General features: G+C 36.9%; 1 protein-coding gene, 1 non-coding gene and 1 pseudogene across 2 annotated transcripts; 1 reads left to right on the top strand and 2 right to left on the bottom strand.

Moving 5' to 3' along the window:
* Positions 1–31,315: 31,315 nt before the first annotated feature.
* On the bottom strand, positions 31,316–49,849 carry LOC114165288 (annotated as a pseudogene).
* On the top strand, positions 49,572–49,678 carry LOC114167976. Its single transcript, XR_003600575.1, has one exon. It is a non-coding gene; the product is annotated as a small nucleolar RNA R71 (small nucleolar RNA).
* A 6,087-nt stretch (positions 49,850–55,936) lies between the features above and the next one.
* LOC114167302 lies at positions 55,937–56,961 on the bottom strand. Its single transcript, XM_028052357.1, has 2 exons — positions 56,464–56,961; positions 55,937–56,307 (listed from the first exon to the last, which is right to left on the bottom strand). The coding sequence occupies exons 1-2, from the start codon at positions 56,591–56,593 to the stop codon at positions 56,168–56,170; spliced, it is 270 nt and encodes an 89-aa protein (XP_027908158.1). The 5' UTR covers positions 56,594–56,961; the 3' UTR covers positions 55,937–56,167.
* Between the last annotated feature and the right edge of the window lie 15,128 nt (positions 56,962–72,089).

Below are 72,089 nucleotides of genomic sequence, written 5' to 3'. Positions count from 1 at the left end.
CCGAGGCATATTGTGTCAGTGAAAAAATAAATAAATTAAATTAGTGGTCAACGCGCTGAGTCAAATTTTTTTTAGCACTATATGCCTCGGTTATTATGACAACCGAGGCATAAAAGTTCACTTTAATTACAAAACTGCCACCGCGTGCTTTTATGCAGCGGGTCCGCATGAACCGAGGCATATACAGCGCTGTAAAAGCTCTAAAATACACTAGTGACACTTCCAAAATATGCAAAAACACCACAAAAGACTCTTGAATCACACAAGAATCACACCGGCACAACAAGAACCCTCTTGTAGACCTAGAAAACCACCAGGCACACACAGAAAGCTTGAGAAAGATCAAACCGCAGTGGTAGCACAACCCATCCTACAATAAACCACTTTCTCCAAGCTTCAAACCAAGCCAACAGCTCTAAGAATTGATCCAAGATCAATCTTCAACAACTGCAACACGTATGATCATGAAGGAGAAAGTTTCCACAAGTTTCCAGAACAAATTTGTGCTCTAAAATGATCAACAAGCCTCTCTTTCGAAAATCACAGCTTTTATAGTCAAACTGTTACGAAATTCAATAGGTTGATTTTCAAATCAATCGGTTGATTTCACTTGACTTAAGTGAAATTAGTTGATTAAAAACTAAATCAACTGATTGAATTTGTTGCAGTTTAAGACTACTACAACCAACCTTTTAACCTGTTGAAAAACTATTCAACAGACTAAAAAAGACATTTTAACCTATTGAAAAACCATTCAATAGATTAAAAACACAATAAAGACCAAACTACATCTAATTAATGCTACAAGGTCTACAACATGAATTACAAACTACAAATTCACTTTCTAAATGATATAACTACATGGAGAGCACACGTTCCAGCCTTGATCACCATGGATATCATCAAATCTCCTTTCCTTATCAATGTAGGCTTCATTCCAATTGTAATGGCTCCAAGATAGTTCAAAAGAGCTTCATTCAATCTTCATCAAATCTTCAAGAAGCAAACCACCTTGGCTTCTCATGTCAACACTTCTAATATAATCAATATTCCTCTTGTATGTGATCCTTTTGTTGTGTGTAGTGAAACTAAGGATCTCCCACCTCCACTGGATTACTCACTTGAAGTGCCAACTCCTCCATCTGACTCTAACAACTAAGTTTGAGCTTGGATCATGCTATAAAGATTCAACTTACACATTAAGTTTGCTTATACTCAATCAACAATAATATATCTTTTTTTATAATTAGCATGTCTTATTTGTTTCGTTAAGGACAAGGACGAAGCTAACAAAACAAACACCCAAATTTTAAGAAAAATGAAATAGAATTTGGCTTTTCTAGTGAACACATGTCATCACAAGAAAATTTCCTATGTAGCATCTAAACTCACAAGAACATGGAAATGAACATGTGTAAAGGAGAGCAAATATATTACAAACTTGTTTTCTTATTTACCTTCTCATCTCATCCTACATTGGAAACCTTATGCAACTTTAAAGAATGCTAAATCATTCAATCCCTTAGTGCACTCAAAGAATACTGATCTAAACATGTTTTAGACTATCCTTATGAGTAACAAACTATCGAAAGAAGCAAACCAAAAGCATAAAACACATTTTGTTTTAATAAAAAAGCAATGAATCAATGAAGAACACGAAATGGGCTACCTTGAACTAGCGAGAAATATCAAATAGCCTCTGATGCAAATCGTTTGGGAATAGCAAATAGCGAATAACAAACACCAAACGATGAGCAAGGAATCGTGATTTGCAAATCTTTTCGAAACAATGAAGACCAAACAATAAGAGTTGGTGGGTTAGAATTTGACTAGGTGATAATGTCCATTTTTACCTCTTTTGTGTGTTTATTGTCATGAATAAATAAACTCTTTCCTACCTTTTATCTTGTTATATTCTCAAGTTTAGTTTGTTTTGTATTGTTTTGTATTTTAATTATTTTATGCTTGTTTTACCTCCAATCTCTATTTTCAATATGTTAAATAAGTTAATAGGAAGCATTTGTGGTGGAGGAAAACAAGCAAAAACTCACGGGAGCATATTTTGCATAAGAAAATATCAATTTGAAATAAATACCCACGTCAGGCGCCACTAGAATCATGCCCAATGTTTCAAATACAAAATGTTGTCAAACTTCACAAGGCTATGCGGTGGAACGTGAGGTTGAGCGCCCACAGACTAAGTGGTGGCAAGTAAGGTTGAGCGCCCACATGGTTGAGCGATGCAAAAGTGGGGTTGAACGCCATTCAATTCGTAAAACTTGGCGTTGAGAGGTGCTGAGACAAGGCTCAACAGTGGCGTTCTAAGATGTCAAAAAATGGGTATTTAATCTTGCTTCTCGCAAGGGTTTGGACGATTCCTCGTTTGGCAAGATAGAGAAATACTTTTGGGTGCTTGGTTAGCCTCTTAGAGGTTGTTAAGGGTATTGGGAAACTCTCTCACTCCTTATTGGGTCTTCTCCTCCATTTATGGTGGCTTTTCTCCCTTTTTGGGTTAGAAAGGAAGATGAGTTGTGATTGGGAGATGGAGATGTGAATGGGAGGCGTAATTGGAGCATGTAGTGGCTGCCAAGAACCTAGGAGAGGGCTTGCATCTTCTCTTTGGTTTCCCTTTCTTCCTTATCTCTTATATTTGTAAACCCTAGGTTCTCCACCATGGAGAGCTAACCCTATTTGTTGAGATGAGACGTAAGAAACTGAATTGTTGTGTAATTTATGTTGTTAATACATATTTTTTCCATTTCAATGTTAGTATTTGATTTCCATGCTTAATGCTTGCTTTGGTTTGGACATCCATGCATGATTTGTGGTTCTTGAAGTGTTGACAAATGTCTTTTGAACCTAGAAGTGAAATTGAATACCTAATGGAGCTTGTATCTAAGGATAGAACATGATTCATTAGTAATCTTAAGACTTTTGAACTTGATGCATGGTTACTTTTTAAGGATTCAAGGAATTGGAACTTGATGATTTATTATAAGCTCAAAGTCACTAGGGATAGGATTTGAGTATATTGGTGAGTTGATTTTGACTTGAATATGGAAATGAGTTGTTTGCCAATGCATGAGAATGAAGTGAATGAAATCTACTCTTGATAGTTGTAAATACTCTATGTTAAAATTTCTTGTTACAAACCAACTATTTGATAAAAATACCAAAAAGAGTTTCTTTGTGTTTTTGTAAGTTTTATTGTCTATTTGAGTTGTGAATTGCGAGATTTGTCATATGTTGGACAAGTCCCTATGGAGAGAACGATATTTGTTACTTGCTATGTGCAACCAAGCACTTGCCATTTTTCACTAACACTAGGTCGAGAGTTTCAAAAAATGAGAATAAATTGGGAAAGTGAGTGTTTCAATGGAAAATGAATTAGGATATAGGGTGAATGCGAGAGTGGATTTGGAAAGTGGAACGAGAGTAAATTTGGGAAGGGAGTGAAGATGAAAGTGAGTAGTTAGTTGGCTCTAGTGTTTTAATATATGTAAAGGGTAAAAAGAGAGAAATTGGAAAAGAGAGGGAGTATGAGAAAAACGAGAATTAATTTTGAAAAAAAAAATAGGAGTAAATTATTTTTTTTAGAAATTGAGTTCAAATTAGAACTTGTGAGCAAAGGAAAGAATTAGATCCTTTGCTATTGTTGGAGGTGGAAAATTAAAAAGGGGATTGTGTATGGATTTGGTACATTAAGAAAAAAGTTTCCTATTTTTACAAGTGCCAACTTTAGTACCAACTAGGGATGGCAAAGCAGGCTAGTACAACTCATTTTGGAGCCCCCTACGTTTTGGCCCGCAAAGTGCAGGTCGGGTTGGCCTGTGCCATAGTTCAAAATCAGTTTTACTTTCCTGGTCTGCCCCACCTTGCGGGCCCACATTTTTTATGACCAAAAACAAAACTTTTTGTGATGAGGAAAACAAAACCTTTTTTATTTTCCTATAATAATTGATATTCATTTCCTATCGAAATAATTCCATATAGTTTAATTAATCAAAGACAAGAAACAATAGCAACAAAAATTATAGCTAAAGTCTAATAACAACATGTCATCTTACAATATAGGAACAAATTTGTTAACCTAAAATGCATAAAAAGATATTCTAGCTCGCCTGGCGCACCCCGAATTGTTATCCCTTGTACCAACCAAGCTTTAGTTGTTAATCAAATAAAAGAAATGTGTGAAACTATTTAGAAATTAAATGTCGAGCTTATGACAAAGGATGCCAATGAGAGGACACTTAAAGAGAAGATGAAGTGTTTGATGAAAAATTATCAGCAACAGAGTGAATGCATATGCCAACAAGAACTTATTTTACAACATATCTTGTTGAAGAATATTATGTCAGTTCCTTTTGATCTCCTGGAAGTGGAAATGATATAGTAAGATCGTTCTAGTGATGGTAAACCATAAGACCATTAGTTATATGTAATTGTATTATGACTTTAAAAGTTACATATTTATTTAGAACTATTTCCATTTTGATTTTATGTTGGATCATGTAATATGTATACTATTATTTTTTACACTACTCTTTACTATATTATTATAGGAGTTGGCTGTTATTTAGCATAACTAAATTTGTAGTATTTATAAACAAGTTAGAAAATGGTTTACAAGCACGTCAAAATATTGTTTATAATCTTAATAAAGTCATGTACATAAAATTAGTCATTGATATTTTCATTGCTAAACTATTCAAATTTGTTCTTTAGCCATTGCAATATGTTGGTCACTAAATGCTTATAATTTTGCCATCAATTTAGCCACTAAAAATATTCTAATTAAATAAAAAAACTTACACATTAGTGACTTATCGCAACCAAAATCGTGAAAAGACGATGAAAAATTATATATTTAAAATGAGAGTTTAGAGTTGGCACAAAAATTTATTCAGGAAAATTACACAAAATACCAGAATAATAAGATATGGTTTACGAAAACCAAAGTTTTGTAATCGACTGATTTCACTTAAGTGAAATCAACTGATTGATTTGAAAATCAACTTGTTGAATTTCGTAATAGTTTGACTTTAAAGGTTGTATTTTCGAAATAAAGCTTTGAATACAATTTTTTAGCACGGAAACTTTCTCGAATATGTGGAACTCTCTCTCTTTCTTGATCATACAAAGTGCAACTATTGAAGATTGATCTTGGATCATTCTTGGAGCTTTTGCTTGGTGTTTTGAAGCTTGGAGAAGGTGGTTTTGGTAGGCAAGGTTGTGCTACCACTGAGGTTTGGTCTTTCTCAAGCTTTTAGGTTATGCCTAGTGGTTTTCCAGGTCTGTAAGAGGTGTCTTGTTGTGCTGGTGTGATTCTTAGGTGATTCAAGAGTCATTGTGTAGTGTTTTTGAATATTTTTAAAGTGTAATGTTGTAAACTTTGTAAATCTTTTGAAATAGTGCAAAGGTCAGGCTCGGGTTGCCTTGACCAAATGGATGTAGCTAAGGTTTAAGTGAACCAGTATAAAAATCTTATGCATTATTCACTCACATTGTCAACCATCTCATAGGTTTGGGTAAGAAATTTGACAAAGAGAGCTAAACATCAAGGTGTTGCAGTGTCTTGATAGATCTGGGAAACCAAAGGTCACGACTATTTTAAATCAAGAGACCTATATACATTGACTACGACTGCATTGTTTGGCAAGATAAGGGAGCATGAAATCGAGATGCAAAGGTTAAATGAGCAAGAGTCAAGTGAGAAAAAGGTGAGGAATATAGCCTTGAAGATTGGCACTAAGAGGAATAATGAACCCGAGGATGAAGTGGCTCAATCAAATGAATATGAGAACCTGAATCTATTTGTCAAAAGGTTTGGGAAGTATCTCGAAAAGAAAGGTAGCAAAGGTAATCAAAAGAGGTACACTTCCAAGCAATTTGAGTCAAATTCTTCTAATTTCACTTGTTATAGTTGTGGAAAGCAAGGACATATGAAAATTGAATGCCTAAATGTTAACAAAGAAAAGGAAAAGAGTTTTGCAGGAAAAGAGAGAAGAAACCAAAGGAGAGACGTGCATACATAGCATGGGAGGACAATGATAATTTAACAAGTGCTTCATGGCTGGTTATGAATCATCCTCATCAAGTAAAGTAAGCTCTTTAGACAAAAATGACTACAATCAATTGTTGCATGATTTTGAAGAGTTGCATAATGAAGTAAACAACATTTATGTATTAAACAATTGATTAAAAGGCTTAAACAACTAGCTGGAAAACATAGTTAATCAACTGAAAAAAGAAACAACTGATTTAAAAACTAATTTCAAACAATTAGAAATGATTTACAGTAATTTAATTGATTGTTCTGAAAATTAGCCAGTTGAAAAACTTTGTGAAAACTCCACTGTTTTAAAAAAATCAAGTGAAATACCTTTTGAAAACATGTGCAAAGTTCACAAGTGGGAAAGCAAAACTAGAAGTTGTTCTTGACTCTCAAAATTGTGTGCTTGGGAAATTTGTGCTTGGTTACAATCCTACTTTTAAAAAGAAAGCCAAGAAGTTCTCTAGTTTCTTTTCAAAAAGTAAGCCAAATGATATGCCACTCATCTCTTGCAACTATTGTATGAAGAAAGGTCATATTATTAAGAACTGCTATGCTAGAAAGTGATGTTCCTAAAGGGGTTACGAAATGGAACCCAAAAGGATCTAGAAAGGTGTAACCATGATGGACCCAACCTATCAAAGGGTACCAAGTAAGATTTGTGGTACCTTGATAATGGTTGTTCGAGACACATGACAGGTGACTAGACCAAGTTTGCTAAGTTGGAGTTGAAGGATGAAGGATTTGTGACTTATGGAGACAACAACAAAGGAAGAATACTTGGAAATGGAGTCATAAGCAATGGATCCTCATTCAACATATCGAATGTGCTGCTAGTAAAAGGGTTAAAGCACAATTTGATAAGTATAAGCCAACTTTGTGACAAAGGTTTTAAAGTTGTGATTGAACCAAATCATTGCTTTATCTATGATGCATGTGGTAGTATTGTATTGATATGAAAAAGAGTCAACAATATATACACTATTGATCTGCATCATGCATAATTTAGAATTCATTGTTTGCTTACAAAAGAGGATGATAGATGGTTACATATACATGCAACATTTTAATCGATTAAATAGAAAATAGTTGGTTGAAGGTTTACCAAAACTCATATTTAAGAAGGATAGAATATGTGAAGCTTGTCAAAAGGGAAATCATAACAAGGTCTCTTTTAAACCCAAAAATTGTGTTTCAATTGAAAAACCTCTGGAGTTGCTTCACATGGATCTATTTGGTCCATCTCGAACCATAAGTCTTGGTAGAAACCTTTATGCATTAGTCATAATAGATGATTTTTCTAGGTTTACATGAACTTTGTTTTTAGCAGCCAAAAATGACAACATTCCATGCTTTTAAAAGACTTTCCGAGGTTTTAGAAAATGAAAAGAGTTATAAAATAGTGTCTATTTGAAGTGATTATGGTGGAAAGTTTCAAAATGAAAGATTTGAACACTTTTTGTGAAAAACATGGGATTAAACATAAGTTTTCTGCTCTAAGAACTCTAGAACAAATTGAAGTAGTTGAAAGAAAGAATAGATCACTTGAAAAACTAGCTGGAACCATGTTAAATGAAAACTCACTACCTAAGTAATTTTGGGCTGATGCAGTCAACACAGCTTATTATGTGTTAAATCGTGTGTTGATTAGGCCTATTTTAAAGAAAAGCCCGCTATGAGCTTTTCAAAGGGAGAAGACATGTTTTAAGCCACCTTAAAGTATTTGGTTGTAAGTGTTTCATCTTAAATAATGGTAAAGAGCAAATTAGAAAGTTTGGTGCCAAAGCGAATGAAGGTGTTTTTCTTGGTTATGCTATACATGGTCATGCATATAAAGTTTATAACAAAAGACTAATGATTGTTGAAGAGTCCATGCATGTTGTATTTGATGAAACTAACCCAAAGCTATAAGATCAAGTGTCAAAGAATGCATATGAAGATATATTGCAGGAAAAGCAATCTGCTGTAGAAAAGCAATCTGTAGTAGAAAATCAATCTACTGAAAAGGAAAAATAGTCGACTGAAATAGCTATAGACAACAACTTACCAAAGAATTGGATCGAACCTAAAGGGCTAATAAAGGACAACATTATTGGTGATATTAGATAGGGAGTATCCACTAGACACAAACTTATATTTTGCGAACATGTTACCTTTGTATATCAAATTGAACCTAAGAATGTGAATGATGCTTTAAATGATAATAATTCGATTGTTGCTATGCAAGATGAACTTAATCAATTCACAAGAAATTATGTGTGGTTTCTAGTTCCTAGAAGTGATGACATGAATATAATTGGAACTAAATGGGTTTTTAGAAACAAAATGGATGAAGATGGTAATATAGTAAGAAATAAAGTTAGACTAGTTGCTAAAGGGTATAATCAAGAAGAAGGCATTGATTTTTATGAAACACATGCACTTGTAGCTAGGCTATAAGCTGTGAGATTACTATTAATATATGTTTGCATGTTTAACTTTAAATAACATCAAATGGATGTGAAAAGTGCATTCTTGAATGATTTCTTAAATGAAGAAGTGTATGTATCACAACCTCCTAGTTTTGAGGATCACCTTTATCCTAACCATGTTTTCAAATTGAAAAAGGCCTTGTATGATTTGAAACAAGTGTAAGACCCATGGAATTTAATTAATTAAATAATTAATTAATTAATAAATGTAGGTAGTGGGAGCCTTTATGGCATTAAATTCTAAATTGTATGACGTGGAAAAGTACTAGCTCAAGTGGTTGAGAGTACTTGATTGTGTGAGAGGACTTGGGTTCAAGTCCTATATATGCCAATTATGTGTTATTTAATTGTTGTTATTCTTTTTATATATGATTGATCATGTTGGGGGATACTATAAGCATTGAATTATATTAGTAAGCATGAAACATGAATTGGTTGGATGGTTGTGCATTGATTTGGCAATTGGCATGGTTAGGGGTTTAAACCTTGGTGAACCCTAAATTAAGCTTTCGTTTTGCTAAACTTGATTTTGGCAAAGAAGAGAAGGGGTAGAAACCCTAGCAGCCAGAGAGTGTGTTGAGTGAATCATTGAGGCAGTTTTGAGGAGGATTAAGGGAACTATTGGAAGCAAGTGGGAATCTAAAGTCATTCAAGTTTTTTTAAGCAAAAGGATCTAGGTTAGGGGAGTTTTCCCGTGTTAGATTTTGTATGCTTTATTTGGAATTACATGATACATACTGAATTGCAGGAATACCTCTTGATCTGTTGCATTTTTCGTGTTTTCTGGAAAATTTCCAGAAACCGCATGACGTGCTGTTCATAGCCGCCAGGCGGCACATGCACTTTCACGTGTTTCTGGGTTCCTGGAGAGGAACCGCCTAGCGGCACATTCCCGACCGCTAGGTGACGCAAGGTGTTTCACCCAATTCTGGGTTTCTGGATGAAGGGCCTGGCGATACTGACTAAACCGCCAGGCGACGCGAGCTAAATGGTTCGTTTTTTTGTTGTTTACTAGGTGCGGGGTTGATTCTAATTGGGGGGAAAGTTAACCGTACTCACTAAAGGATGGGTGTGATGTCCAACAATGGGTATATTCACGTATTTTTGGGCATAATTGAATGAAACAGTGTAAGGAGGTTTTAGGGTTTGATGAATTATGAATTGTCACTTATGGAATCAATTAGCGGAAACTTAATTTGGGTATTTGCTAATATCAAATGGAACGATTAGTATAACTAGGTTGTTAAATAATTGGAAGTGTGTGGTGAATCTGCATTAGAGGAATTGTGAGAGAGAAGAGCAGTGCAAATGCGGGAATTCTGGGAATTTGCCCAGAACTGTATGCATAACCTAGTGGCACGGGGCTGGCCGCCAGGCGCCATCTTAGTAAAGTGAAATCTTTATGGTTGCGAGAGTTGCTGGTATGTTAAATTTTGGGAAAAATACTGGTTCGTGCTATCCTTGGAGTGGGAAATGGTAGTTTGACGATAACCTTGATAATAACTATATGGCAGTAGAGGGGAATGGAGTAGAGTCTTGGAGGGTTTAAAACTGGAGGGTAAAAGGGATATAGCTATAGGTTGAGTACACTAGACTTAGCATGAATGATTGGCTTGAGATTATGTAATGTAGTGGGAAATGTTGACATAAAAGTGGTAGGACTTTGGATGGCACGCTGTAAAACAGGAGGTGTAAACTAGTGAACTCTTTGGAGTTGTGAAACCAAATTATTAAACCAGAATAAGGAGAGAAACATAACTAAGTAACTGATCTTGTGGTTTTGGACCAAATCCAATTGAGTTATGAATTGTAGAGATGTCAACCAACTGAATTGGAATGAAAATGTTGTAGATTATAGGTCCAAGTTTGGGCTATTGTAACATCCCTAGTGAATATTACTTGATTTTATATTAAATATAAATATAAAAAAAAAACAAGCGTCGCAATCTTATTAAGTCTCATACTTGGAAACTACATAAATTTAATATTTAATGCGACAAAGTTTTAAATGTAATTAAATCCAAAGTCATTACAAGTTCCAATAACACTATAGAAACACTCATAAAGTCCTAGCTTTATTCCAACTAGCCCTCACTTCGTCGTTTGAGCACCCTCGGCATCACCTGTAACACCATCTGCTCCAGTGTAACGAATTACACGATCATTGCCAATCACAAACAGAAAGGGTGAGCCCAAAAGAATAATAAACATATATTAAATACATAATATAAAACATAAAGACCCAATTACATTCTCAGAATTTGACCCTATTCACATCCTTGGTACCCCCACGATTCTTAAAACATCCATTTTACTCAACAAAGTTAGCCATGGTCCAACACATGTGATCCACCAGCTACGTACCTCCCCGCACGCGGCATCTCTCAACTGTGAGCACGGAACATACGAACCTACCTCGCTCGTATCCCCACAGGAGAGTAATTGAGTATGAACCTCCCCGCTCATACCATCACATGTTAACCATCATCCATGAACCTACCCGCTCATGGCACAGCATCTCCTGATCCACGTTTTCATCAATGTGTACAAACAACACACACAAACTACACTAAACACGCTTGGGCTAGAAACCTTAACTTAAGCGACCAGGCTTGTCTCACTTAGGCTAAGCTTCCTCGCCTGAGCAAGCGTGCTAAACTGGTTTACCTGCGAGGTCTCGCTTAAGCGAGTTCTCCTTGCCTGGGTGAGATCGCCCTTCGCCTAAAACCCAAACTCTCGCCTAGGTGGCGAGTTAACAAAATGCCAAGTTAAAACGTGAGGTCTCGCTTAAGCAAGAGCCTCTCGTCTGGGCGAGATTTGTGTCGCCCAAACATCAATCCCCTCGCCTACGCGAGGTGCCCCAAAACAAAATCTCACACACTCGATTTCTCGCTTAGGCGAGAGGTATTCGCCTGAGCGAGTTAACAGGTCGCCCAAAACCCTGACACTCCGCCCGAGCGAGTAGCTCATGCAGAAAACACAACTTTTGACTCTGCAACTCTCGTTGAGGCGAGCCTTGCTCGCCTGAGCGAGATTATCAGTCTGGTTCACTATTATGTGCACGCAAACACCCAAACCATGCCAACACCCCTTTTTCCAAAATTGACAATCAATCCCCTTCATCGTTCCCGAATTATGAACCTATTTTAGACCTCAAAATTTGATCCCAAACCAATGCAATTGAACCATAGTCACATATAGTACCCAAAAACTCTATTATTTCCAATATGCGCATACAAGAATGATTATGCAACGTACATCAGCCAAGGTTCAATCCAATCACAGAGAGCATGAAAATTTCATGCCAAAGAGACATATAAACATGTGTAACACTGCAGTAACAGAATCAATACAATCACATAACATAGAGGAGCTCCCCTAACCTGGAATTTTCGTGGCTTTTAATTGGAATTATGTGTCTTCCCCTACAGTACCAATGCTCTCTCTTTGGTTTTTCCCAATTCAGCTCTCAATTGCCCTAACACCCACGGTTCTCACCAGATTTTCGCACCCCTCTGCTTATACCCAAAATACAGATGCTAAAACCCTTCCTCTCACCTCAATTTCACCTTATATAGGCATCCTAATAGTAGGTTTAAGTGACAAAACGAAAAACTTAACTTAATGATGATTTATTTGTTATTCAAGGCCCATGATTTAATGATTTTTCAGCCCCTTTGGCTGCCTCTTCTACTAGGTTTCCTCCACCCTTCCACATTCATACCATAACCCACTATTTAGCAAAAAGAGAGTTAAAGTTGGGTTACCGGGATTCAAACCCATACCCTCACAATACAAGGTCAAACCACAACCAACAAACCAATTAACATTTTGTGATAATTCGTACAAATATAGTATTACATTATCACCTACCGTGCTCTCACATGTTATATATAAAAAAATAGAAATAAAACAAACATCACATAATTAGCATACATAGGACTCAAACCCAAGTCCTCTCACACAATCAAAGTACTCTCAACCACTTGAGCTAGTACTTTTCCGCACCAAAGCATTCCGCAGTAAATGGCTTACAGACATCCATTACCTACATTTATTAAATAATTATTTAATTAACTATTTAATTTTCTCGGGTCTTACAGCTACCAGCTGCTCAGAGTGCTTGAAAATTTAGTACTACATGAGGTATTGTTGTGGCGCCTGGCGGAAGTGTTGGAAGCACCAAGCGATAGCTGGGAAACAGTGGGTTCTTGGTGCGAGTGGCGCCTCGCGGAAAGGGAGGTTCCATCAAGCGATAGCGGTAGAGTTAGGGGCTCTTGGAGTACGTGTGCTTGGCGGTGTGGGTTTTCTGCTAGGCGGTATCTGCAGTGTTGGGATTTCTAAGGCACTTGGCACCTAGTGGTATGTGTCCCCCGCCAGGCAGTTTGGAAGCTGGCAGCACCTAGCGGTATGTTCCCCCACTAGGTAATTTTACTGCTGCAACCTTGGGTTGTTGGTTTTGTAGGTGTGATCTATAAGGCTTTAGGTGATGCTTCAAAGGTGGGATTGTTGGTGTTCCTTGAGTTGAGCTCGGAACGTATCCCTTGAGTTGTGGCTCGGGATAGGGGATTAAGCACGTGGTATTCCTTGAGTTGTGGCTCAGAATAGAATCTCTTGAGTTGTGGCTCGGGATGGCGGATGAACACGAGGAACCCTTGAGTTGAGCTCGGGTTGGGGAGTGTTGCCGGTGTGAGTGTGCTGGTTGTGGCCAGTACGGATGGGTCCGGATAGATTGCCCTCCTCAGTAGTTGACTATTGAGTTTGGTAGTCTAGGGACGTTGCGAACTATGTTCATATTTGGGAACTCCACCTGGCGTTACGGTATGTGATCCGTAGCAATGGTTTCTCGCACATGCTCTATCGGTTGTGGTCGATAGGTATGGCAGCAAGTCATTTTGAGATAATCACTAAAAGATGTAGAATACAAATAACATGGTTGTGGCCATGTGATATGAAATCCTATGGGGGAATATTTTTGGGGTGTTTGTAATATATATATATATATATATATATATATATATATATATATATATATATTTATATGAAAATAAGTGTGTTCTATATATATATGTAAATATTTATATGTTTAGGCTGCCTAGTGATCAAAGAGGGATTTCCAACATTCTGCATTTTTTCTAAGCAAGGGAAAATTCCAGGTTAAGGGAGTTGAACCCGAAATTGTATATTGGGTCATATTGCATGATTGTGATACAGTTTTGCCATGAATTTCGTGTTCTACATGAAGGGAATTTGGGGTTTGGGTAATTCAGCACTGTTCTATTGGAATTCTTACCTAAATGTGTGATTATGATGGGATATTGTACTGAGTATGCGACTTTTGTGCACATGTGGGTGTTAGGGGTCTGAAATGTATCTAAATTAGGTTCATATGGTCGATGAAATTGAAGTAAACTGTTTTGGTGTGAATTGAGGTGTTGAATGGGTCATTAATTCTGGTGTGCGTGCGTAAACAGATTTGGGGTTTGCATTTCTCGCTCAGGCGAGCCAGACTCGCCTAGGCGAGATTAATAGAGACGCAAAACCTGTGGTTACGCGAGCAACTCGCTCAGGCGAGGAAATCTGGTTCTGAGCGACAGGTGATCTCGCTCAGGTGAGCATGCCTCGCTCAGGCGAGAATTCAAGTATGTTGCAGGGTGTCTTTGGAGGCATCTCGCTCAGGCGAGAGTCCTTCGCCTAAGCGAAGTAAAGAGGGATGATTGCGTTGTTTCGGAGAACTCGTCCCTTAGACGAGGTAATTTTTATCCTAAGCGAGCGAGGGTCTCGCCCAAGCGAGAATGAGCTCGCTTAAGCGAGATTACGTAGGCTGCAGAGATTCTAGAGGCTCGCTCAAGCTAGTGGGTCTAGCTTAAGCGAGATAAGCTAGAGTGGTTGAATAAAGGCTCTTAGTTTAAGCGAGCGAGGGTGAAGTTGTGCGTTTCAAGGCAGGTGTTTATGTTGTATTAAAGAGATGAGATAGAACTTGCAAGCCGTGGTCTACATGGCTTTTTGAATATCTCATTGGTGGGCTTGCTGGTGTTCCATGGGTTATAGCCTAGAACGTATCCTTGAGTTGTGGCTCGGGATAGGGGTTAAGCACGTGGCATTCTATCGCTTGTGGCTCGGAATGACTTCCCTTAAGATGTGGCTCGGGATAGCAGATGAACACGAGGAACCTTAGAGTTGTGGCTCAGGTTGGCGAGTGTTATAGGTGTGAGTGTGCTGGTTGTGGCCAGTACGGATGGGTCCAAATGGATTGCCCTCCTCAGTGATTTGCTGACGAGTTTGGTAGTCTTGGGACGTTACGGTGTGTGATCCGTAGCATGGTTTTCGCCCGTGCTCTATCGGTTGTGGCTGATAGGTGTGGCAGTAAGGCACCTTGAGATACTTAATAGAAGATGTAGAACACTGCTAACATGGTTGTGGCCATGTGGAAGAGCTGGAACGAGTCTCCATGATGTATATTAATATACATGGTTGTGGCCATGTGGAAGGAAGGTAACGAGTCTTCCGTGAGGTGCATCGATATACATGGTTGTGGCCATGTGATAGAAATGGAGTAAGTTCTGTGGGAAATGAAAGGATATCATATATGGTTGTGGCCATGCGGAATAAGAGAAGAGTTTCGTGTTATTGATGTATTTTTATCGTTATACATACATATATATATATATATATATATATATATATATATATATATATATATATATATATATATGTGTGTGTGTGTGTGTGTGTGTGTGTGTGTGTGTGTGTTTGGTATACATTTATGTTTTATCTTTTAGCTCACCCTATCTGCTTGTGTTTGGCGATGATCGTGTACGCAGTACAAGTGAGCAGATGATGTTGCAGGTGGAGATGGTGAGGCTTAGTCGCATTTTTGTATTTATGGATATTTTAGTAAATTAATAAAGTTTTAATTTCCCGTGTTTTTGGAAATGAGGTATTATTAAATGCAGTGTAATTAATTACTTTTCTTTATTTTAGTAAAATTCGTAATATCCTGACAGGATGTTACATTTGGTATGAGAGCAATGGTTTTCAAAAGATTTTTTTGGGGTCTGTGGGGAGTGAGCTTACCATGTGTGCTTGTGAGATCATTTTGATCATTGTTTGTTAACTAACTTTTGGTATAAAGTCTTAACCAAAGTTGTTTGATGTGAACAATTATATGTGGCGTGCTCAGACTATGGCAAATAGGCGGAGGAGGAATAATGTTGGGGCTGATGAGATCGCGCAGGCGATACATCGGATGGTAGATGCGATGAAGCCCATTGCAGCGCAACCTAAAGCCGTGGTAGCACCCACACCCACACGCCCGGTGTCGATGGAGGACTTTATGAGGCATAACCCCTCAAAATTCACGGGCAAATCCACTCTGGATGAGGCCGATGCTTGGCTTAAAGAGTGTGAGAAAATCTGCAGAGTGATCAATTGCACAGATGCTCAAAAGCTCGCATTCGTCTCATTCCTGCTGGTAGCTGACGCAGAATACTGGTGGGCAAGCATGCAGCAGCTCATGCAGACCCGGGGCGAGGAGGTTACCTAGACTTCCTTCAGGGTGAGATTTCTGGAGAAGTATTTTCCAGACAGTGCTAGGCACGAGAGAAAGGCGAAATTCCTCACGTTCCAGTAGGGGAACCTGATTGTGCAGGCATACACAGACAAATTTGAGTACTTGGCCAGCTTCTTCTCGCCCACCGTCACCGAGGTAGTAGCACTAGTAAGTGCTACGTTTGTGACCAGACGGGCCATTTCGCACGTCACTGCCCGAATAAGAAACCGGCTAGAGGTGCACCAGCGAAGAAACCAATCAGGGATCGACCTAGAGCCCCAGGTCGTGTGTTCGCCTTGACGACTATCGAGGTAGCCTAGTCAGGTAACTTAGTATAGACTACTTATTTGTTGTTTGATCACGAGGTTGTTGTGTTGTATGACTCAAGAGTTACCCATTCATTCGTATCCAATGAATGTGTGAGGAGTCTCGATCTAGTGATGTGAGAGCTAGCGTGCGAGTTAATAGTTGCGACACCAGCGTCTGGAGAGGTATCCACCACGTTTGTTTGTGTGGGATGCCCTATGGAGGTGGCAGGCCGCAGATTTAAGGTGAATCTCATATGCTTACCGATGGAAGGGTTGGACGTGATTCTGGGTATGGACCGGTTAGCCAGCAACCACGTGGTGATCGATTACGGGCAACGCCGAGTGGTTTATCCAAATGCAGAAGGACTAGAATTGATATCATCGAACCAGGCAGAGAAGGAGATTGAAGCTGGAGCTACTTGCTTCATGATAGTAGCTCAGACAGAGAAAAAGAGTACCACAGAGAAGATAAGTATGATTCCAGTGGTGGATCAATACGCCGATGTCTTCCCTGATGAAATCCCAGAATTGCCACTGAGTAGGGATGTGGATTTCACCATTGATCTCATCCCTGGAGTGGGCCCGGTATCTATGGCACCGTATCGGATGGCGCTAGTTGAGTTGGCAGAGTTGAAGAACTAGATCGAGAATCTGCTTGAGAAGAAGTTTATCCGACCAAGTGCATCATCATGCGGAGCACCGATGCTGCTAGTGAAAAAGAAGGACGGTAGTTCTAGATTGTGTGTAGATTATCTTCAGTTGAATAAGCTGACTATAAAGAATAAGTACCCGTTGCCCAGAATTGACGATTTGCTGGATCAATTGTGGGGAGCAGATGTGTTCTCTAAGATTGACTTGAGGTCTGGATATCATCAGATCTTAGTCAAACCAGAGGATATGCAGAAGACAACATTCAAGTCTTGCTACGGTCATTATGAGTATGTGGTGATGCCGTTTGGGGTGACGAATGCTCCTGCTATATTCATTGACTACATGCATAGGATTTTCCGGCCGTATCTGGATCAGTTTGTCGTTGTATTCATTGACGACATACTGATATATTCTGAGAGTAGAGAAGAACACGCAGATCATCTGCGAGTGATTTTGGAGGTTCTTAGAGAGCATAAACTGTATGGGAAACTGTCGAAGTGTGATTTTTGGCTGGAGGAGGTACAGTTTTTGGGTCATGTAATCTCAGCCCAAGGAATAGCAATGGACCTAGCGAAGATTGAAACAGTGGTGAAGTGGGAGAGACCACAGACAGTAACTGAGGTGAGAAGCTTTATGGGCTTGGCAGGTTATTACAGGCGCTTTGTGGAAGGGTTCTCCATGATGGTGAGTCCATTGACTCAACTCACCAGGAAGGACCAGCCTTTTTCTTGGACAGACGAGTGTGAAGTCTGTTTTGAGGATATGAAAGAGGAGATTGACCATTGCCCCTATATTAGCTATTCTTGACACAACCAAAACATTTGAGGTATACTATGATGCTTCATACTAGGGCTTGGGGTGTGTGTTGATGCAGGAGAAACGACCTGTTGCTTATGCATATCGCCAGCTGAAGGTACACAGAAGAACTACCCTACACATGACTTGGAATTGGCTGCGGTAGTTTTTGCTCTCAAGATGTGGAGGCACTACTTGTATGGTTCACAGTTCCAAGTGTTCAGTGATCATAAAATTTTGATGTACTTATTTGATCAGAAAGAGCTGAATATGAGACAGAGGCGTTGGATGGAGTACTTGAAAGACTATGATTTTGAGCTTCTATACCATCCAGGTAAAGCCAATCTAGTTGCTGACGCCTTGAGTAGGAAGAGAGTTCATATGTCTGCTATAATAATGAAGGAGTTGGAGCTTATTGAGAAACTACGAGATATGAACTTGAATCTATACACAGGTGCTGATCATATACGGTGCAGCATGTTGCATATCACTAATGAGTTCTTAGATGAGGTCAGGGAGGAACAGGGTAAAGATCAAGAACTGCAGCAGATAGTGAGTGAGTTGGGCACCGAGAAGAGAAAAGACTTCAGGATGGGCAGAGATGGTATCCTGAGATTCAGAGAGAGAAAGTGTGTACCTCGCAGTTGGGTTTTGAAGAAGATGCTCTTAGATGAAGGGCAAAAGAGTCGTCTTAGCATACATCTAGGTATGACTAAGATGTATAAGGACTTGAAAGTGATCTTCTAGTGGACGGGTATGAAGAATGATGTGGCCGACTATGTCGCTTCTTGTTTAGTATGCCAAAAGGCGAAGATTGAGCATCAAAGGCCGGGTGGCACGTTGGAGCCTCTTGACATTCCATGGATTTTGTCACGCACTTGCCGCAGTCTGTGTGAGGACATGACTCGATCTGGGTTATTGTAGACAGACTGACGAAGTGTGCGTACTTCCTGCCAATTAACCAGAAAATGTCTATGGACAAATTGGCAGATCTGTATGTCCGAGAAGTGGTTAGACTTCATGGGGTGCCTACGAGTATTGTGTCAAACAGAGACCAGAGGTTCACATCTAGATTTTGGCAATCACTGTAGAATGCCTTGGGTACTCAGCTGAGAATGAGCTCAGCATACCACCCTCAAACGGATAGGCAGTTTGAGAGAACCATATAGTCGTTAGAGGATCTACTGAGGACTTGTGTGTTAGATCACCTGGGTACGTGGAGTGACATGTTGCCATTGGTGGAGTTCACGTACAATAATAGCTACCATTCCAGCATCGGGATGGCACCATACGAGGCATTAAATGGTAGGAGATGCAGGACTCCGCTGTGTTGGTAGCAGGATGGGGAGTCAGTGGTGTTTGGGCCAGAGTTCTTGCAACAAACCATTGAGAAAGTAAGGGTGACACAGGACCGTATGCATGCGACTCAGAGTCGACAGAAGTCTTATGCAGATAAGAGGAGGAGGCCACTCAAGTTTGAGGCGGGTGATCACGTATTCCTTCAGGTTACCCCGACAGTAGGTATTGGGAGAGCTCTCAAGTCGAGGAAGCTGAGTCCTAGATTCATCGGGCCATACCAAATTACGAGGAGGATCGGACTAGCAGCGTATGAAATTGCCTTGCAACCTCACTTGGCCAATTTGCACAACGTCTTCCATGTATCACAGCTGAGGAAGTACGTGGCAGATCCTCCTCATGTGCTGGAGCAGGACGATGTTCAAGTTCGCGAGGATCTGACTCTGTGGGTTGGACTGGTGAGAATTCTGGATTCTCAAGTTAAACAACTAAGAGGGAAGGAGATTCGGACTGTGAAGGTTCTTTGGGACGAGGCAACCCAGGAGATGACTTGGGAGATGGAGGACCTCATGAGGAAGTCGTATCCTCACCTGTTTGCTGGTAAGTTCTCTTTTTCGAGGACGAAAAATTTCAAGGTGAGAGGAATGTAAGATCCGCATAATTTAATTAATTAAATAATTAATTTAATAAATGCGGGTAAGTAGTGTATTTATGGCATTAAATACTGATGGGTATGACGTGGAAAAGTACTAGCTCAAGTGGTTGAGAGTACTTTAATTGTGTGAGAGGACTTGGGTTCAAGTCCTATGTATGTCGTTTGTGTTATTTAATTATTATTGTTTTAATTATATGATGGAGCATGTTTCATATGATACCATACTTGAATTGGGTGAGTTAGCAAGAAACATGAGTTGTCCTGATGGTTTAACAAATTGGCTTTGGCATGGTCATGGGTGCAAACCTTGGTGGCGAAAATTTAATTCTCTTTTTGCTAAAAATTGGTATGGCATGAATATTAAAAGGTGGAGAGAACCTTAGCAGAATGGGGCAGCTAGGAAGGATGAAAACAAATACTAAAGGCCTTAAATAACAATAAAACTTACCATTAAAACTTAATTTTCGTTTTAGGCATTAAACCCCTTTAAGGCACCTTTAAAAGGCAATTTTTAGGAGAGAGGAGGGGTTTGAGAAGCTGTTTTCTGAGGGCATTGCAAGGGTGCGAAAATTGAGAGGGTTTTGGCAATTGAGAGCATAGTGAAAGGAGGGTGTTAGGCTGCCTAGTGATCAAGGAGGGATTTGCAACATTCTACATTTTTTCTAAGCAAGGGAAAATTCCAGGTTAGGGGAGCTGAACCCGAAATTGTATATTGGGTCATATTGCATGATTGTGATATTGTTTTGCCATGAATTTTGTGTTCTACATGAAGGGAATTTGGGGTTTGGGTAATTGAGCACTCTTTTATTGACATTCTTACCTTAATGTGTGATTCTGATGGGATATTGTACTGAGTATGCGGCTTTTGTGCACATGTGGGTGTTGGGGGTCTGAAATGTATCTAAATAAGGTTCATATGGTTGATGAAATTGATGTAAACTGTTTTTGTATGAATTGAGGAGTTGAATGGGTCATTGATTCTGGTGTGCGTGCATAAACAGATTTGGGGTCTGCATTTCTCGCTCAGGCGAGCCAAACTCACCTAGGCGAGATTAATAGAGACACAAAACCTGTGGTTATGCGAGCAACTCGCTCAGGCGAGGAAATCTGGTTCTGAGCGACAGGTCATCTCGCTCAGGCAAGAATTCGAGTATGTTGCAGGGTGTCTTTGGAGGCATCTCGCTCAGGCGAGATTCCTTCGCCTAACCGAGGTAAAGAGGGCTGATTGCATTGTTTTAGAGAACTCGTCGTCTGGACGAGGTAATTTTTATCCTGGGCGAGCGAGGGTCTCGCCCAAGCGAGATTACATAGGCTAAAGAGATTCTAGACGCTCGCTCAAGCTAGTGGGTCTAGCTTAAGCGAGATAAGCTGGAGTGGTTGAATAAAGGCTCTTAGTTTCAGCGAGCGAGGGTGAAGTTGTGCGTTTCAAGGCAGGTGTTTCTGTTGTATTAAAGAGATGAGATGGAACTTGCAAGGCGTGGTCTACATGGCTTTTTGAATATCTCATTGGTGGGCTTGCTGGTGTTCCATGGGTTATGGCCTGGAACGTATCCTTGAGTTGTGGCTCGGGATAGGGGTTAAGCACGTGGCATTCTATCGCTTGTGGCCTGGAATGAATTCCCTTGAGATGTGGCTCGGGATAGCAGATGAACACGAGGAACCTTAGAGTTGTGGCTCAGGTTGGCGAGTGTTGTGGGTGTGAGTGTGCTGGTTGTGGCCAGTACGGATGGGTCCAAATGGATTGCCCTCCTCAATGATTTGCTGACGAGTTTGGTAGTCTTGGGACGTTACGGTGTGTGATCTATAGCATGGTTTCCGCTTGCGCTCTATTGGTTGTGGCTGATAGGTGTGGTAGCAAGGCGCCTTGAGATACTTAATAGAAGATGTAGAACACTGCTAACATGGTTGTGGCCATGTGGTAGAGCTGGAACGAGTCTCCATGATGTACATTAATATACATGGTTGTGGCCATGTGGAAGGAAGGTAACAAGTCTTCCGCGAGGTGCATCAATATACATCGTTGTGGCCATGTGATAGAAATGGAGTAAGTTCTGTGGGAAATGAAAGGATATCATATATGGTTGTGGCCATGCGGAATAAGAGAAGAGTTTTGTGTTATTGATGTATTTTTATCGTTTATACATATATATGTGTGTTTGGTATACATTTATGTTTTATCTTTTAGCTCACCCTATCTGCTTGTGTTTGGCGATGATCCTGTACGCGGTACACGTGAGCAGATGATGTTGCAGGTGGAGCTGGTGAGGCTTAGTTGCGGAGAGGGGATTATCATGGGATCTTTATGTTTATGCTTTCTTTATTCTATTTGAAATAGGTTGTAAAGGCTCATGGCCTATTTTGACTAAAGTCGCAGTTTTGTATTTATGGATGTTTAGTAAATTAATAAAGTTTTAATTTCCCGTGTTGTTGGGAAATGAGGTATTATTAAATGCAGTGTAATTAATTACTTTTCTTTATTTTATTAAAATTCGTAATATCCTGAGGGGATGTTACACTAAGTAACTTTCTTTTATCAAAAGGATATGTTAGAGGTACAATTGATAAAGCATTCTTCATTAGAAAACATGAAAGTGATGTTATACTTGTTCAAGTGTATGTTGATGATATCATCTTTGGCTCGAACAATAACACCTTGTATGAAGAGTTTGTTGCAGCTATGTAGGGAGAATTTGAGATGTCCATGACGGGTGAACTTACATACTTTCTAGGGCTGCAAGTCAAGCAACTCAAGCATGACACATTTTTAAGTCAATCAAAATACTATTTTGATTTGTTGAAAAAGTTCAAAATGGAGGATTTCAAGGAAGCTACCAATCCAATTGCTACAAATTATCTTATGAATGCATATGAGGTTGTGCAACAAGTTGATTGAACCAAATATAGATGGTTGATTTGGTCTTTGCTCTATCTTACAATAAGTAGGATAGATATTTAGTTTAATGTGTGCTTGTGTGCAAGGTTGCAATCAAATCCAAAGGAGTCAAACCTAAAAGTTGCAAAAAGGATTCTAAAGTATCTAAAAGGAACAACTAATGTCGGTTTATGGTATCCATGTGATTCTAACACAACTCTTAGTGGTTTTTCAGATTTTGACTATGCAAGGTGCAAATTAGATAGGAAAAGCACAAGTGGCATTTTCCATATACATGGCTATTAATCTCATGGAATAGCAAAAGGCAAGCATGTGTGGCACTCTCCACTGCTGAAGCTGAATACATAGCAATTGGACATTGATATGCACAAGTCATATGGTTAAAGCGTTAACTCATGGACTATGGTGTAAAGCTAAGCAAGGAACCTTTGTATTGTGATAATACTAGTGCTATCAACTTAACCAAGAATCCAATACAACATTCTAAAACCAAGAACATAGAGATTAAACATCATTTCATTCGAGATCATGTTCAAAAGGGAGATTATGAAATTCAATTCGTTAAAACTGAAAATCAATTAGTTGATTTATTCACAAAACCATTAGCTAGAGATAGATTTGACAAGCTAAGAACTGAACTAGGCATATTGGACATGAAGAATATGGTCTGATGTGTTTTTAGCATGTTAATCTTATGAATCCATTCATTGATTTCATTAAAATAAGCTAATGTGTGCATAAACTATGAACTGTCATATTTAGCCTCTTGATTTTTTATTTTTTTGTTGATTTTATTTAAAACAGTCTCTGTTTGCAAAAAATCTGATCTGTCAAATTTTTAGTCTGTTGAATTTACAAATATATGATTGATTTCACTTAAGATGCCACTATATGCAGAAAACACAATTTGTCATGAATTTAAATTTTTTGTTTTCACAATTCTGTGTTGATTTCATTAAAATTGTTTTTGGAGATAGGAAGTTTTGTTTCACGATTTTTAATCGATTGATTTTTGAAATCTATATGTTGATTTCACTTAACTATATTATGTGTGTAGAGATTAATGTTATGTTTAATTTTTAGTTGGTTGAATTATAAAATCTATCTGTTGATTTTACTTGAACTACAAAATTTTGAATGAATTAAATTCAAAAGCTAGCCTAGTCAAAGAGCATCTCGTGGTCAAGTGCAAATTGCCTTTAACTGCTATTGTATTAGCTATATGTTGCTTTTTCTGATTTGTTTAACCAAAAAGCATTTATGATGTGTAATTTCAATGTGCATGCACCTTACATGATTTGAACTGGTTTATATATTCATAAAAACTCATTGGAAATATCATGATTTATTGATATATTGCAATCATATGCATTAAGCTAGCTTTGGTAACCTAAAACAAATTAATAAAATTAAATTTGCACTATTTTATTGATTTTTTCTGAAATTCAACCTATTCAATAATAAATACTGCATTTTAAAACTTGCATTTGCATCAAATATCTCTTAGAAATAGTCACACCCACAATCATCATGCCTCGTCGTCAACAACGCACTGCCCGATCTGATGAAGAATATTCCACTCCTCCCACTCCAAGTTCTCCAAATCAAGAACACCATGGGAGAATTTAGGCTTGGTTTGAAGGACATGAGGACAACATTCAAGTGTTTCTCATTGAGATGACTAGGAAGCAAATCAGTATTCCTAAGGTGTTAAGGTATTCATAGCTGCAATCTGAAAGCTTTGATGTAGTCCTCCAACAACTCAAGCATCAAAAGTTGAAGACCTTCCATGAATTTTTAGGGAAAATTTATTCAGACTTACTAAAGGTGTTTTTAACATATTGCAATTGAAACATGATGTCTTGATGTCTAGTGTGAAAGGAGTCCACATGGAGATATCTAAGAAGGCTTGGAAGGATGTTACTAGACTTAGGGCAAGAGGTGTTCAAGTGAGGAAAGGTGAAACTCGTGTTGTGCAAGGGTTCAAAAAAGTCCAATACTATAGGCAATGCTTAAGGAACCCTATTGTAGAGATCAAGCATTTCCATGTTGGTGGTCTCAAGGTGGATGAAAGGCTTCTTCTTATTATTATCAAAAAAATCATAGTTCCACGTGGAAGCAACCATTCTACATTGAATGAGGGAGATTTGATCCTCATATATTGCATTCAACATAATGTACAAGTGGATTGGATCTTTGTGGCTCCTGATCACATGCTCAAGGCCAAGAGATTCACAGGTTATAGGCTGCCTTATGTGGTTTTGGTGTCCAAGTTCATAAAGTACTTTAGTATTGATGCAGAAGATAAGTTGGAAGAGTCAACTAAACTTTTGAACCCGACCTCTTATCAAAATTTGGATAAGATGGGCTTTATCAAGTTAGGAAATGTGTGGACAACTGGTGGTATTGCAGCTTGTGGTGCACATGACCATGAAACTGGCCTAAGTGGAGCAAATCAAGAAGAAGAGCAAGAGCCCAGTATTGGACCAATGGACATTATCCCTTACGAACCTTCATAGGACAAAGGCCCTATGTACTCACAATTTGAGAGGATGATGGCATCAACTGTATGAACTCAATGTGCCTCAAGATGCACATCACACCTTTTGCAATGAGAGGTTCAATGATTTGGATGGCCAAATCCAAGACATTCAGGATCTGTTGACTTTATTCCAAACCATAAAAAATCCTTAGGATGATAGAAAGTGTTGGCCTTTAGGATCAAGCATTTAATTCATGTTATTATGTTGCTCTATTATGAGTTCTCTCAATTTTTTAGTCGGTTGATTTTTGTTTTAGCTTGTTGAATGTATCAACTTTTATGTTTTTTTTTCTCTAGTTCAGTTTCTGTTTGTGTATCGCGTGTTATGATCAATGACAAATTATCCTTTGCTTTTTATCTTAATTGCATTACTTCTGTTTGATGAATCAAAACGGGGAAAACTATTGGAAGCATTAAAATTGGATCATTAAAAGTTGAATTTAAATGAATAGAACTAAGAAATTGTTAAACAAAATCTGGATGATACCCATATTAGTGATAGGGGAGCCTTTGCATCTGTGTGCTTGTTATCTTGTGTGTACTGCTATTGGAAATAGTTTTCAGTTTAACAATCTCAAGTCAAGTTAGAAGATGATGCTTAGATGGCACTTCATCAATTCAATGAAGTCCAAGTAAATGAAGGTTGATCAAATGAAGTACTGGAGATTGGCTTCATCAAATGAGAGGGGAAATGTTGGCATAAATAACTTGGATGATTTGGTGCTTGAAGATTTGATGAAGATACATGAAGTCCTTGCCTTGGAACATGTTGGAACCATGCTTACATTGATGAATATGTGGAGATTTGATGTTTCACATGTTGATCAAGCCTTGTGTGCATGCTCTCTATTTGGATTATTCATGGGATAACAAGCTTGAAGATGGTAATTCATGTTGTAGACCATTTTGCATTAATTAAATGTATAGGGTCTTAGTTATGTTTTTTAATCTGTTGAAATGTTTTTCAACATGTTCAATTGTGTCTTTTAATCTGTTGAATGAGTTTTTAACATATTAAAAGGTTTGTTTCAATATTCTTAATTGGTACATATTCAATAAGTTAATTTATTTTTTAATTGATTGATTTCACTTAAGTTAAGTGAAATCAACTGATTGATTTGAAAATCAACCTATTGAATTTCATAACAATTTGACTATAAAAGTTGTATTTTTCGAAAGAGAGAGGATAAGACCATTTGTTAGCGCAAAAACTTTCTGGAATCTATGGAACTCTCTCTCTATCGTGATCATACAATATGCAACTGTTGAAGATTAATCTTGGATCATTCTTGGAGCTTTTGCTTGGTATTTTGAAGCTTTGAGAAGGTGGTTTTGGTAGGCAAGGTTGTGTTATCACTAAGGTTTGGACTTTCTCAAGCTTTTAGGTTGTGCCTAGTGGTTTTCCAGGTCTAGAAGAGGTGTCTTGTTGTGGTGTAATTCAAGAGTCATTGTGTGGTGTTTTTGCATATTTTGAAAGTGTAATGTTGTAAACTTTGTAAATCTTTTGAAATAGTGCAAAGGCCAAGCTCAGGTTGCCTTGACCAACTGGATGTAGCTCAGGTTTGAATGAACCAGTATAAAAATCTCGTGGTCTCTTCTCTTCTCTAACCTTTCTCTCTTGCATATTCATTTTAAAGTTTAAAGAACTTGTGTTTTAATCATCTTTTTCATGTTCTTGCATGTTTTCATGACATTTGCAATATTGAGCATGTTTGCATAATCATTTAGAACCTATCTTGATCATTCTTGTGTATTGTTCCTGGTTTAAAACTCGAATCTGCATTTCTGCATATTTCCAGTATTTCAGTCGACTATTTTTCTGTTTCAATCGGTTGAAACAAAATTTGTTTAGTGAAATCAATCGATTAACTCTGTTTTTGACTGATTGAAAGTGTACAGTTCAGTAGTGTTTGCATCCTAACTTGGTGATCTAATTGATTCAATTAAAGGTGGTTTTTAGCTTTCAGAGATAGCCTAAATTTTTAACTAGCCAATTCAACCCCCCACCCCTTCTTGGCATTTCAACCATTTCAAAACTAACAGATATTTCATTCTATTCCTGGCTTAAATCACAAATTCGCCATTTTGCAATTTTTCCAGTTTTTTAGTCGACTATTTTTCTGATTTAATCTGTTGATTGTATCAGTACTTGATAGCTCCATAGCTAGAAAGGAGTTTGTTGTTGGTCAGCAAGTTTTACTGTATAACTCCAGACTTGGACTCATGAGGGGTAAGTTGCGATCAAAGTGGATTGGTCTTTTTGTTGTCACTGATGTTTATCCTTATGGTGTAGTTGAAATCAAAAGCTAGTCCACCGATAAGAGCTTCAAAGTGAATGGGCATCGTCTGAAGCCATTGCTCAGCAATCCTGCCTTGGTGGATACTGTTGTGGAGGAGACTTCCCTACTTGACCCCACTGTTGTTTCACCATGATTCAGGGAGTTTTCTTTCTCCTTCTTTACTTTTATTGCATTTGTCCAGGTCTGTCTGTTGTTGTTTCCTTTTGTTTGTTTCCTTTTTGTTAATTTGTGTTAGTTAGTGTTATGTTTTTATTTTCTGTTTGGGACACTCACTTCACTCTTGGAGGATGAGTTGTTGGTTACTCTGTGGACTGATATCCTTGCTTTCTCTTTGCATGTCAAGTTGCTTTTGGGAATTGTTTTACCTTGTGTGAGAATTTGAGCCACTTTCTGTTCTTTGATTGTGTGATACATGCCTCTTGAATGCTTGCACAGCAGTCTTGGTTTGATTCTTTCTTATGCTTTACTGATTCACATGCATGTTGGGATATGATTTAGGAAATTTTGTTCTGTGAGCCTACAACCAGATGAGCCTACCTTGAACTGTTTCCGTTGATACCCCTTTTTGAGCCTGCATACCCTTTCATTGTTCTACAGCTCATTACAAGCCCTTAGCCTGAAAAACCATGATTATTCCTACCTTAGGAAATTTTGGAGCTTTGGAATTGTTTTAAGTATGGGTGCTCAATTAAGTGTGGTCGCGCACAACAAGTGTGGTTGTGCGCGCACTTGTTATTGGTTCTTGGAATTGCTCATTTGTATACCTAGGTGGGATTTCAAAATTGTTGTTTCTCTACATGTTCTTTGTATAGAAAAAAAAAGAAAAATAGAGGAGAAAACAAAAAGAAAAGAACAAAAAAGAAAAGAAAACAAAGAAAAGAAATAAAAGGAGTTTGGGTTGGAGCATTATGTGAGAACCATATTTGGAAGTGTTGGTGTTTGGGATTACTTTCATGCTTGATTGAGACTTATTCCCCACTACTCCTCTATTTCCTTTGTGAATTAGCTACTTATCCATATGTTCCACACCTTGTCCTCAGCCCCATTACAATCTTGAAAAGTCCTTCTGATCTTGACCCGCATGTGTTTTTGGTTTGGTTGTTGGTTCTAGAGGCTTGCCAAGTCTATTGATGTTTGTTTTTCAGGGGTGCTTTGAGAGTAAATAGTAGCCTAGAGATTTGAGTGATACAGTGCATATTTCATGAGGTTATGTTGCTTTCAATTCTCTCTTTGAGCTGAACTGAACTGAGTACTTGACATGTTTTGAATTGCTTGGATGATGTTCATGGATACCTCGCAGCTTTGAATCCCTCTGTGTTGGATGTGTTTCCATTTGTCTGTGTCGATTTTTTTTGTCCTTTGTCTTTTTGCCTCTCTTGTTATGTCTGTGATGTCCTTGCTTTACTTTACTCTTTCATTTTGCCCAGGAGTGCAAAAGGGTAAGTATGGTCGATTTTGATGAGTCATTATTTTCTTCCATTCCACTAGCCTTTGTGTACCCATTAGACAGTTGTTCAGTGCTTAATTGTTTATCTTTAGAGTGTTTTTCATCTGTTGGGCTTTATTGGGCCATTGTTCCGAATTTGGACTAATTTCACATTACTTGGCCTAATTTTTGTTTTTAATTATTTTTAGGTATTTGGGTGAAGCAATTTTGGAGCTTAGACATCAATATTCAGTTGAAGAGAGTCGCCGCATCATTTCCACATCATTTCCATGTCATTTCCACGTCAGCAAAGTGAATGGGCCAACATTAGAGGCCTAGAAGTGGCCTTTTTGTAATTCTGAGTGGCAGAGTGACAATTTTGTAAATATGAGTGGCAGAGTGGATGTGACCACGAGAATGAGGTCTCCTTCCATGCACCTAGTCGCAACTTCATCTTCTACATTCTCTCAAACCACCATTTTCGTTCTTCAAGCTTCCCTGGAGGTGCCCCTTGCGGTTTTTCACGTTTTTGGCTAGTTTTTACCGTTTTTATGCACATTTGACAGCATCCATTGAGGGTTTTACGTTTTGAATTCGTTTTCTATCTTGGGCAGCTCGTTTTGTGGGTTTCATAGACTTGGAACAGCACCCATTAATGGGGTTTTCGTGATTATATATCATCGCATCGTTTTACATTCCATTGAACCTTTGAAATCTCTCTTTTTACTCTTAATTTGCGTTTTTAGAATTCATAGGTTAGGGTTTTTGAGTTTGATGTTCTGTTTCAGATTCGAAGTGGTTGATTGTTCCATTTTCCATGTCTAGTTAAGTTTTTCGTATTGGTTCCTTGAAGAAACTGAATTGAAACCATGAGGTTGATGTTTTGCAATGCACTTCAATTCCTATTTTCTCTTCATCCTATTCAATTTCGTAGCTTTGAATGAAATGGAATTTATGATGCTTAATCATGGGTTCATGTTTTCCACAATTTCAGAACCCTTGTAATGCTTAGTGAGTTCGAGTTTTGGCCACAATTGCTTAATCTGTGTGTGTGTGTATGAAATTGAAAGAAGGATGTGTGCTATGCTTAATGGCAAAATGAAGCTGTGTTAATTTTCGCATAGTTGATTAATTCAGATTTCATGAGAGTAAATTGGATAAGATAATTGATTTAGTAACCTGTGATTGGTGGATCTTTAGTGGGATCAAGGAATCAATACATTTTGAATTCTGTGTTTAATTAAGTTTCGCTGTTTCTATTAGAATTTAGCAATTTTATGTGAATCTGCCAAACCCCCCCCCCCCTTTGTGTTATTGTTATGTTCATCTGGAAATTGAAGCTTTGAATGAAAATATTGGTCGTTGGGAGACGACTTGGTTCACTTTCATGTACTGCATTTTATCTGTTTTAATTTGGTGGGGTACGACCTCTATCAAATTTGGAAACTCATAGAGAACATGGCTTCAAATTCTCAACAATTTGGCACAAGGAGTGATGCCATAGTTGTTAGAGGTGTTCATGATGTAGGGGCAGCCGAGTACACGTTATACAGTAAAACTTGTTGACCAACAACCAACTTCTTTCTATCTATAGAGCTATCATGGAATCTCTTGGTCTTCTCCTTGTAGAACATAGAGTTCCGATATGCCTCCAGACGGATCTCGTCTAACTCGTTCAACTACAGCTTCCTTTCCTCTCCAGCTTGATCAAGAGAGAAGTTGCATGACTTGACAGCCCAGTAGGCTCGGTGCTCTATCTCCACTGGAAGGTGGCATGGCTTACCAAAGACAACCCGATAAGGAGACATCCATATAGGTGCCTTGTAAGCAGTCTTATGAGCCCATAGAGCGTCCTCAAGTCTATTGCTCCAATCCTTCTTGTTAGGTTGCACAATCTTCTCTAAGATCGTCTTGATTTCTCTGTTTGAGATCTATGCTTGCCCATTAGTTTGGGGGTGATATGGTGTAGAAAGTTTGTGCACAACCCGATATTTTTGAAGCAAAACCCCCATGGATCTATTGCAAAAATGGGTGCCCTGGTCACTAACGATTGCTCTAGGAACTCCAAACCTGCAAAATATGTGAGACCTAACAAAGTCCACAACAACTCGAGCATCATTAGTTCTAGTGGCTTTGGCTTCCACCCATTTTGAAACATAATCAACAGCAAGCAAGATGTAAGTGAAACCAAAAGAGACAGGGAAAGGGCCCATGAAATCTATACCCCAGACATCAAACACCTCACAAAATAGCATGGGTTGTTGAGGCATCTGTTGTCTCCAAGAAATGACTCCTCCTGCTCGTTGGCATTCCTCAAACGTGTTACAAATCCTCCACGCATCTTTGAAGATGGTGGGCCAATAAAATCCGCAATCTAGCACCTTGCGAGCTGTCCTCTGTGTGCCAAGGTGACCACATGGTGCAACTGAATGACAAAATTTGAGGACCGATTCAATCTCATTGTCCGGAATGCATCTCCTAGTAACCTGATCACTGCACATTTTCCATAGATAGGGGTCATCCCAAATGTAATACCTAGCATCGCTCTTGAGTTTATCACATTGAGCTTTGGATGCTAGGGGAGGAAAAACAGATGCAGCAAGATAATTCACGATGTTAGCAAACCAAGGTGAGGAAGAAGTAGAGAGTGTCAACAAACTTTCATCGGGAAAGTCATCCCGGATTGGTGAAGCTTCATCATCAGTAGACCTCTCAATCCTGCTTATGTGGTCTGCAACCAAGTTTTGTGCTCCACTCCTATCACGGATCTCCAAATCAAATTCTTGGAGCCAGAGCATCCATCTTATCAGCCGATGCTTTAATTTTGCCTTCTTCAACAGATACTTAAGAGCTGCATGGTCAGTAAACACAACAACGGGCGAACCAAGCAGATAAGATCTAAACTTTTCAAGTGCAAAAACTATCGCAAGGAGCTCCTTTTCTGTTGTGGAGTAGTTTGCTTGGGCAGTATCTAATGTCCTGGAGGCGTAATAGATTACCCTCGGCTATTTGTCAATTCTTTGAGCTAAAACAGCCCCAATGCATAATTGGATGCATCGCACATCAGCTCAAACGAGGCTGTCCAGTCGGGTGCATGAATGATTGGAGTGGTGGTCAGGGCCTTCTTGAGGCAATCAAAAGCCTCTTTGCATCCTTCATCAAATATGAAGTCAACATCCTTTTGTAGTAAGTTGGACAATGGAAGGGCCTTCTTACTGAAGTCCTGAATGAAGCACCTGTAAAACGCTGCATGGCCAAGAAAAGAACGAACCTCTCACACAGAAGAGGGGTAAGGCAATTGTGAAATAATTGAAATCTTGGCAAGGTCAACTTCAATTCCCTTTCTTGAAATTATGTGCCCCAATACTATGCCTTATTCTACCATGAAATGGCATTTCTCAAAATTGAGAACAAGGTTAGATTGGATGCACCTATTTAAAACTCTGTCCAAACTATCCAAACATGCATCAAAAGAGGACCCATACACAGTAAAGTCGTCCATAAACACCTCTATGCATTTTTAAAGAAAATCACTAAAAATGCTAAGCATGCACTGCTGGAATGTGCCAAGGGCATTGCATAGGCCAAACGGTATCCTCCTATAGGCAAAAGTGCCAAAGGGGCAAGTGAATATGGTTTTCTCTTGGTCCTCAGGTGCAATATGAATTTGAAAGTAACCAGAAAAACCATCAAGGAAGCAATAGTGGGACTTACCTGCCAAGCGCTCAAGCATCTGATCAATAAAAGGCAGGGGGAAGTGGTCTTTCCTGGTTTCTTGATTTAGCCTTTTGTAGTCAATGCAAACCCCCCAACTGTTTTGCACTCTTGTTGGAATCAACTCTTCTTTTTCATTCTTAACTACAGTGAGGCCTGTCTTTTTAGGAACAACATAGATGGAGCTGACCCACTAACTGTCAAAAATGGGGTAGATGATCCCAGCTTGTAGAAGCTTGGTCACCTCCTTCTTGACAACATCCGAGATGACAGGGTTGAGTCACCTTTGTGGCTGTCTAACTGGCTTTGCTCCATCTTCCAACAATATCCTGTGCATGCATGTTAATGGGCTAATACCAGGAATTTCAGCAGTGAGGGAGGTTGAAATGATGACAAGCAGTTTGTCCTCCTCCTCTAAGTAGACACACTTAAGGTTGTCTGGCAGGGGTTTCAACTCTGGAGTGCTGGATGCTGGCTGAATATCAGGAACCGGAGGGGAGGGAGAAATGGGTTCCACAACCTGTACCTCAACATAACAATCATATGCATATGTACTTCCTGTAACATGGTTAGTGCAATCTGATTGTATAACATCAAAATCATATGGTACAACACCCAGTGAGTCATAATTAATATCGAAATCAGAATCAGAATACGAATCACAGTTAAAACCACCAATGCATGCAAATTCAGATAGCTCAGACACAGATGAATGTTTTAATGCATGCAAAGAGTGGAAATCAGAAATAAGTTGATATCGCTGTCGTTAGGCGATCAAATTACCACTACTTTAGCAACTTCAGTATTGCCAGTTAGTAGTGAACAAAATAGTTAGGGTTAAGATAACCCTGAGTCGTCTCACAACAAATACGGAATTGATCTCAAATATTTGATTCTTAAAAATGCAATTAAAACTAGCAATTATAAAATATGGGGGTTTTGATATGCAAAGAAAATGACACGGAAGATTGTAAACACAGTAATAGTAAATAGGTCAATTCCACTGCTTTTTCTAAATCAGATTCTTCATTGGTTATCTAGAGATTATTGTTAAATTAATTATTGTTGTTGATTTACAAATAAATCAATGTAAAGACTCAATTCATTTGTTGGCATCCTCACTTTTAATCAAAGTACAGTCTCAATTAAAAGTGAGAATTGTTAGATTGTCCATAGTAAATTCAATCAAAGTACAGTCTCAATTAATTTTACTATGCCTAATCATGTCTATTCCTTTGTTTCTTTACCAAATAGAAAACTTAATTAATCAAAGTAAAGTCTTGACTAATTTTAGTTAAAGTAATTACCTCTAATCAAATTAAAGTCTCAATTATTGGCAAAAACTTATTTAATCAAATGAAAGTTTCTAAACAAAATCAAAGTAAAGTCTCAATTTAATTTAAAAACCTTTTAACTCATATGATTAGCATGCATGTAGATTTAAAATCATTATTTTCTATTCAATTAAGAAGCAAAGGACATAGATAAACAAAAACCACAACAATAATCAAAATAACAAAACATATAAATTCATCTAACCTCAGAATCCAGTTAAGAAATTACAGTGGAATCAACCCTAAAAACTTAGCCCTCCATGGCTTTGATGGAATACATCATAATATGATGAAAAGAAAATAAAAGAAAGAATGAGAGATGTGGTAGAGACGGTATCTGCCAAAACCAGAGAGTCCTAAGTGTCTAAACTGTAAGTTCTAAATTGTAAGTCCCCACTTCTGCTCCCTTAAGTCTCTTTATATAGGCTTCAACTGGACTTTGGGCTTTATCTGTCAGTTGCTAAAATCTTTTATTTTTTTTTAATTAATTAGAACCTTAATTTCTGTCCAATTTCCAATTCTGCCCCTCTTATTCAAGCATTTTTACAAAATTGACCAGAATTTGACCAGAGTTTGACCAGTTGACCAGTTTGACTGTCCTATCAGATGCTGACACGTGGCGCAGAGTGCACTTTCTCTCTCCAGACTAGGGTTTGCTGCGTTTAGGGTTTCATGGAGGCTTGTAGGTGCTGCAACGACGCGGCTGACGGCGCGGCGGTCAGATTTCCGGCGTGGTGGTGTTGCTTCTGGATTCTCGCAAGGATGCAGGTGGTGGCTCGTCAAGCATGGTGTTGGTAGCTGCTGCTGCTGCGCGGTGGTTGCAGGTGCGCGAACGGTGATCGCGAGTGGCGCCGCTGGATGGTTCGAAGTTGCAGGTGCGGAGGCGAGAAGATGGACGGTGGCTGGTGCAGTGGTGTGCGGAGCTTGCGCGATCTGTTGCAGGTGGAGAGGCGTTGTTGTTCGTGGTGGCCGGAAGAGGTGCTACGATGGTGCGTGAAGGTTGCGGGAATGGAGGCTGCTCGCATGGAGGATGCGCTGCGGAGAAGGTTCGCGCAGATGCAGGTTCGTGGTGGTGGTGCGCGGAGCTGCGATGGAGATGGAGGTGGTTGTGGTAGCTGCGCCGTGGTGTGGGGACCTTGCGCTGCAGAGGTTGGTGGTTGCCGGCGGTGGTGCAGGTTCGATGCGCGTTGGTGGAGGCGCGAAACAAGATGGAGATGGTGTAACTGCGGTGGCCGGCGAGATTGGCGGTGGCGGCTGCCGTGGAGGGTGGAAGGGAAATTAAGGTTAGGGTTTCATGTGTGAGATGGAGGAGATGATGACGTGGCAAGATCTGAGTGGTCAATTTGGTGAGTGGAGGATTATGACACGTGGCAGCTTATGGTTGGCTAATTTTAAAAGGTGGGGATTGCCACATGGCATGATCTGGTTGAGTGGAGTTTAAGTGGTAGGAGGGGTGCAACTTAGTGAAAACTGGGGGTGCAGAACAGGTTTTTGTGGTCCACTTGAGGGAGGAGTGTGCAAATAAAATCTGGGGGTGCATTTAGCTCCTGATTTATTTTTTTCCAGAATTTCTTGATTTTGGACTTATTTTGTAACTTTGAATACTTCAAAATCACACTATTAATTGACCAAAAATAAATTCCAGCTGCATTAACAAACGTTAGAATATCCAATAATATTGTATGCAACTAAAATCAATTTTTACGCCACTTTTACCAAACTTACTCAATAAATCCAATAATCACAAATCCTAATTAAATCAATCTTTAAGCACAGAAAATTCAATTAAATCCCCAAATTTAAATATTAAATGAGGGCAAAAATTTGAACTCATCACACCCACACTTATCCTTTTTCACTCCTGGGCAAAATTGAACAATTTCAAAACTTTATTCTGAGGTCTTTTATTCCATATTTTCAGTGGATTAAAGAAATGAATACAAATGAAAACAGATCAATCTTCTAGAAATCATGTTGTCATGCACAAACAAATGGACAAAATTCTGTTTTTCACACATGAGTTAATCTTTTGAGTTTACAAGATAATCAAATATGAAAGAGAAACACTCAAGTTAAATATATATTTTCTCACCAAGATTCGCTCAAGTGTTTTGGCTTGTGTTTTCACTCAAAATACCCATTCAAGTAAACACTCTCAATGCTTAGCAAGACTCTAATATTCACAGCTTTCAGAAAACATGCATTCAAAAATCATGAGGACTTTTCAAGGTTATAATGAGGCCAAGGCAAAGGTAGGAAAAACTTTAGGATTTGTGTGTTTTTGAAATAGTAAGGAAGAAAGAGTTATGGAGCATAGTTTCAAAAACAATCCTTTTTTCTTTGTTTTTTTTTTTTTTTATCCTTTGTTGCTCTTTTTCAGACAGCAATCATTTTTCATTTCAACATTCTGTCATCAACAATTATTTTCCTTTTGCCATTTTTATAACTTTGTGGGGGAAATACACACCCCCACACTTTATTCCTCAACCAATCTCAACATAATCCACTAGCTCCTTCTTTCTCCCTAAGGTAAGGAAAAAAAATGGTCTTTTTCTTTTTAAGGTTTAATAGTATGCTCAAAACAAGAAAAAGAGGTTTAAGCTCAAGGGGCTACCAATGGATCAATGTCATGGTTAGCTTATTTGGCCAAGTAGCTAAAAACAAGAAATGCCTCAGTCATATCAAATCATGCATGTTCACCTAAGATGCAAAACAACAGAATCAAGCTAAACATTTGAGTACCAACAAGACATGAGCAAATCACACAAGAAAAATAAGAATGTCACATGGTAGTTCATCCTTACAATAAAGCTCAAAACTCACAAGGTCAAAAGCTCTTTCACAAAAGATTTATTCCAGAAACTCTCAAATCAACTCAATCTAGTAAATCACAGAAACAATCCATTCATAGCACATGACTCTTATTTTCCCAGAATTATGACCGTTCCAATTAGTAAATCAAATCCAAAAATCCAATGTCAATATGTTTTATTATTGAAAACAGAAACTTTTTCTTCCTTTTTTTTTTAATAAAAACAAACAGAAAACAAAATTAGAAAAGGAAAAACAAAACAAATAGAAAACAAAAACAGAAAAGGGGGAAATCTCCCCACACCCCTGTAAGACCCGGGAAAAATTAGATTAATGAAAAACACATAGAAAGAAAATTAATGGCTAGATTAATATTGTTGATTTATTTAATTTAATTAGGTTACTAAATTATGAAATAGAAAATAATTATTATTTGAGTGATTTAAGTTATTGTGGTGTTTATAATAATTATTTAAGTGATTTAAGGAATTAAGGTTAGTGGAGTTTAAGGGTTTTAAACCTTATAATGTGCATAATATCATGTGATGGCATATAGCCTAGTGGTGAGAGTTCTGTGTGTAGAAGAGCAGGTGCAGGGTTCGAAACCTGGCTGGCGTAAAGCTGTGTTTGTTTTAGAATCCATATTTTTTTTCTCTCCTTTAAAGGTGTGGGGCCCATGGAGCGTAAATGAATTGTGTTTCCAGGAGCATGCAGAATATTGGATTTCAAAACACTGAAATAGTTTGTTTTATTTTTTCGCTTTCTGTTTTTTTTTATATCTTTTGGAGTTAAATGATAAGAAAAATAAAATGGGCTAGAAATCTTAACAGAATTATTGGGTGGGATTAGATAAAGCTAAACCCTAAAAGTTTTCTTTAAGAAAAAGGGGTAGGACGGGAGAAGGAAAAGAGAGAAAGGGTGCAAGTTACAGTTTCCAGTGGCTGTGGTAGAGAAGAGGAATCATCTAGAGAGGTAGGGGAAGCCAACCTTGTTTTCTTCTCTTATTTTCTTTGCTTGATAAATGAAATTTGAAATCATATATGTGTAGTGTAGGGAGACGTTAATCTTTTGTATATTGTCTTTTCGGCCATGGAATCTGTGGATGTATAGATCTAATATTGCATGAAGTTTTATTTGGTTGATCATGGTGTGGGTTGAATGCTTTGTATAGGTTCAGTGTTACTATTTCTTTTACTCCATACCATGCATGTTAGTTTTTCGTGCCAGGGTATTCACGGCTTTCTTTTCATGGGGAAAAGAGGGGAATGCTTTATTGAGATGTTTAATTTTGTTGAACTCTGGTTCTTGGTGCGACATCCTCATGGTTCACGCCTGGGTTGAGGGTTGCGTTTCCGGAGAAGTGGTTGTTGGCATTGTTGGTGATGTGCAGTGTCCAGTGCAGTTGGTTCATGTGCAGAGTTGGAGTGCAGGACATGCGTCTCTGCGTATTCTTTAGGGGTCTATGGACAAACTTTATGGTGTGGCAAGCATGGGAGGTGGTTGCGGAAATTATTTTGGTACAGGGGTGTGGTTCCGTGCAATCATGGGAGGTGTTTCCGTGTCTGCGTGTTGTTTATTTTTCATTTACATGGTCACAGCCGTGTTTGCTTGTTTATTCTAAATTCTTTCACTTCTTCTCTCATTCCATTTATAGGTAACACGTGAATGCATGGGAATAATGGGGTTCCGTATTGTTGTGTTATTTTCTTTAAAATTGTTATGCCATTTTTAATGGAATTCCTTCACTTGGCACTTTGCAGATGAATAAGAAGGGGTTTTAAGAAGTTTTCTCTTTCTTCACTTTTCATTAAATGCATGTAAAGGCATGGGTTTTTATTTTTCAAGCATGATGTCATGGTGAGTGCTTTGTTGGCAATATGAAATTCTCATGTGTGTCATATTGAGAGTATTTTGCTTTGCTTGAAAACTCTTGGTGGAATTTAATGAAGATTTTAGATGAATGTGATGCTATGTTTGGTTTAGTATGAATGTTTGGATTTGGGGTTTGTGTGTTCAAACCAAAAATGGATTGTGGTCATAAAGTTTCCGTGTTAATCGAATGCGACGTTGAGTATTATTGGACAAGTTTTATTTATGATTTTCTTTTATGAATATCATTGTTTATGGTTAGCTTACCCCTATTTGTTTGTTTGTATGTTTGTTGCCTGTGCGATGATCGTATAACGTGTGTGTTATACGGGAGCAGACGGTAATGCAGATATTTCTGACTCGAAGTAGATATCGGAAAGGATGGAGTGGACTCGGGGATTTATGGTTTATTTTGTTGATTTAAATCAAACAGTGAAGACTATGAAATTTTCTTTTACTTTCTAGTATTTAGTTGGAACTTTGTTTATTTAATATTATTATTATTTCAAATTAACATTTGGATTACCTATTTACTTTTAAATTAAAAGGTTTTAATTAGAACATTTTCAATGGTTATTTCTTTTTCCGCGAATCGCAAAAATTTTCTAACGTTCCGTGACGTCCCAAAATTGGGGTGTTACCCACACTTTATCCATGCATTGTCCTCAATGTATTCAATATGTATAAAATGCAAAGAAAAAGTATGAAGTGTACTTACCTCCTCAAGGTGGAAGGTATGAGGGAGAAGTCAAGTTCATCCCATCCATCGTCTTGTTCAACATATCTTGATTTTCATTGAATATCCGAAGACGATGCCCATTAACTTTAAAAGTTCTTGCTGAGGATTCTTCCTTGATCTCCACTGCTCCATAAGGGAAGACTTCTGTAACAATGTATGGTCCTTCCCAAGTAAAACGCAACTTACCACTCATGTGACCAAGCTTGGATTTGTATAGTAACACCTTCTGGCCTACCTTGAAATCCTTTCTAGCCACAAGCTTTTGGTCATGGAACTTCTTGGTTTTCTCTTTGTAGAACTTTGAATTTTCATAGGCTGCAAGCCTAATCTCCTCTAGTTCTTGCAACTGAAGCTTTCGCTCATTTCCTGCTTCTTCCAAATCCAAGTTGCATGCTTTCACGGCCCAATAGGCCCGATGTTCAATCTCCACAGGTAGATGACAAGCCTTTCCAAAAACCACCCTGAAAGGTGACATACCTATAGGTGTTTTGTAGGCTGTGCTGTGTGCCCAAAGTGCATCATCCAATCTTGTGGCCCAATCCTTTCGACTAGGCTTCACTACTTTCTCTAGTATCTTTTTAATCTCCCTGTTAGAGATCTCTGCTTGCCCATTGGTTTGGGGGTGATATGGTGTAGCAATGCGATGTGTCACCCCATACTTCTTCAACATGTTATCAAGTAGCCTATTACAGAAATGAGTCCCCTGGTCACTGATGATGGCTCGTGGTATCCCAAATCTGCAGAAAATGTTAGACCTGACAAAACTCATAACAACTCGAGAATCATTAGTCCTTGTAGCTATGGCTTCCACCCATTTGGAGACATAGTCTACAGCAAGCAAAATATAAGAAAACCCAAAAGAAGGAGGAAAAGGACCCATAAAATCAATACCCCAAATATCAAATACCTCACAATATAGCATGGGTTGTTGAGGCATTTCATCCCTTCTTGTAATGGATCTGGCTGCCCTTTGGCACTGCTCACAATTTTCATATACCCTCTGTGCATCTTTAAAAATGGTAGGCCAATATAATCCACAATCCAACACCTTCCTACCTGTTCGTTGTGTGCCATAATGTCCACCAAAAGGAGACGAATGACAGAACTCAAGCACATGAGGTATCTCGATATCTGGAACACACCTCCTTATGACTTGGTCACTACCAATGCGCCATAAGATTGGGTCTTCCCATATATAGTACTTTCCCTCACTTTTTAGCTTGATTCTTTCATATTTGGAGAAGGAAGGAGGAATAGCAGAAACAACCAAATAGTTAACAATGTCAGCAAACCAAGGTTCAGGAAACATACCTTTCACAGCAGACAATGCTAGGAGGACTTCATCAGGAAAGTCATCCTTAATAGGAATGTTATCTTCTCCATTTTCAATCCTGCTAAGATGATCAGCTACCAAGTTATGTGCTCCACTTCTGTCTAGAATCTCAATGTCAAACTCTTGGAGCAGTAGCATCCATCTGATCAACCTCGGTTTCGAATCTGCTTTCTTCAGAAGGAATTTTAATGCTGCATGATCAGTATAAACAATTACCTTGGAACCAAGTATATACGGTCTGAATTTGCCCAGGGCAAACACAACAGCCAATAATTCCTTCTCAGTCGTGGTGTAGTTAGCCTACGCTGTGTCTAACGTTCTGGAAGCATAATATATCACATGTGATAGCTTCCCATCTTTTTGTGCAAGCACTGCTCCTACTGCAAAGTTTGATGCATCACACATCAACTTGAATGGTAATGTCCAGTCAGGTGGCTGGATGATAGGAGTGGTGGTAAGCGCCTTTTTCAATGTATCAAATGCATCTTTGCACCTCTCTCCAAAGTCAAATGCTACATCCTTTTGCAACAAGTTGGAGAGAGGGTTGGCTATCTTGCTGAAGTCCTTGATAAACCTCCTGTAAAATCCTGCATGTCCAAGAAAAGATCGAACCTCTTTCACAGAAGAGGGGTAAGGTAATTGTGAAATAATATCTATTTTAGCAGGATCTACAGATATACCATTCTTGGAAACAACATGACCTAAAACTATACCTTGTTCCACCATAAAATGACATTTTTCAAAATTTAGAACAAGGTTAGTTTCTTCACATCTCTCCAAGACTCTAGCAAGATTAGACAAGCAGTGATCAAAAGATGAACCATATACACTAAAATCATCCATAAAAACCTCAATACAATGCTCCAACAAATCTGTAAAAATACTCATCATACATCGTTGAAATGTTCCAAGAGCATTGCAAAGGCCAAATGGCATTTTCCTATAAGCATATGTACCGAATGGACAAGTAAAAGTAGTCTTATGTTGATCCTCTGGGGCAATACAAATCTGAAAATACCCAGAGAATCCATCAAGAAAACAGTAATGAGACTTACCTGCCAATCGGTCTAACATCTGGTCCATGAATGGTAAAGAAAAGTGGTCCTTCCTGGTGGCCTGGTTTAGTCTTCTATAATCAATACAGACCCTCCAGCTATTCTGAATACGAGTAGGAATCAACTCGTTCTTCTCATTCTTGACCACGGTGATCCCAGATTTCTTGGGGACCACATGTAGAGGACTCACCCAAGTGCTGTCAGAAATGGGATATATAATACCTGCTTGTAGCAACTTGGTGACTTCTTTCTTCACAACCTCCATCAGCTGAGGATTCAGTCTCCTCTGAGGTTGCCTTACTGCCTTAGCATCCTCCTCCAAGAGTATTCTGTGCATGCAGAAAGAAGGACTAATACCAGGAATATCTGCCAAAGTCCAGCCAATTGCTCGCTTGCGATCTTTGATAACCTGCAATAGCTTTTGTTCCTGCTCGTCAGTAAGCAAGGCAGATATAATAACAGGGAGTTTCCCATCCCTCTCAAGATAAACATATTTCAAATGAGATGGTAAAGGTTTCAACTCCAAAGTGGGTGGTTGTTCCACAGATGGCAACATTTTATTGCCTAAGGTAATTTCAGCCACCTCAGCATCACACTCGGACGCCACAGAGGTATCAAATAGTGACACCGCGTCCTCAACATCACCTGTTTTACAATTTTCTCTTTCGTCTAAAATTGAGCCTGAAACATTCGAAAAAGAAAAATCCAAAGAAGAAGAAAAACCAGATAAAGCGTCCAAATTTCCAAAAGCATAATTGTTTACTACATTACTCAATAAATCAATACAAAACAAAGAATGGTCTTCAATTGGGTGCTTCATGGCTTCTAGCACGTTGAACTGCACCTTCTCATCTCCTATCTCCATAGTCAAGGATCCTGCATGCACGTCTATCTTGGTACGTGCTGTCATCATGAATGGTCTTCCCAAAATAATTGTGGTTGAACTCATTCCTTCATCATCCTTCATATCTAAGATGTAGAAATCTGCAGGAAAAATTAACTTGTCCACACGGACAAGCACATCTTCTAGCACACCTGCAGGGTTAACTGTGTACGGTTGGCCAATTGAATGACCACACCAGTAGACTTAAGAGGTCCAAGATGAAGTGAAGTAAAAACAGATAAAGGCATTACATTAATGGAAGCTCCTAAATCTAACATAGCATTGTCAAACTTAGTACTTCCTATAATGCAGGGAACAGAAAACATACCTGGATCCTTACACTTTTGCGGCATTCTGACTGCAGGCTTCTTAATTAAGCTAGAGACGTTTCTTCACATGTTCACTACCTCTTTGTCCATAATACGCCTTTTATGTGTACATAATTCTTTGAGAAACTTGGCGTATTTAGGAATTTGTCTTACAGCATCCAACAAAGGGATGTTTATCTCCACTTTTTTGAAAGTATTCAGGATTTCTTTGTCTAACTCCTCCATCTTTTTAGTTTTTGGTTTCAAACGGTTTGGATAGGGAGGAGGAGGAGAATAAGGAGAAGGATTTTCAGAGGAAGTATTAGGGGATACCAACCTGGAGTTATCACTGGGTGCAGGCATCTCAGATGTTGCTTGTGTTGCTTCATCTGATCTTCCTCTTTCATCATTAGGTACAACTTCATTGTCCTTATCTTCATCTTCTTGGGCATCCCCAGGACCTTGTATTTGCTTACCCGATCTTAAAGTAATAGCACTTACATTTTGCGGGTTAATTACAGTTTGTGCAGGCAAATTGCTCGAGCCTTGTTGAGACTTCATCTGATTTAACTCATTTGCCATTTGTCCAATCTGGTTCTGCAAGTTTTGATTGGTTGCTTCCATCGTCTGTTTCAACTCATTGATTTGTCCCTTCATCATGTCAGCCATCATTTTCATCATTGCTTCCATGTTTGAATCACCAGAGGTTGCAGCTGGTTGTGGTTGTTGCCTCTGTTGAGGTGGAACATAGACTTGTTGGTGTTGAGGCTGTTGATTTCCCCATTTCTGGCTGGGATATTCCTTCCAATCTGGGTTGTACTTGTTGGAGGACAAATCATGGTTGTATTGCTGCCGAGGTGGTCTATTATTGCCATAGATGTTTGCAGCATATGCTTGAGGTTGTCCATTGTCTAACGTCCCTGTCTCTTTTAACATAGAACAAGCCTTTGTAGGATGATTAGTAGAAGCACAAATTCCACATAAAGTAGAAGGGATAGGCTTTTTCTGTAAGTCTGTCAAGGTCTTTACCATGGCCGCTAAGTCATCCAACTTCCCTTCTAATTTCTTGTGATCTGCAAGATATGAAGCTTCTACTCCATGGGTTCCCTTCAATAGAGTTATAGAATTACTCCTTGTGGAAAATTGTTGATGGTTCGACGCCATAGTTTCAATCAATTGTCTTGCATTTGTTGGCGTTTTGTCCACCAATGACCCTCCACTTGCAGCATCTATCATTTGTCTATCCATGATACTCAATCCCTCATAAAAGTATTGAATGAGGAGATGCTCGTTTATTTGGTGATGAGGACAGGAAGCACATAACTTTTTGAATCTTTCCCAATACTCGTGAAGACTTTCTCTTTCTTGTTGCCTTATCCCATAAATATCTTTCCGAATAGCAGCGACTCTAGATGCTGGAAAAAACTTTTCCAGAAATAATCTTTTCAGAGTCTCCCAGGTATTGATGGATCCTGGCGGAAGACAGTATAACCAATTCTTAGCGGCATCTTGCAATGAGAATGGAAAAGCCTTAAGCTTGATATGTTCCTCTGTCACTGTTGTAGGTCTCATGGATGAACAAACAACATGAAATTCCTTCAAATGATGGTACGAGTCTTCTCCTGCTAATCCATGGAATTTGGGTAAAAGATGGATTAACCCAGACTTAAGCTCACATTCTCCATCTGGATATTGGATGCACATGTTTTGTGTAATTGCTGCATCTGGTGAAGCCAATTCTCTTATTGTTCTTTCTTCCATTCTATCTTCTTGAATTTCTGGTTCAGGTGATGGATCAGAAGATATGTTAATCACCGGAGGTGATTCTAGCGGTACACTTTCAGTGGTAGTGGTAGGTTCAGATGATGACGGTGCTCCTTCAGTGGAACACCTGAGTTCAAGTCTCCTACGTGATTTACGCAAGTTCCTTTCAAGTTCTGAATCAAGTTGATAAAATTGACCCGGATTGGCCCGAGTCATGCACTATGCAGTCCACCTGAAAGTGTTTCCCTGTGTGTTTTTTTTTCTTCCTATTCTTGTTTTGGAGAAAGATTTCAAGAAAGAAATGAGTTAAGATGTCGTTGGGTCTACTCCCAGGAAAGAGAGGTGCGTCACAGTGGACAACTTAAATACCAAGTCTTTCCTAGACAGAGTTTTCCAAACTAGTCTAAAAAATTTCTTAAAAGAAATTCTTAATCAAAACAAAAATAGAACTTTGCTTGGAATATATTAACAAAAAACTAGATACTACAAAATAACAAACTATATCAAACGTATATATGCGTAAAATAAATAAAAATAAAAATAAAAAATTAAATAAAAAATAAAATAAAATAAAATAAAATAAAATAAATAAATAAAAACAGAATCAAAATAAAAGAAATACTAACCGTATTCCCCGGCAACAGCGCCAAATTTGATATCGCTGTCGTTAGGCGATCAAATTACCACTACTTTAGCAACTTCAGTATTGCCAGTTAGTAGTGAACAAAATAGTTAGGGTTAAGATAACCCTGAGTCGTCTCACAACGAATACGGAATTGATCTCAAATATTTGATTCTTAAAAATGCAATTAAAACTAGCAATTATAAAATATGGGGGTTTTGATATGCAAAGAAAATGACACGGAAGATTGTAAACACAGTAATAGTAAATAGGTCAATTCCACTGCTTTTTCTAAATCAGATTCTTCATTGGTTATCTAGAGATTATTGTTAAATTAATTATTGTTGTTGATTTACAAATAAATCAATGTAAAGACTCAATTCATTTGTTGGCATCCTCACTTTTAATCAAAGTACAGTCTCAATTAAAAGTGAGAATTGTTAGATTGTCCATAGTAAATTCAATCAAAGTACAGTCTCAATTAATTTTACTATGCCTAATCATGTCTATTCATTTGTTTCTTTACCAAATAGAAAACTTAATTAATCAAAGTAAAGTCTTGACTAATTTTAGTTAAAGTAATTACCTCTAATCAAATTAAAGTCTCAATTATTGGCAAAAACTTATTTAATCAAATGAAAGTTTCTAAACAAAATCAAAGTAAAGTCTCAATTTAATTTAAAAACCTTTTAACTCATATGATTAGCATGCATGTAGATTTAAAATCATTATTTTCTATTCAATTAAGAAGCAAAGGACATAGATAAACAAAAACTACAACAATAATCAAAATAACAAAACATATAAATTCATCTAACCTCAGAATCCAGTTAAGAAATTACAGTGGAATCAACCCTAAAAACTTAGCCCTCCATGGCTTTGATGGAATACATGATAATATGATGAAAAGAAAATAAAAGAAAGAATGAGAGATGTGGTGGAGACGGTATCTGCCAAAACCAGAGAGTTCTAAGTGTCTAAACTGTAAGTTCTAAATTGTAAGTCCCCGCTTCTGCTCCCTTAAGTCTCTTTATATAGGCTTCAACTGGACTTTGGGCTTTATCTGTCAGTTGCTAAAATCTTTTATTTTTATTTAATTAATTAGCAACTTAATTTCTGTCCAATTTCCAATTCTGCCCCTCTTATTTAAGCATTTTTACAAAATTGACCAGAATTTGACCAGAGTTTGACCAGTTGACCAGTTTGACTGTCCTATCAAATGCTGACACGTGGCGCAGAGTGCACTTTCTCTCTCCAGACTAGGGTTTGCTGCGTTTAGGGTTTCATGGAGGCTTGTAGGTGCTGCAACGGCGCGGCTGACGGCGCGGCGGTCAGATTTCCAGCGTGGTGGTGTTGCTTCTGGATTCTCGCAAGGATGCAGGTCGTGGCTCGTCAAGCATGGTGTGGGTAGCTGCTGCTGCTGCACGGTGGTTACAGGTGCGCGAACGGTGATCGCGAGTGGCGCCGCTGGATGGTTCGAAGTTACAGGTACGGAGGCGAGAAGATGGACGGTGGCTGGTGCAGTGGTATGCGGAGCTTGCGCGATCTGTTGTAGGTGGAGAGGCGTTGCTGTTCGTGGTGGCCGGAAGAGGTGCTACGATGGTGCGTGAAGGTTGCGGGAATGGAGGCTGCTCGCGTGGAGGATGCGCTGCGGAGAAGGTTCGCGCAGATGCAGGTTCGTGGTGGTGGTGCGCGGAGCTGCGATGGAGATGGAGGTGGTTGTGGTAGCTGCGCCGTGGTGTGCGGACCTTGCGCTGCAGAGGTTGGTGGTTGCCGGCGGTGGTGCAGGTTGGATGCGCGTTGGTGGAGGTGCGAAACAAGATGGAGATGGTGTAACTGCGGTGGCCGGCGAGATTGGCGGCGGCGGCTGCCGTGGAGGGTGGAAGGGAAATTAGGGTTAGGGTTTCATGTGTGAGATGGAGGAGATGATGACGTGGCAAGATCTGAGTGGTCAATTTGGTGAGTGGAGGATTATGACACGTGGCAGCTTATGGTTGGCTAATTTTAAAAGGTGGGGATTGCCACATGGCATGATCTGGTTGAGTGGAGTTTAAGTGGTAGGAGGGGTGCAACTTAGTTAAAACTGGGGGTGCAGAACAGGTTTTTGTGGTCCACTTGAGGGAGGAGTGTGCAAATAAAATCTGGGGGTGCATTTAGCTCCTGATTTATTTTTTTCCAGAATTTCTTGATTTTGGACTTATTTTGTAACTTTGAATACTTCAAAATCACACTATTAATTGACCAAAAATAAATTCCAGCTGCATTAACAAACGTTAGAATATCCAATAATATTTTATGCAACTAAAATCAATTTTTACGCCACTTTTACCAAACTTACTCAATAAATCCAATAATCACAAATCCTAATTAAATCAATCTTTAAGCACAGAAAATTCAATTAAATCCCCAAATTTAAATATTAAATGAGGGCAAAAATTTGAACTCATCATAAGTCCATCAACAGTATCATCAATGATATCAACATGAAAAGTAGAGTGATCCTCAAAAGGATGTTTCATGGCATCCATAATGTTAAATCGCACAACAATATCATCAAACTCCATGGACAAAGTACCTACATGGACATTAATTTTGGTTCGTGCAGTTTTCAAAAATGGTCTGCCTAAAATGATTGGTGCAGAACCATGTGAAAACCCCTCTTCCATATCAAGAATGTAAAAATCAGCAGGGAAAATCAATTCACCAACACGAACCAAAACATCACCAACCAAACCTGCGGGGTGGGCAACACTTCTATTTGCCAATTGAATCACCACACCCGTAGGTTGCAGGGGTCCAAGAGAAAGAGATTTAAAAATAGACATAGGCAATACATTTATGGAAGCACCAAGATCAAGCATTGCATTTTCAAATTTATTATTACCTATGATGCAAGGTACACAAAATGTACCTGGGTCCTTGCACTTCTCAAGGATCTGAGAAACAGATTTACCTATCAATGTTGACACATTTCTCCCCATGCTGATGTTTTCGTTCCCCTTTAGCCTCCTCTTGTGCGTGCACAGCTCCTTCAAGAACTTTGCATATCTGGGAATCTGTTTTATGGCATCCAAGAGAGGTATGTTCACCTCCACCTTCCTGAATGTTTCTAAGATCTCCCTGTCAACCTCTTCCATATTCTTGTTTGGAATGGCTCTTGGAGGGAAAGGAAGAGGTATGGAAGGTGCAGCGGTAGAGGTGAAAGGCGTAGAAGTCACACCAGATGTGGAAGGACCAGCTGCATGAGCATCACGCTTTCTCTGAAGTGTGGCCGGGTCGACTTCCTTTTGAGGTGTAGGCTCAGGAGTGGGAACTTCAATGTTCTTCCCAGATCTCAATGTAATGGCACTCCCATTTCTCAGATTCTCCACCGTCTGTGATGGCAACTTGTAAGAATTCTGAGCCTGTGACTAGTTTAGCTGAGTGGTCATTTGTCCCATTTGATTTGTCAAAGTCTGGATTGAGGCCCTAGTCTCCTTCTGGAATTGCATGTCTTGAAGGGTCATCATCCTGACCAACTCCTCCAATAGAAGAAGAAGGTGCAAGTGTTGCAGCAGGAGCTGGTGTGGGTACAGGTGGAACCGGAGCAGCTTGTGCAGGTGCAGGTCCTTGTTGTGGAGGTGGCTGCACATTTTGAAATTGTTGGTTTTGTTGCTGTTGGTTGCCCTGGTTTCCCCATCTCAAATTAGGGTGATTCCTCCATCCTGGATTATATTTGTTTGTTAACAAATCATGGTTTTGTTGTTGATGTTGGGGCCTATTGTTGTTGAAAATATTAGCTGCATAGGCCTGAGGAGTATCCACTGGTGTAGAAGAAGAAGCAGCAACAGCAGTAGCCTGTTGTTGTAATGCTAGGCAAGAGTCTGTAAAATGATCAATAAATGTACAAAGGCCACAAACTCTTGCAGCTGGAGCTCTTTGATTGGAAGCAAGTTGGTTGACCAGTGTGGTAAGAGCATCAATATTACTTTCCAACTTCTTCGTGTACTTGGTTGCCCCTACATCATGAACACCTCTAACAACTATGGCATCACTCCTTGTGCCAAATTATTGAGAAATTGAAGCCATGTTCTCTATGAGTTGCCTAGTTGCAGCTGGGGTAATGTTACCAAGAGCACCACCACTTGCAACATCAATCATGTTTCTATCCATGTGGTACAGGCCTTCATAAAAATATTGTAGAAGGAGATGTTCAAAGATCTGATGGTGTGGGCAGCTTGAACAAATATTCTTGAACCTCTCCCAGTACTCATAGAGGGTCTCCCCAAATTGTTGCTTGATGCCAGAAATTTCCTTCCTTATGGTTGTTGTCCTTGAAGCAGGGAAGAACTTGGCAAGGAAAAATCTCTTCAGGTCATCCCAGCTCGTGATGAACCTGGGTGCAAGGTAGTACAGCCAGTCTTTCGCATTGCCCTCCAACGAATGAGGGAAAGCCTTCAAGTATACATGGTCCTCCTGGACATCTGCAGGCTTCATGGTAGAACACACGACATGAAACTGCTTCAAGTGTTTGCACGGGTCCTCACCTGCAAGGCCATGAAACTTTGGCAACAAGTGTATTAAACCAGTTTTTAACACATAAGGAACTTCCTCCTCAGGGTATTGAATGCATAAACTATCATAAGTGAACTCTGGTGCAGTGAGCTGACTCATGGTCCTCTCATGAGGTGTAGGAGGTTGAGCCATGTTATTAGTATGAAAATCAAAATGCTCAGAATAAACAGTATGCTCAGAATGCAAGGAATGAGGAGTATCAGGAGTATGATAAGAATCAGAAGAGTCAGGAAAAGTCACTGAATATTCAGCATGCAAAGATGGACTCCTAAGATGCCTACGTCATCTGTGGAATATCCTATCAATCTCAGGGTCAAACTGTCGTAATTCACTTGGGTTTCCCCTAGTCATGCACCAAAATACATTAATTTTAGTGATATTGGCATAACATAGGGTATAACTACAAGTATACTCAAACGAACTCCAAATAACTTGAAAATTGTTAGGATTGTCCTTTGAGTGCTCAAACAGAACCACAAAAAAAATCAGATCAAAACTCAAAGTACAAGTATTTTTAATTTTTTTTCAAAAGTGGAAAAAATGAAGAAAAATCACAAAAAAACATTGTTGAAATGAAGAAAATGGCATTTTTCTGGAGAATCTGAGTTTGCAAACCGGCAAAGCGAGTTTCAACAATGTAGGAAATTAAATTCCACCCCAAATGCATATAAAATAATAGTGATTCTGATAACCAGAGCAAAAGTTATGGTCCTCTGAAGTTTGACTAAAACTCAGTCCAAAATTTTTTTGAATCTCTCAACTCAGACCAAACCAATTGCTCCAGCTATTTTTCCCATCAAGTTCAATGTCTTAGAAGTGGGGGGGGGGAATTTTCAAGTCAAAACAAGCACCCGAACTACCAGAACAAAAATCCAGAAGTTAAATGCCAGATTCGGACACTATTCATGCACTATTCACTACACTAGAAATGACACTATTCATGCACGTCGCGACACTATTCACTACACTACACAGATAACACGCACACTACACGAAAACACACAGAAACACTACCATCAACATATACCAACTCAACCACACTTGAACTACACACACACCAAAACACGGAACACAAACACACTGAAAATTTTACTTTGAACAAAACGATTGGTCCCCGGCAACGGTGCCAAATTTGATAGAGGTCGTACCCCACCAAATTAAAACAGATAAAATACAGTATATGAAAGTGAACCAAGTCGTCTCCCAACGACCAATATTTTCATTCAAAGCTTCAATTTCCAAATGAACACAACAATAACACAAAGGGGGGGGGGTTGGCAGATTCACACAAAATTGCTAAATTCTAATAGAAACAGCGAAACTTAATTAAACACAGAATTCAAAATGTATTGATTCCTTAATTCCACTAAAGATCCACCAATCACAGGTTGTTAAATCAATTATCTTATCCAATTTACTCTCATGAAATCCGAATTAATCAACTATGCGAAAATTAACACAGCTTCATTTTGCCATTAAGCATAGCACACATCCTTCTTTCAATTTCACACACACACAGATTAAGCAACTGTGGCCAAAACCCGAACTCCAAAACCCGAACTCACTAAGCATTACAAGGGTTCTGAAATTGTAGAAAACATGGACCCATGATTAAGCATCACAAATTCCATTTCATTCAAAGCTACGAAATTGAATAGGATGAAGAGAAAATATGAATTGGAGTGCACTGCAAAACATCAACCTCATGGTTTCATTCAGTTTCTTCAAGGAACCAATACGAAAAACTTAGCTAGACATGGAAAATGGAACAATCAACCACTTCGAATGTGAAACAGAACATCAAACTCAAAAACCCTAACCTATGAATTCTGAAAACGCAAATTAAGAGTAAAAAGAGAGATTTCAAAGCTTCAATGGAATGTAAAACGGTGCGGTGATATATAAACACGAAAACCCCATTAATGGGTGCTGTTCCAAGTCTATGAAACCCATAAAACGAGTTGCACAAGATAGAAAACGAATTCAAAACGTAAAACCCTCAATGGGTGCTGTCAAATGTGCATAAAAACGGTAAAAACTAGCCAAACACGTGAAAAACCGCAAGGGGCACCTCCATGGAAGCTTGGAGAACGAAAATGGTTGTTGGAGAGAATGTAAAAGATGAAGTTGCGGCTGGTTGCATGGAAGGAGACCTAATTCTCGTGGTCACATCCACTCTGCCACTCATATTTACAAAATTGCCACTCTGCCATTCAGAATTACAAAAAATGTCACTTCTGGGCCTCTAATGTTGGCTCATTCACTCTGCTGACGTGGAAATGACATGGAAATGATGTGGAAATGACGTGGCGACTCCTTTCAACTGAATATTGATGTCCAAGCTCCAAAATTGCTTCACCCAAATACCTAAAAATAATTAAAAACAAAAATTAGGCCAAGTGATGTGAAATTAGTCCAAATTCAGAACAGTGGGCCAATAAAGCCCAACAGATGAAAAACACTCTAAAGATGAACAATTAAGCACTGAACAACTGTCTAATGGGTACACAAAGACCAGTGGAATGGAAGAAAATAATGACTCATCAGTACTATATCTGGTTAATGAAGTCAATCGGTTATCTCTATTTTTGATCGATTGAAAGTATCTAGTCAATGAGTGTTTGCATACATACTTTGTGGTTCATTTGATTCAATTGAAAACTGTTTTAGACCTTTAAAATTTAACATGTTTTTTAACTAGCCAATTCAAATCCCTTTTCTTAACATTTCAACCATTTCAATACATACATTAATACCCTATAATGTTCATCATAGGACCATACCTTTAATTAAATATGTAAAATCAAATATGTATTTTAATTTATTTTTATTTTTCCATAAATTAGAAGAAAACACTATACAAAATAAACATTTTTTTCTTAATTGTTTCTGGAAATGATTAAACTCCCTCCTTAGTATTTCTATTGACAACAAAAAAATTGAGATTTACGTACTTTTTACAAAAATAATTGTTCAGTGTTGATTTATTTATTTTTTTACCTTTTTATATTTATTATGGTATTTTTTGAATTATTTGAGAAAAAGGTATCAAGTGACATGAGCGACCATAGAAATACCAAAAATAACATTTTATTCTTTTCATATTATTTATTATTTTTAGAAAAATGGTGTATGTGTGAAAAAGTGTTGTGCTAAATAGTAAGTGGGGTGGAGGTATGAAATGTTAAAACATGAGGGGTGTAAATAGAAAGAGGGGTAATGCACAAAGTAAAAGCTTTCAAAAATAATCATAAGAGGAATGAGGTTGTAAAAGTAAACGGCACAGTGCAACAAGTAAAAGTGCGGGTCAATCAAAAAATAAAATAAAAGAATGTGGGATGTGTGTAGTGAAAGCGCAGGTGCAAAAAGTAATATACAATTTAGCCCTAAAACAAAACAAAACACAGTGGAGGTGCGGGGTTAATAAATATAGGGGTGGCACAAAGTATAATAAGAAAAAGCCTGATAACAGGGATAACCCAAATGCATCCCACCCACCTCTTTCTTCTTCAAGCGCAAAAGGGAGCTTCTCCTTCACTGTTGCTTAGACTCCACACGTCCAAATTAGAGGATCAGCGGAGAGAATTTGGGAGGGAGTAAAAAGTAATGTAGAAAGGGTGAACGGAGAAAAATGAGGAGGTGATAAAAGAAAACATGTTAGACTTGTTAGCCTATTGTAAAAGGGGCTCTAAGAAGAAAGGTTTTTTCTTCTTGCACCCCAACTTTTTTATAATTCCACTGCTATCCTTTTGGTTTGTAGTTATCAGCTTTCAGAATCCAGTGTTACCGACTTTTAGAAACTGTTGTTACCAACTTTCAAAATCTAGTTTTATCGATTTTCAAGATACGAACTGTAGCGAAACATGAATAAAATTTTTAGGAGTGCCAAATTTAATTTTTTTATATATATAAATTAATTTTCTAGTTAAATAAAAAATTCTTCATTTTCTTTATTTAAACCATTTTCATTGAGTGATTCATGTATGCACTTTTCAATTTCTAATATTTCTAAATTATTAAATTTACGCAACAAAGGTATTCTAATTTCTATTCCAAATCAAGGTTATCCAACTAATTCATTATGTGTGGCAGAATTTGTAATGCAACCCAAGATATATCCATAAATTTTTACCATTTCAATAGAAAACACAACAACCTTTACATTTCATAATTTAAGGTTGTACTAATTTGGATAAAAATATAATTAAGGTTCATGCCAATTTGATAAAATAATTCCTAAAATCATAATTAGAGGTCATACTAATTTGGGTAAAATTTAATTTGGAAGAAACATCATAGGAGAATCATAAATTTAAGATACATATTTATCGGCTTTCAGAAACCGGTGTTACCGGCTTTCAGAATCCGATGTTACCGACTTTCAGAATCCGATGTTATCGGCTTTCAGAATCTGGTATTACCGGCTTTCAGAAACCGGTGTTACCGGTTTTCAGAAACTGGTGTTACCAACTTTCAGAAACTGGGATACCGAATTTCTTTCTTGGGGTGCGGGTTACGAAGATATTTAGTTTATAATTTATTTTTATTTTTTTATATCTTTACAGTCAAACTTGGAGGTGCAGGAAGAAAAATTGGGGGTGCTGGAAGGAAAAACCCAAGAAGAAAATGGGGATGCTGTAGGTACTAAAATGGTCTTGGACTGTTAGCCCATCCTGCAAATGGAAGTAAAAGGAAAACAGTGGTGTGGATGGGAATAGGGACTTTAGTCTATTATCACAACATGCAATGTAAAAATAAAATTGGTAGGTTAAGGTATTAAAACATGGATTGGGTTCTCTTTTTTTTCATTTTTCTATCTTTTTCTTTTGTCTTTTATTTATTTACTTTTCTATTCATTTATTTTTTTTCATTGTATATTTTTGTTAAAAAAGGAAATTTTCTTTTTTTTAATTCTTTACTAAATTTTTTGAGAAAACATTCATTTCACCCATTTTTTATTTTTCATTTGATGGATTAAATAAAAACCGATTTTTAAAATTTTTTAGAAACAATATTTATTTACCTATACGAAAATGGATGCGATATGACTGAAAACTTACGTAGTTATATTATCATATTATAAGTTGTTATATTGTCATATATGTGACGAAATAAGCAATTGGAAATTTTTAAATATAATAAAATTTTATTCTATTAGCGACAAAAAAAGGAATCACTATTACTTTGTTTTTGCGACTGAAATTACCAACATGTTCTAGTCGCTAAATTAATCCCCTACCATATACTTGAAGGTAATCAAGTTTTAAATGACCGATTAACAACGAGAATTTTAGTCACTAAGATAGAATTGAAATTATGTAGCAGTAACTAAGATTTCCGTACCAAATATTTATTATTGCAATTTTATTTGCTAAAATGTTTGTGCCAATTTAAGTCTTTTAGCAATTGAAGAAAGTGGCAGCTAACATCCATTTTTTTTATAGTATTAATCTTTTTTTTTTACCTAAGAGAAGATGATTTTTATGTTATATAAATTTAATTACGTATTAAAAGAAAAATAATTACAATATTCCATACTATATTAATTCTTTTAGAGGTAGTCTTAATATTTTTTTATTATTGTTCTTCTATATATATATATATATATATATATATATATATATATATATATCAATAAAAGGTTTTACTAATATATTTATCAGTTTAATATTTTTCAATTAAATAGTGTTTATTTAAAATCGTTTAATATCTGATTTATATAGATAAAAGCAAAAACAATATATATTTTTCAAAATATACCAAAATATAAATAATTTAATAATTTCATTTAAAATTCGTACAAACAATTATGTGGATATAAAATTAAAATTTGATAGTTAACTCTTAAATAACCTTATAAAAGATATAAAATTTAATAAAACTACAACGTAATCTCTTCTTTTATATGTATATATATTTGTAAGTTAATAAATAAAGAGGAGAATCATAGAATCCTTTCTCTTTCCATTGTGCTTGTTCCTTTTGTCACGATGCGCAATTTCAGTACCCTTTTAGTCTCTAACAAGTCTACCATTTGCTCATTAAGCAATCATGCAATGATTAACCACAGTGGCCATGTGGTCAAAGGCTTCTTCTTACTCCTTCTAATATATACATACCATATTTAAGCACATATGTATTCACAAAATTTACACTGAAGAGCACATAAAATCAGATGAAGAGTTAAAAACCCCCTATAAATATCTCTTAAAACAGAGCAAAAGAAAACCTAGAAAAGATCTATGAGATTATTAGGTGTGATTTCCAAGGAGAACATTGCAGGTTAGAACATGACTCTGTCCATAAGCTTCTGCAGGCACCTCCATCTCCATCACAGCACTTGCAAACAAGTCCAAGAGAAGCTAAATTTTTTGAGTACCCTGCAATTTCATCACACAAAATTAGCATCCATGCCACAAGATACAAGAGGTTTGAAATTTAAGAGTGCTCTTAAGTTTTACATCAAGTAATATAAAAAATTGAACATCAATTTATATGAATTTATTGTCCAAATTCTGAATCTTTTGTTTGTTTACCTTGAAGGGGTGTGAGGGAAAGTGTCCTTCCTTCCACAACAGAAGTTTTCTCTGCCACTGAAGAAGCAATCAAGATTACTAACAAGACCAACACATGAGGCTTGTTCTTATTGACGATAACAATACCCATGTCTCAAAATTTTTACTTTGAGCTTCAAAAACCCTTTGAGCTATAGGAGGAGGGATGAAGAAGTGAGAGAGAGGTTTTTGGGAATTCAATAACTCCAAGAGAGATATGATTGTTATATTAACACGATGATCACGACCAAAATAGTGACAGGGACAGGCCTAGTTTTGTGACATTTTTATATTTGGGTATCTAGAAGAATGTGATGTTAGTTTTTTCCTTTTGGATTGTTTGATAACTTATGTTTGTTGGGTTGGGTGGGGTTGGCTTCTGGAAGAGACACAGAAATCATGCCACACGTTTCCAACTCCACTACGTCTCCCTGAAGACGACTAAAGAAGTTGGATACCACTTTCCTGCTGAAGCCATTGTTTTTTTTTTCTTAATTAAAGGTAAGTGGGGTCATTGATTTGTATTAGTTAAACATACTAAATTTCACATGAGTAAAGAGTATGATGATAAAAAGGGTAACTTCGGCCCGTTCTGATACACCATTAGTAAGTAAAAAAATGATTATTAGTAAGTAAAAATTGGATGAGAGCTATTTTTCCTATTAAAAGGGATTAAAAATCTTAACTAATTTTATTAAAGGTGAATCAGTTTGCCAACTTTTTATTCAATTTCTATAAAAATATTATTTTTAAAATTTGGTTGTGTAATGAACCAAATTAAAAATTATTACAATGTTCATCACATTTTTTAAAATAACTAGTAGCATTACGTCACTAAATTAAATTCATCATTTCACCAATTATACCCTCTTCTCATCATCACTCAACATATGTATCAATATGGATTCAAGTAAAGGGATCAAAATAATCATAACACGCCAATAGCCTCCTTCTCCAAATTATGTGACTCAAGCACGATCATGGAGATAAGGTGATCAAAGATGGTGCATAAGCTATAGAGAACTGGGTGATTGCTCTCAGTTTTGATGTTTGATGGTGGGACTGGTGATGTTTGGTGCTCTCAAGAGAGGTTAAGTCAACTCTAGAGGAGACCACATGCAATGCTTTAGCCTTCACTTTAGAGGCAACTAAAATGACACACAAATTTTGAAGCATTTCAATTCTAATCTCAAAGTGGTTTTTATTACATGGGGTGAGTACGTCTATCTGTAACCAACTAATCCTGGAGGCGTCTCAAAAAAGTAGAAGCAAAACCCTAAAAATCTCAACTTTGCTAACTTGGGCAATAAGGAAAAAAATATCATTTCCTGAATCATTTCCATTAGTAGGAGTAGGACATGTGGCTAATACTATGGTAAAATCCTCTCCATTAGAAGAATGACACATGGCCATTACTAAGGGAAAAACACTCCACTAGGATAGGGACACATGGCCACCATTTCTCAAAGGAAGAAGATAATCACACCCCTTACCTTACTTTCCAAGGTGGTATAAGTGGATGTTGACTGAAAGTCAACTAAAAAAGGTGCCACATATGGGTCAACTTAGAGTGTCGAGTTATGTTGACCCATGTTAACCAAAACCTTGCACTACTTGGCCCATGATACAAGGAGCAAAAAAGGAAACCTAGACTACTTGGCCTATTATAAAAGGCCCAAAATAAATATACTCTACTAAGAACTCATAGATCACTCATGATGATAAGAGCATGGGACCACCTTCCACAAATATACTCTACTAAGAATCTCATTTTGAATTTAAGCATCAACATCAACATTTTCTTTATTAAGATGATACATGAACATAGTCTTTTAAAACTCCATCATTTGTTCTCGAAGAAATTTTGCATTCATTATCACTCGATCTTTTATCATCTTGATTGCATTAAGTGCTCTCTCTAGCTATGACTAAAGAAACCACATACATAAGAATATTACTCAAATTCTACTTACCCATGCCAAACTACTGTAACATTTTCTCAAGTCTTTGATGTTCCACCACAACATCTTAACAAGTTAGATAGACAAATACACATAAAACATCTCCCCTCTTTATGTTGAACTATCCAAAGAACCTCTCTAGGTAATAATATACTTAATCATGTTTACACAAAAAAAAAGCCATCTTTATAAATTCTATACCAAACCATTTTCCCTAGCTTCTTACTTTACGATAGTTAATCACACCTTGAAATTCATAGTTTGTTAAGTATTTGACACTCTATTAACCTAAGTTCTTAACTGTTCCTTTTAACAATTAAGTTGTATTCACTTGATGCATCCTTAACAAGATTCACCTTCTCTAGATGTTATGAATACCTGAAATTTACAATCCTTTAAAACTTCATAAATCTATTATGCCTCATTTCTAGTCCTCTTTGACCAAATAATTACTTAGCCTCACATAATATTAAGCTTGTGAAACTAGCACCATCAAGATAAGGTCTCCAGGTCTTAAAAACCACACTTCTACCACCACCCCTATGTCATAAGTAAGGTAACCTTTCTCTTTGAGTTCTAATTTCCTTATAATTAAACAATTGTAGGAAGTTTGTAAGATCACTAAACATGTGAAATCGAGTACCATCAAGACAGTGTCTTCAAATCTTCTAGGAAACACCACTACCACCATTTCTAAATCGCTAGTAGGCCAATCTTTCTTATGAACCTACAATTTCCATCAAACATAATCTATCAAATTCTAATTTTGTATTTCTAGTTGTCTCAGTCCATGATGTAATATATTATACTTAAAATGTTATTGTAGGCTAAAATCATCCAATATCGATGAACCAATCAATCTCTACTTCAACTCTATAAAATTCTACTCATCTAGTACAACGGTCATGCATTGGAATTTAGTCATATTAACATCACTACTATCTTAGGAAATTCCACTTTGTGTAACAACAATCTAGATTCAACAACCATTGTTCTCCTAATTAGTGTTGGGACATTCCACTAAAGCATCACCTTTACCTTGACTAAATTCACTATATTTCTTATGTTGATATAACCTGCTCCAAGATTTACATTCACACTAACCAAATCTCCTACTCATACAAATTTTTCCATCAAGAATTATACCATTTACATAAGCATGTCCCTTTTATAAACTATGATAAAATTTTCTAACAATATGCAAAGCACCATATTCTCATCCAGGAATATGTTTGGAACGCTCGTCAATCATGATAATATCATTGGATACCCATAACAATTATATCTATCTATAGGTTACCTTCTACTATTCTACATTACTCATTTAAAGTTGTGGATACCCAAACCCCATATCTATTTTCAAAAGCATTAATTCTCCATGCCATATGATCAATCAAATATCATCATTTCTAAACAACCTTGTTTATTTGCTACCAATCTACACACCAACTAGATTCCATATCTTTCTTCTTTAACACCTACACTACCAATTATCATATGAAAGTACTTTGATAAGTCCCTTATCTATAGAGTTTTTCATAGCCAATTGCATTGTTTTGGGTAGGTTTAAGTGGTTAATTAGGAGTTATTAGTCTAGAATTAGTTTAGTTAGGTTTCTAGACTAGTTTTGCAAAATAGTCTAATTAGGTGTTTTTAATGCATTCTTTAGCATAGTCCTTAAGAGTACCACTAGTTAGGCCTAGTTTAATACGCGAAATAGGTTCATGAAAAGGTAGTATCATATTAGTCTAGTCTTAGTTTAGATTGGAAGGCTTAGAATTATAGTTGGCCTAGTTTTAGTCTAGTTTTAGGAGCTTCGAAATAGAGTTTAGTATGCTTAACATTCACATTTGAGATTTTTGAGTTCTATGCAGATATGAAGATCAAAGAAGGTTGCAAATGTCCAAAGGAAGCCATGAGAGAAAGATGATCCAACCAATTTGCTCAAAAGTGGCAGAGTTGACTTTTGGTGCAAATGTTGACCAAAGTTTGACCAAGAGAAGACTTTTTGATTTTCAAATCTAAATGAGATGACACTTTTTGGGAAAGCTTTAGGACATTAAAATAAACTTATTTTTGCATCTTTAGTCCTTTTAGGTGAATTGTAGGAATAACATAGTTTGGTTTTGTGAATTCTAACTTGTAAGGTAGTTAAAGGTTTAAAAGGGAACTGCTAAAAGGGAATTGGGTGTGAGCAGTTGCTACTGTGATGAAGGGTGAAGTGGAGCTCAAGCCATAGTTCGAGAAAGGCCCTTGAATGAGTGAGTTTGGAGCTGCTATGAGTCAGCTAGATTCAATCACCCATTGCATCAAGTCATGAAGGCTGAAGCATTACAAAACATAAAAAATTGACCTAGAGTAAGTTGTGATAGTTGTTGGGAAACCTACCACCTAAGTTTCAAGTGGGATTGTAAAGTAGTTAGGCGGAAATATGGTAGTTTAGTTAGTTATTAAAGCTTGTAGAACTAGTAGCAGGTTCTGGATTTGTTATCTTTGGCGCCAATACACTCAGTTCAATTATACCATAATTCATACACATCATACACAAACCATCCATTTCATCCATCATAGAAACCATTCACTCTCTCCACCATAAAACCACTTTGTTGATCGTCTTCACTATTCTTCATCATTTTCTACCATTGTTTTTGCTAATTCTTGAAGTTGTTTGTAAGCTACTCTTTTCATTTTACTAGATACAATTGTTGTAATCATGTTTCTCTATATTAGATTTGTATTTTTATTTCATTTCCATTAATTCATTGCTATGCTTTACGTTTTACATAACTGAAATGAATTCATGATTCAAGTTTGAATGATTGAGTGATGTTGATCTACCACAACACTGAATTCGACTTAGAGACAAGTTGAATCTTCAGAGGATACATTGTCATTCTACTTAGATATTGAAGGTCGTTTGATTATGATCAATCATACATAAATCATCAACTTGAATCATGAATCTCGTTTCTTCACAATCGCACTATTGTTCCATTCACGTTTTGATTTTGAATTCATTAATTTCGTGTTTCTAATGCTTGATTCATGTTTGTAACACCATAGTGATGTTATATGTATTTTTTCTAAACCATTTGCACATCTAATTCGCCATTCATTGCATTCAATTTCTTGTTCATGCATCAGTTCGTTATTTTCATTAGTTAGGGTTCGTCAATTGAGACTTCAAGTTATACTCGATTATTTTGCACGATTTTTGTTTCTATGTTCTATTGAGATCATTTCCAAATGTTCTACATCATTACATTTTCATTTCATGCATTAGAATTTGAGATTTAATGTTGACTTGCACTCTCGCACGGGAAATTTTTTAGAACTGTGATTGTTGTGTTTTTGAGTTTTAGTTTGTTTCTAGTGGTTCTTTGAGTTCCAATTAGGTGTTAGAAGCATTCTGCATAGTTAGATCGAATTTAGGATTCTCACATTGCATATTCGTACATAGTCACACATAGTTAGTTTAGCTTTTCATCAAACACTTTAGGTGCACTATAGTTCATTTAGCCATTTCATCAAATAGTTTGCAATTGCATATATTCATGGCATTTCAAGTTCATTTTAGTTTTAGTTTAAGTATATTTTGTTAGATTTCCTCTCTTTTCACAAGACTAGTTCACTAAATCAATCATTTCCCTTTCCTATCATTCAGATTGATACTCGGTTGTCCACTTTGCTACATTAGTTGGTTTTAAATGAGGAAATCAAGTTTTGATTAAATATCTATGCGGCAAAAGGTTTATCATACTCCATAAAGTGTCATTGATTCTAGCCTTGTTCCAAACACTAAATCCAAAGAAAACTATACTTCTCTCTTAGAAGGCAATCTTTAAATTTTCTATGGAGACACTTGTATGATTTCTACACTGCTAACATACTACTTATCTAACCCTCTTAATCAACCTCTATTTGTGAATAAAACATGAAACTACTTAACTTATCTCTACACTTATTGTGAAATCTATTCACTTCATTTCCTTCAAGTTTAAGCATACTACTTGTCTTTCCTCACTAGATAAAAAAACAATTGACATTAAGTCAATACATCCCGAAAATGCTCTCAATTCCATTTGAAATTTATGTCTTTCAACAATGACAAAAAAACTTACACCAAAAAAATTGTTGATGCAAAACCAACAACCAATAACACAACTCCAAATTCTACAACCAAACATTCAATGCAAGGAAACCTCTTACACTAAAAACAAATATATGTTCACAATCAAATTACCTACAATATGGAAAAAACCATACAAAACACGTCACATAATATAAATCATGTGACTATCATCAAACCACTCACAAGTAAAAACGATCATAATTAAGATAGGAAATCATCTTAGATTTGTTGGCAAAAAAAAAGATTTGTGTTGTAATATTTTTGTGATGACAACTACAGGGAACTTTAAGCAAATATTGAAAGATTATTCTATTATTGCTTAAAGTCTCTTGTAATAAGTTCTTAGTTGTAATTAGTATGTAGAAGTTAGATTAGAAATTTATAAGAAAACAACTTACACTTAACCACTCTAGGAAGACTTTTTGGTATTTCACAAAAATGCATTGTAATAATCGATTATCAATGATAATCAATTATCATAAGTATTTTTCAGTTTTCAGAAATAGCTTTGGAATAATCGATTATCCTATCAACGTGAAACAATATTTTTAGAAATGTCTTGGGAATAATAAATTATCATAAGTGATAATCGATTATCTCTTGCAATTGTAACTTGTCTTTTCAAATTCTTAATATATTTTTCTAAAATCTATTTATAGAGCACTAAACCCATTTTGAAAATAACCTTTTTGAGTATCACAAGTTTAGTGTTGTGCTTGCAAAGAACTTTCAAGTGTTTTGAAAAAGGGGCTTTGAAATGCCTAGTGTAGGTAGAGCAATAACTTTCACAAGGTGGGTTCTTGGGGATTGAGTGTTGTTGTTGCTAGGAAAGTTGTTCATCCTATGTGTGACTCAAAGGAAGTGTTTTTCATCTCTTGTGTCTTCAAGAGATGTGTATTCTAAACCTTTTTAACTTTGTTAGCTTTGATTGTACTATGGTTTACTTTTAGTGATTAAATTAATCCCTCTATTTGAGAGATTAACAACTGGACGGAGGATCTTTTGATCCAAACCAATATAAATACCTTGTATCAATTTTCTCTTTCCATACTCTCTTTATTAATCTTCAGTTACATTAAAAGAAAGAAATTTTAATTGAATCGGTAAATTTTGGGAAAATTTTTTATTAATTAAACCAATTCACCCCCACCCCCTTTTGATTTTTGTCCACACGTGAACATACCGTTGTTCGATTCTAACAAGATTTACTCATGAGTGTGCACCCTCATCACTCCATCAAGATTATTTCTCTCTTAATATTGTTTTTTTTTCTCTAACCAAATTAGTAGAATTGGACTCACAGTTATTCACACACAATAGAAGCATAACAAACCCACAACCCTCAAGTTATCCTAAGAAAGAACAGCTCTAATAAAAAAAAATGTAACAACTCAAGTTAGCAGATTGTACACTACCACTTTGTTCATCATGTGATTAATAATAATTACTAGCATCATTTCACAAAACTAAATTCATCATCTCTCTAATTCCACCCTCTCCTCACCGTCACCCATAACATATATATCAATATAGATTCAAGTAAAGGGATCAAAATAACCATAACACACTTAGTCCATTACACCACAAGGTTCAATATCACAAAATTATTACTATCAAAATTTAATAAGTAGTACTTATCAATTTTTACTAACTTCCCTTACCTTAGATTGACTCTTCCTCAAAACTAAGCTCCCACAGCTCAAATAATACATAATTTCAATATATTGTAGAATAAGGTGACAAAATTACTTCTCTCAATTATCCCTACTAAGATGGATAACTAAAACAACAACAAAAATTAAGAAGGAACGATTCTATAAGATAAATAGAAACTTACTCTATTTTGAAATCTAATCGGTTTAAAATACTCTTTAGCTTCCAAATTTCACAATAATGTGATCAATTTCTAAAAGTGACAAAGATTGGATTTCAAAGTGGAAGAGAAGGGAGAGATGAGAAACTTGTATACTCACGAGAGAGAAAGAAAAATGACAAAGTTGAGGAGACAAGCATCACATGTGATCATTTTTTTTTTACATTTTTTTTACTATTTTATTATATTATAATATTATTTTTTGGCATACAATATTTTGTATTTTAAAAATATATTTAATCATACAATTTTTTAGATATATTTAATCATATAAATGTTTTCTAATTTTTAATTATTTAGTTAATAAATAAAAATAATTATTTTATCTATAACAATATATAAAGAGGATTCCCTCTTTTGTGTCCATATTTTCAAATATCAATTTTTGACCGTTACTTTTACAAGCTTTTTAAAAAAATCGTTTATCTTTGCGTCTTATCTTTTTCTCTATTTATCAACAATTATTCTCTCATCTTTTCTGATATATTTCACTTTATTTTTAATAAATATAATTTTATTTTATATATTAACTTAAAAACATTACATTATCATCACCTACTAATATAACATCACGCATATTTAAAAAATTCGTACACATAGACATGACAACACCTGTGTGTATGCTAGTAATAAATAATTAAAATTTAATTTATAAATATTAATAATTTAAATATACTATTATATAGTTGAAATAATATAATATGAAAAGTTAAAGTTTTAAATTACTTTTTATTTGAATTTAAATTAAAAAAAAAGTATGACAATCTATCAGTTCATATCACACCAGTGCAAGAACACCAGTGCAAGAAGAGGATTTGGCCCTAGTTAATTTTACGTTTTTGCCCCGGTTCTAGAACCAAAGCATATTAAGGTGGGGCAAAAAAGGGTCAACTTTTGGTCTCGGGTGTGGACCGAAGCCATATAGTCGCTTTTCTGCCTCGGGTTGTGCAGCAATCGAGGCCGTATATAACCCGAAAGCTCATGACCCTTATCACTATCCTTATGGTTTCAGGCCCTTTGATGCTGATTCTTGGAGCAAAGGGAACAAATCTATTGGCTGCGTAAGGAACAAAGACTTATTGTCTTACAGTAATGGTGTTGAATCCAACGATAAATTCAAGCACCCACTCAAAATTGCATCTTCTATATTGAAAGTTGCAACTTCTCAAACCACCCACCAGATCCACAACATCATAAAACCCATCCACTAGATCCTTAATTGCATAAAAAGTATCTAAAGACTTCCCATCTTGCATACCCGAGTTCCCCCTCCAAGACACATTGTTATGCTTCAGCAACTTCTCCGCTGCAACACCAACAAACACAACATGTTCCTCGCTGCAACACCAACAAAACCCGAGTTCCCCCTCCAAGACACAACTTCTTCTTCTTCTGTTCACCGGGACCCAGGAGCCAACTCTGTTGCGTCTCGTCCAAGGGTTGCAACAACACCGCCCTGACCAAGTTCTGTAAGTTCTGACTTTGCTCCTCCTCTGTGATAGAGTTCGTCGCGTTGATCTCCAACGAACCACTCACAGATCTCTACCATACATTCTCTACCGTGTAACTAGGCTGGACGGTGCAGCGTGGATGGAGGAAAAGAGAGAGGCGTGAACAGAGGTACTCAACATAGAAGAGGAGGAACTGTGCAATCGCGTTTTTGAAATCCCTAATTTGCCATATGGCCTCGGTTCAACAGCCACCCGAGGCCAAATTGCATTCTCTCCATGGCATTATTGCTTCGGGCTTGTAAAACTGAAGCCTATAAGGCCTTTTGGCACCGTGGTTTTATTAACTGAAACAAAAACCCATATTCTGCTTCGGGTTTGGGATGAACCAGGACAAAAAAGTTGACAATAATTACAAAAATGTCACTACGCCATTTTATGCTTCAATTTTGTGATAATCGAGACATATAACACGAGTTAAAATCTCAAAACTACACTAATGTCACTCCAATTTTCGTCAATTTGACAAGTTAAACAAAAATAAGTTAAAATGAATTAATAAATTAAATCTTTAGTCTGACAAAATTCAAGTTTTGGTGGACCGACGGACTGATGCACTTATACTTACCCTAACCTTCTAGAATAACTCTTTATATACAACTTTAATTGGGATAAAAGATTTTTAGAATGAACACAGAAATAAATATATCAACAAACACTTGAATTTACAAACACTACTTATTTTAAGTACGTCTTTAATATTTAATACACTGTTAATTTAAGAATTATGAGAAAATTATTAACGTAATAGTTCTATTTCTTCTTGCAAAAAATGCTTATAATTTCTTTAAAAATATTTGTATGATAAATAGGGGCGTGAATTTGATTGGATTTGGTTTTGAGTTTTATTTGATATTATAATTAATTTGGATCAGTTTAGACTTTTGTTGTATAAGTATATGTAATTCAAACTGAAACATTTTGATCAGGCAATTGGATTTATGATATAAATTAGTTATAAAAAAAATTGAAAGAGAAAAAGAAATAGAAATTTATGCCAAATTGCAATTAGTTATTAAATCAGTTATAATTAACGACAGTCAACACTGAAATTGAAATAAAAATTGTGAAGACGTTGTTATTTCTTACTACATAAAGTATTACTCTTATAAGAAAGTATTATTTAATTAGGTGGATAAGTTGGGGTTAAGTTTCTAAAATGAAAATAAAAGGCTTAATATTTTTTGTTTACACTTATATTCTAAAAGAAATTAAGAATATCAACGCATAGAAGTTATTATGGTTGATATGTAAATATTAAGGTAGTATAAAAAGTCAATAAATCTGGGTTTTTGAATTGTGATTAAATTACCGTGTCACGTCACTCACAAAACAACACTTAGATTTCTTATTTTATATTTACTTCCCTTTCCAAAGGTTTTAATGTTTGTTTTGTCTGACTTTATGATGAGAAGTTTCAGAAGTTTCGAGATATATTTTCATTTCATTCTGTATTCCAACAAATAATAACTATAGAAGAAATTGAATATTATTTTTCCACTTAAGAATTATTAATGTAAAATGAAAAATGAGGAATGAGGAGAAATAATTTTTTTATTAAATTTTTTTAACCTATATTATAATAAACATTTTTACCGAAAAAGGTTTTCTTTAACGATATCAAACTTGACATACAACTTTTTTTAAATTATTCAGAAAATGTTTTTTTTCAAGACTAAAATTATTCTTAAAATAAACACATCAATACTAAAAAGATATAATCATAATTAACAGACATGAAACAAAATATGCATAACTTTGTTATTTATAGACTTGAAACAAAATAAAACAAGAAAAAAATTGCTACGTTGATTAATTTTAAACAAAAGTATTGGGTAAAAATAATGTGATCAACGTAAATTGTCGTACAAAAGGAGTGTCAAAGATTTTAGTTATTTACTGTTGGCTGACCTTGACAAATTAGTTTACTTATAAATTAATTTAACCGTTTGAAATATTTTATTTCATTTTTTTATTTTTTTTGTCTTAATTTTTCTTGAGGTTTGTTGAGACCTACTCATATATAATTTATCTAAACTCACTAAGATTTGCGGTGAAAAAGCTAGACGTTTTCCAGGGCGGCTTCGAGAAACAACTCTTCATATACGCAACCTAAAATGAGAGTAAAGTACTTTATCGTAAAAAGATACTCAAATTGTACCATTTTTTAATTTTAAAAAACTATACTTTCTTTTTTTCTACTGAGAGATCCCGCTCTGTACATTTTATTTATCAATATAATAGAGTTTACTAAATAAAATAACATTTTTGTTCAGAAAAAAAAAACAAAGTTTAAATAAGGGGTGTTGTAAATAGGGATTGTGAAATGTAGAAGATAAAAAAGAAAAAAAGAGCGATTATGGGATTCAATTATTTAAGTGTAGTATTGAAGTTCATTTGTCAATATCATAGGTAGATTTTTTTTGAGATAGTTTTTTATTTCTAAAAGAAGATTAGTTAAAATAATAATAATAATAATAATAATAATAATAATAATAATAATAATAATAATAATAATAATAATAAAAACAAAGTAAAAGTATTGAAAAGATTAAAGTGAAAGATGCATTAAAATGAAAAAATATGGTTCTCTCACTAAAAATTTAAGAAATGTTAAAGAAGAAGGATACATTTTATCCATGAGATTATGAAAAACATAAAGGTTAGAATTTGGTAATAGACATTTAACTCAACATATAAAAAATATCCTTACTTATTAGTTGTAACATCCCATTTAAATAATAACATAATTAAATGAAATCTTACAACGGATAATATAAAGAGCCAAGTTGCGGAGTATAAGCTCACTCCTTACAGTTATTCAAGGTACTTAAAGAAAATACTAAAGCTCACTACAATGTCTACAACCCAAAAGGAGTAAGAGATAGCCGGTATTCAAAATAAAGCCTTAGGGACAATACAATACACGGGCCTTAGCCCTAAAGAAAAGCCCAAATAAAACGTGAAGTCCAGCCCAAGTAGACTATGCAGTGGAGTCATCTCTCTCCTGTTGACCACGAGTACCTCTCGCATCTGCTCCCATCAATAAATTGATGATCATCGCAAAGGTAGAAGAACAACATACAAGGCAATCAAACAAGCAAAGGGTAAGCTAGAGCCAAAAAGATTTCATCATGCAATCAGATATACTTTCACAGTCCAATATACACAGATCATCCAAGCATGTTATGACCTTCAAATCAATACACTAAGACTCGACTCGACTCATCCGGATACATATAACCTGATCGGATTCAGCGGATGCTTGAACTTGTGGTGAATACCTCTGCTCACCCCCGAGCTATGTGTTACAAGTGTTACAATGCATCAATTCCCTCACACATAAGGTTAGCCCTTGATGAGTTTCAGGCCTCCTACTACTCTCACTACAAGAGTCAGTCCGCTCTAAGTGAGACTAACTGACTCCTTAGAGTGTCAGGATGCAATCCTTACCTTGAATCCTTACCAAAGTTATATAGATGGGGCACCACCATGGACACCCACTAACAGGGGCCATGGAATTACGTCCCGACCACTGAAGCACGACCAGGAAGTCTCACCTAGAGACTCATGAATTTACGTACTGACAACATACCAATCACATTCCAAACAAACAAATAATATTGATCATGCATTTAACACCTCACGCCATCCTTTGTAACTCATCCTCATTCATATTCCATGTTGATTTCATACCATCCCATTCTTCTCAATTCGGGGATATAGAACTTCACCTCATACCAATACCATGCCATCAATGTAACATTATTGTTCATACCGAATTCATGACCACATATATAACCAACCATTTCATTGAAATCGCATGCCAAAATTTATCCAAGTTCATCATTCACAATCCATGAATCACATCACTCATGCAAATTCATTCATCTCATACTTTATAAATGCATACCAAGACATACATATATCACAAAATGGTATTCATCCCAAATAAATGAGTGTCAAAGTTTAAGTACTTACAATTCCATACAATCAAGCACAACCCACAACCATAATTCTTACACCAAAATTCCCAAGAAAATTTATTATCACGAAACCAAAATCATTGCAGTAATGCGTGACACATTTCTCAAGCTACAGACATCTAATCGACGATCTAATCGGTTAAACCATTATATAGCATGTTATGAACCACATATCAAAATTTGAGCTCAATCCAACAGTTAATGAGTTGGGAAAGTCAATTTTACTAAAACTGCGCATATTAGAAAAATACACAGTCACCCAACGAGCCACGGAACTCGCCCACCGACTGTGCGACGCATCAGAATATGAGAAATGACGTCAAACATCATAGTGTCATTAATATTTGAACCCCTAACTCAGAAATATACCAAAACTAACATTTTCCAATCATTTAAGCATAAAACAGAAACGAAAACAAACCACATGTTTCAAAAACGCGAAAAAGAACCTAGCTTCCCTTACTTGGAAAAGGGCTAATATTGGACTTCAACTCTTAAGCCAGCGAAACCAATAGCTCCAAGGACAAATCTATGAACTGAAATAGTGGCACGACAAAGGAGATTGGATTCACACAGTGAGTCCCGACATAAACCACGAAAACAACTTAGAAAGGCTAGGTTCGAGAACTAACTTACGTGAACGGGAGACGGAGGTTGAGCTCACTTGAACTTGGGTAGATCTCCAAACCCTAGCAGAGGTTCTGTGGAGAGAAAATGGGTGAGTTAGGGCACTGATTTTTCAGAATGACTTGCAATTGAGGGACCTTGGCTACTTTAGGGCCCTTGGCACCCTATGGGTCAGCCCTTTAGGCCCAACAGTGTGGCAGCCCTTAACATTAGGGCACTCAATAAAAGTGGGTCTTACATTAGTTATATTATATAATCAAAATAATAATATTACTTCTTAGTTCAATATTACTCGGTCATCTAATTCGAAATATAATTTATTCTTATGTAACATATTATTATCACAATGAAAACAACAAAAGAGCCGAGATAAGTAATTAATTTTTAAAAAATCGCATAATGCAAATTAATAATTTCTCATTCATTTAAAGAATATGAATCACAAATACACATAAAGGCATAGATACACACACCAACACACACTTACACAAACGAAGACACAAAGACAAACAAACTCATACAACACAAATACAAAAAAAGACAGGCACACACAAACAAAGAGAAACACAAACACACAAATATAAATACAGATACACATACACACATAGAGACACACACATAAAGATAGACACAGACATAGACACACATATTGACACAAACATAGAAACACACACACACATACACATATGCACTTACACACACATACGTACATAGCATGCACACACAAACACGTGCGCGCACACACACACACAAAAAGAGACAAACACACACACACACATAAAAGACACACACAAACAGTACAAAAAATTCCTAGATTTACGAGGGAACAATCTCTAGCTAATCCCTCGTTAATCCTTCACAAAATGATTTGGCGAAGGATTAGCAAGGAAACAATGAGGACAATGAACCATAGCTAAATTATAGGTAGTTAATTAGCAAGGGAACTATTATGTAGCTAATTCCTAGCTAATCCTTAGCTAATCTCTAGCAAAATGTTTGTAGAAAATTCCTAGCTAATCCTTAGCAAAATCTTTATAGAAAATCCCTAGCTAATTCCTAACAAGTTAGTTGTAGCAAATCCTTAACTAATCCCTAGCAAATTGTTTATAGCAAATCCCTAGCAAAGTGATTGTAGCAAATCCCTCGGTAATCCCTAGCAAATTAGTTGTAGCAAATCCCTAGCTAATCCTTAGCAAATTAGTTGTAGCAAATGCTTAGCTAATCTTTAGCAAATTGTTTGTTGCGAATCCCTTACTAATCCCTAGCAAAGTGGTTGTAACAAATCCCTTGCTAATCCCTAGCAAAACGTTTCATTCTCTTATTATTTTTCTACCTTATAAAATGCATTTAATTATCAACATTACATAATATAATAAATCTTGTCAACCAATTTATATAAAACATGTCAAATTTTACCATATTCAAAATATTCAAAATCATGAACATAATGAAAGTTTTTAACCATCATAAATAGAACAATTGTTAACATACATGATTAATGTCACTTCCACAATACACTTG

Source organism: Vigna unguiculata, chromosome 10 (assembly GCF_004118075.2).
Source record: "Vigna unguiculata cultivar IT97K-499-35 chromosome 10, ASM411807v1, whole genome shotgun sequence".
In the NCBI taxonomy this organism is placed as follows: Eukaryota; Viridiplantae; Streptophyta; class Magnoliopsida; order Fabales; family Fabaceae; genus Vigna; species Vigna unguiculata.
Note: the sequence above shows the minus strand (reverse complement) of the source record. Positions and strands in the feature narration are given on the sequence as shown.

Excerpts from the sequence above, each read along its gene's own strand:
- LOC114167302 (XM_028052357.1), bottom strand. The coding sequence starts at position 56,593 with ATGGGTATTGTTATCGTCAATAAGAACAAGCCTCATGTGTTGGTCTTG. Across the intron at positions 56,308-56,463 it reads TTCCCTCACACCCCTTCAAG|GGTACTCAAAAAATTTAGCT; the intron begins GTAAACAAACAA and ends ATGAAATTGCAG.